Genomic DNA, 72,089 nt, shown 5'->3' on the forward strand with positions numbered 1-72,089 from the left:
GTGGTGCTGCGGTAGCATTGTCGCCTCACAGCAAGAAGTTGTCCCGTTCGATTCTCAGCTAGAGCGTCTTCTGTGTGGGGGCATGCATGAATGGGCATGCCTTTGTTGAAGGTTGTGCATCAGGGCTGGTAACTCGGCATGTAAAAATCCACTACCAAACATTAGCAGACCGGAGTTCCGCTGTGGCGACCCCTAACTGGGATAAGTCGAAAGACACAACATCATTGCCAAGGAATTGACTTTATAAGGGGTTTTTTTCTCTCTATTTCTTCCCTTTGTACTTGTTAATGTACTTTATGTAAGTTGCTTAGGTGCTTGCTCATGTTCTTGTAAATGTATAGTAATAGGTTGCTTAAGATTTACCTTATCTACCTCTTAATATATACTTTAGTTATTTACTTCTTGTAATTAGCAGTGGATGCTCTCTTCTGGTATCGAACTGACCTGCACATCTTTCATTACTGTGACATAATATGTGTAGTTTATAAGCCTTTTTGCCCCCTCTCTGTCAACGCCTGTGTGCAATACTTTCATATGTAAGTACAAGGGAAGGAAGAAAACATATATAAAAACAAGAAGAGGGTGGAGAAGAGGATGAGGGGAGAATAGAGGAAGTGGGAGGTCAGAAGAAAGCTGGGCAAAAAGAAAAAAAATCTCCACTTCTTGTGCTTACATTTTATTTCATTACACCTAAGCTGTTAGATATATGGAGCTAGTACCTGTGTTGTCTTACACTTTGAGACAGATGCCTACTTGTTATATGCACAAATGGTATCTGGGGAGGGGAGGAGGGGGGGGGAGGAAGGGAAGGAGAATAAGATAAGGTGATAATATATATATATATACATTACTCTAGTGCTGCAATGTATTTCTGTAGTGAGGTATCTACAATTCCAATCTATTTGATTTATCTTCCCCACAAATAAGGCGATTTTGCTTGCACTTAAGGTTGTATGTTAATTTACTTTTATACGGGGCAGAACAATAAAAAACTTTATTAGTCTGACTAACACTCTATCAAACAGACTGTATGAACCAAATACTTTTCCTTCATCATCTGGAGGTTGCGATAGTCTTTTCTCCTGCTGTAACTGCCCTAATTATTGTCTTCAGTAGGGTACTGTTAGGTCTGACGCAACTCCAATTTCAAATAAATGGTGTGTAATAAACTTGATGATTTTGTCCCTATACCAGCAGTGACACATCCATAATCCTCAGTCATCCTAGATTACCTACATACTTATGCTATTTTAATGTTGCGGTTGTATTTAGGTATGTATATGTGGTTTTACAACTAGCTGTTTACATACATATATATATATATATATATACATATACATACATGAATTCAGAGACTTAGCTACAGATTTGCACAAGTGCGCCCATTCGGATGTACTTGCTTTCAGACGGATTCACACATGTTCATCCTAGCCTAGTTACATTTATAAGGGAACAGTATATTTGTGTCAATCTCCACTCAAGCTTAAAAGAGAGCTACATGAAAGTATAAAAAAATGGGCTGTCCTTCTGCTTTAGGTGACACTGTACAACCTTTACATGGCTCACAAGAAAGGCCAAATTATAATGGGTAAAGATTACGAAATGTTGGGCAAAGAGTGCCATTGGAACCTCCACGGTCACTATAGACTCTCTATGGTGTTATTTCTGTCCCTAGAAGCCACACAATGGGACTTGTTACAGTAGCTGGTGTTAGAAGAAAGGTCATAATGTATGTTACAAATTTCAAAGCTATTCCAGATTTGTTCAACATAACATCAGTATATATTCAACTCATGGTCTCATCCTCACTTAGTACCTACTGGTATCTAAAACCATCAAGTTATAACAGTATCCAGCAACTAATACAAGTAAAATGATTAAAGGTATAATCTGGAATCAGAATGCTACATTTGTCTAATGAATGCCTTCATTTCAGACCTCATCTACTGGATATTGGAAATAATTAATATTATACTACTTGCTATGACTGCCTTTAAAATTCTCTTTAAAATACATTATCAGTATAATGAGGTTTTTGTTGTTTCCTCCTGTTGAGCTTATTCACATGATGGTTCATAATTTATGTTAATGAGTGAATTAGTTAATGTTAATTTAGAGCAGGAAGTTTTGTGTGTGTAGTCAGTTGGATTTTGGAACGATAGAAATTTTTTGTATAATAGTTAGATTTGTAAATAGTTTTCTTGTATCTCTTTCAGATAGTAGTAGGGAGTGGTTAAGCACGGGGGGAGGTCTGAAAGGGGGGGTTGTCACTATATCTTATTGTTACTACATATTTGATCTATCTAAAACAATTCTAGCTACTGCCACCTTTGTTATGTATCCCTATATAACTCAGTCACCCCTTCTCACTTCATGCTATCTAACTTCAGCATTGTCTGTCAAACCACCAAAATAACTTCCTTATGGTCTCGATAGATTCATGGAATATTAAAGGTTTACAAAATAATAAGAAAAAAAAACTGTTACTACATCTAATTCACAAATCTACTTTTGAAGTAACTCTTATTCAAGAAACTCACATGACAAAGAGTCATTGGGAAAAGGATACCAAAAAGAAATGGATCAAACTGATAATAGCTGCAGGGAACTGCACGGATTCCAAAGGGGTAGCCATAATTGTTAAAAATTCTTTTAAAGGCTCATTACTAGCTAGTGGTTGGGACCCTAACAGAAGGTGGTGTTACCTAACATGCTCTATTCCATTCTGCAATAAATGTCTATGGACCTAGCTTATACCAGTCCTCTTTCTTATATGAAATCTACTCGCTCCTTGAAAAATTCCATAACCATCTACTGATTCTAGGTGGGGACTGGAACATGACTAACAGACCTGAACTGGACAGGACATGTAAAGCTAACAAACAACCTATAGTTTTTACCAATGTCCTAGCTGATATAATAGATGATTTTAATCTGTTTGATCCATTTGAATCTTTCAGAAAAGACCCTTCAGTCAGTAAATATATATTTTTCTCAGCATATCATAAATCCTGGTCTAGGATAGATTTTTTTTAATCTCAACACTCTTTTCAGCTTATGAAATAGCATATAGTAGTGATCCTATAACTCTTTCTGACCATGCCAAAATTAATCTTAACATAAATAATTATAGACATAACCCTAATCAATACATACCTTCAAACTGATCCTTTAACTCTAATCTCCTACATAACAAGACTGTCTATCAAGAAATACAAGAATTCCTATCACACACAGCAAATTCTTTTGACAATTCAGATATTCCCCTTGACATCCAGTGGGCTGCAGCTAAAGCCACCCTCAGAGGTATCCTTATCCAAAAAGCATCTCTAATTAAAAAACAACTCAAACTGTATACTTCAGCAATAGAACTCAAACTTAAAAGACTAGAATCAGAACTGCAAACTAAGTTCTCTATAGATGTTGAAAAAAAGATGATCTCCCTGCAAAAACAACTACATGAAGTACTCCTAAAACAATGCTCTCTTAAGGAGATCAGACTTATTCATAGATACACTGAATGGGCTCAAACTCCCTCAACACTCCTAGCCAGGATATTAAATATCAACCCCCCACCTACTAGAATAAAACAAATTAACCATAATGGTAAGTCCTTTTTCACAGACAAGGAAATCATACAGATTTTTGAAGGGGTGTATGAAGAAATTTATGGATCCCACTCACTCGATGGGGAGATCTTTACTGATCTTTTCTGAGATGACTTACAATTCCCAACAATAAATGACGCTCATAAGCAATCACTAAAGGCACCTATATCCATTGATGAAATGCTCTTAGTCATAAACAAACTGAAACCAGGCAAAGCTCCAGGCCCAGATGGTTATGTTTCAGAATTTTATAAGTCCTTAAAGCAACTCTTGGTTCCCCTTCTTCTCAAAGTCTACAATTATATAATTCAATTTGGCATATCTGACATACATTAATATATTTATACAAAAATGCAATGACATTAACTTCAACCCAAATGACTACCGTCCAATTGCTTTAATTAATCTTGACATAAAAATTTTATCTTCATTTCTGGCACATAGATTAAAAAATATACTACCACACATCATATCACATGACCAATTAGGATTCATGAATAATAGACATGTATGGGACAATACTCTGACCATTGAAGCCATATCCAGTATGACAATGAATGACAAGTCACCAAAATATGCACTCTCTCTAGATGCTCAAAAAACATTTGACAGGGTAAGTTTACATTTTCTTTTCAAAATGATGAAACGTTTTGCAATCCCTGATGAATACAATAATATGGTTGCAATTCTTTATAATAAGGCATCCACCACACTAAACATAAACAAAAAGAATTCAAATCCAATTCAAATAACTAATGGTACAAGATAGGACTGTCCGCTTTCACCTTACTTATTTAATCTCTATCTCGAAGTCCTTCTTTTAAAACTAAGTCAAAAAACATTTCATCATTTGGTTTACATCTCCAAAGTTCTAGTGAAATATACTGCCTTTGCAGATGATTTAAATATTTACTTTGAATTTCCCTCAACCGACCTAGAAAAAATCCTAAGCGCCATCGATAAGTTCTCACAAATTTCAAATTATGCCATCAACCCAAATAAATCAATAATATATCCGCTAAATCCCCTCAGACATAAAGAATTTTTCATACCTGAAACAAAGATCAAAGTTAATTATTCACTCAAATATTTGGGCATAACATTTACTTATCCCCAAAAGGAACTAATTAAAAATAATTTGTATAAAACGTGGTCTAAAGTCGTGGAAGACCTCTCAAGATGGAAAAATCTGAATCTCTCTCTACTCTCAAAGACATCTATTATAAAAATGAATATTCTCCCCAAAATTCTATTCCATTTCTATGCCCTTAACCAGAACATTCCAAACAGTTTCTTCTCGAAATTGAATACTACACTAGGAAAATTTATATGGTTCCCCAAAAACACTAGAATTAGCTATACTAAACTAACCCTTCCCAAAGAAAAAGGAGCCCTTTCCCTCCCTGATTTTCTAACATACTACCATATAATAAATGCCAGTTGTATTATACACATAACCAACTACTATCCTTTAAACAAAGATTGGAATCCCCTATGGATAAAAATCTACCATTCGCACCTAATAGCTTTCAAACTCAATCCTAAAGCAACCATTTTCATTAATTTCAAAACTCTCAAAGACTTTAAGATTCACCCTTCATTAATAAAAAATATTATAGGGTTTCAAAAACTTATAACATCTCTTGATTTGAAAAATTCCTTAACGATGACTCAACCTATTCACTTAAATCCTAACTTTAAATTAAACAATAAAATGTTAAATCTAGATGAATTCCCTCTTATCAAGAATTGTATAGTCTGGGACTTCTATAAAATCAAAGATCTTCCTTTTGAATCTATTAGAGCATCATTGGCAGTCAACAAAAAAATACTATACAATTGTCAAACAGATATTATACCTAATAACCTTGATTGCAGATAAGATCACAATCACGCCTTTAGAGTTTCAGATCTATCAGCAATTAATAACTCAGCTTCTATTAAGTTCTAAAATGCTTTCAAATACCTATAGATTAATAACAAAAATAAAATATCAAGACAAAATTCTATACTCCAAGTACTGGGAAAGCCAAAACAAGGAAATAACACTTGACCAAAAACTTGAGGCGATTGACATAACAATAAAACTAACCCCTTCAAAAAATTAATATATACTCAGCTTATGATAAACAATAATGCCTATCATACGCCTCTATTCCTGAGTAAAATTAATCCGAATATTTCACCTCTCTGCCCAACTTGTCCTAATTCAATAGCTGACACCACTCATATATTTTGGTCCTGTAAAAACGTCTACAAATTGCAGTGCTCCTTGAGAACACAATTTGAGAAAATGGGATATATGAAGTCAACCCTCTCCTGGGAATTGGCAATCTTGAATATATTTCCTAGTTCCTATAACTTTGAGTCTAAACATATAATTGTAACACATTGTGCATTACTCAAAACCTATATTACACTCAACTGGCTTGATACATCCAAAACATCTTGGAAGGAGTTTAAATCTATGGCTACCAACTATGTTATGGCAAGCAAACTAAGTACAATAAGCAAAAAGAAAATAAAATACTTCCGAAAATACTGGAGTAACCTTATAGAAGTTCTAAACTAGATTCTTCCTTGCCTTTAATTCTTTTTTTTTTGCCTTTATCTCCCGCTCACTTAAACTGTTTCCCTCTTAGATTGTAACACCACTTGTTTTTAACTTACAAGTCGAGGTTGTCAATCTCCAACCATTCCACTTAAGGTTATGGTAACAATCTAATCATCACAAACCTACCTCTATTGGCAGTAGTAATACCCAACTTTCTTTATGTTGATAAATTCTCTTTAGTGACAATCAAGTGTATATATTGCATATAGTTAGTTAAAATTAGTTTTAATTATATGGGTACATATTCATATAAGTGTTAACTCATTATGTGCAATTGCAAATGCTTCCTCTTATGGTCCATTGTTAAACTATAAGCAATTGCTTAGCAAATGTTAATAATTTTTCTTGCAGTCTGTGTTGATTGTATCTGACAACAAGCAAACAATGCTAGTGAATGTAATTCCTTTTGTCTTTTTTTTATTAACTGTCTGATTTTCTTATATTTGTGTATGTATTTGTATATTGAAAATTGTAATAAAAATCATATTACAAAAAAAAGGTATTTGGATTTTGCCAATGTGCCTGTTAATGTGATCCAGATAATCCATTGCATGGGCTTGTGGATCGGGTTAATTAGGCTGATGAGTCTTTCATTTCCTGGATCACTGAACACCCCACCTTAGTGTAAAGGGATGGCAGTGACTGTCCGCCACTCAGCTGTGACATAGACAGTATTCAGGCTTTGGGTGTGTAGGGTGCGTAATGATGCTGCCAGTTCATACCTGGGTTCATGTAGGTTGCAGCCTGGGATGTATTCAGGTCCCACGGAGGCTGTCTTCTTGACTTTGAGAGGGCAGTAATGCCCTGTTCCCTAGTGATAAGGGTTGGGTGTTCAGGTACTGGAGATGTCCTGCTTTCCTGATAGGGGAGCAGAGGAGAGACATTTCCACTGAATCTGTCAGCCAGTGGATTGGCTATATCTACAGAATTTGTGTATATGGTGTCCTTGACCACCAATTCGCCACAGATCTGGGAGCTTCCTTTGGGAATGCAGACATATGTGAGGAAGGCCTTATGATTGTCTGTCTTAGATGTGGGCAATTTGGACTCAAAGTTGCCTTGAGTGGATTTCACTGGTGCTCTTATTTGTTTGTTCAGGCTAAAGTGTGATTACTTCCAGTTGTGCACCTGCTCCTTCCCGGTCCTGGACAGCAATGTTATCCTTTTGTTATATAGTTCCTTTATTGCAGATGTTTGTAAACAGGTTTACTCTCCCTTGCAGATGGTGATGTTGTCCTGTCAGGTATTCCTGATTCCGTGCATCTTTATCTATATGCTGGCATACTAGTTTGTGTACATTTGGAAGGTGGTACCTGTTCCTCTAGTGGGGTAGATGGCTGTTCAGCTGTTTATACCATCCCTGCGGTGGTTGTGATCAGCTTGTGGGACATTTTCCTTTTACCAAGGCTAGAAGGGGGTCAGGAGAGATGGTGATATGACATGTGACCGCTTTTCTGTTGGATCTTGCCAGGGAGGACGATACAATAGGGGTGCTGCAGTGGTTGATCATGTTGGTTACTGCCAAGTCCAACATAGACATCACATCTTGTGGGGATATCAAGTGGCTGTCCTAAGGCTGTAGTATTGATAAGATGGGGGAATCTCTGTGCATTTCTGTTCTGGCATGGTTGGATTTCCAATCAATGTTTGGGTAATATCAGTCAGCCAGGATCGGGGTGACGGGTGGAATCTTGATAGATTTGTAGAGGGCCAGATATGTGAGGTGGGTGTCCTGAGACAGATCTATTGGCCTGTAGCTACATATAATTTGCATAAGAGTCTTGTCAACAGTTGACGGCACTTGGAGTGTCTCGTGTGTGTTATACTGTTTGACCAGCCTGGAGGTGTGTGTCTGTCTAATATATATTTATACTCCACCTCCTTTGGCTTTGCTGCCCACATTTTGGGGTCTGGCTGTGAGATAGGATGAGTGATCAGGTAAGGATGGGGTTTTCTCCACGGCTATGGGCCAGGTTTCTGTGTGTGCTCAAATGTCACCATGTTCCAAGGTTACAACTGCTTGCAATGAGTGCATTTTCCTGTTTAGACTCCTAGCATTTAGTGGCATGGCCTTTAATTTGCGTTTTGTTGAGTGTTATATGTTGGTAGTATGGACCCCATGACGTTCTCTACAAAGCACTATGGGGGAGGCATGGGCCTTTGCCAGAGGCCTGAAGGCCAAGTGAGACAGATGCAGGTCATCTGTAGCAAGGCAGTGTGGTTTGTCGATCAGATGTTCCCAGGCTGCCAGGCAGTCGATCTCCCTGGGATGACACCAGTAAGTGAGCCAAGTGTTACTGACAATCATTTTCTGTTTGTATTGAGCCATCATTCTGGGCGATGGCAGAATGCTTCTTAATGCTAGGGACATACCTGCATGAGAGACATATTCAGCAAGCTGAATCATGTCTGTCTTTCTGTAGTCTAGGGAGGTACATCTGACATCATTCACACTGCCATGGACCAGGCTGGAGTGATACCTGTACCTCTTATGGGGTGACTTGAGTACATGTGTGATATGGCAGATTATGGCACCTGACAAACAAGTGACTATGACTTTCTCTTTATCCTGCCTGTTGAGAGGCACATCTGTGTGTCTCACAGTGAAGTCTTCTATGAGTAATATGTTGGGTGTATGTTAAGGCCCTAGTGTGTGCAAGACCCTGGTGTGTGAACTATGCATGGTTTGTGGTATGTAGGTTTGTGGAGTTCTCATGTGTTTTTGCCTCTGAGGTGTCCTTTGTTTGGGTTTTGTTTTGTTACGGACTTCCACTTACGTGGGTGTGTGTTGTGTATTTGCAGGTGATGTTTGCTGACTCCATACACTGCAGGGCACCTATGTTACTGCACAATGTGTTCTGGTGTGCATTCTCCATTTGTCTGGTCAGTGGTTCCCCTTCCCCTTATGTGTGTCTCTTTGTCCTTCTGTAGTCCAGTCACAGGCTTTGCCCTCAGTGGCTGCTATGTATTTATAATTCTGGTGTGAGTGGGGTAAATGCCATAACATCACACACAAGTTTATGGACTTCACACCTCTGAGTGTACTGTTCAGCAGGCTGTCCATCGTTGCACCACTACATCTGCTGTGGTCCTCAGAAGGTTTGTGTTACTATGTTATTATGAGGCTACATGTTGGCCTAGCTGTCAAACCGTCACAGACTGACATCTGGACAGGCCCATATATGACAGTCAGACAAAGGCCCACACATGGGGGACAGGGTGTTAATACTGTTCTGCCAAACATAAGCAGTTGGGAGACCAGTTTTGTCTTTGCTTGCCTTCTCTTATGGGTATGATGTCTGCTTATCCACTGTCTGCCATTGATGTTTTGACATGACCCTTTCTTGTTTTGCAAATAGCTGGCAGACGAATGCAGTGTTAGGGCAAGCAGAACAGATATACAAGGTATACTTCTGCTCTTTCTGTGACAACCTGTCATTCCAGGTGTATGAATGTTGGCCAGTGACATGTTGTCAGTACTGACACAGTAAAGTGGCAGCCTTTTATAACCTGGCAATACACTGACCTTCAGGTACCTGCTGTCCTACTAGGCACAATACCTCTCAACTTCTTAGAACCAGACATCTGGACAAACCCATAAGTAATTGGGGGACGAAGGACTAAATATAGGCACCATTGTTAGCTACTGGCCTTACAAACCTAGAAAGGTGGTACAATAACAGGTTTTGCATTAGCATGCATTTTTCTAAAGGGTATGAAATCTAAAACTACAGTCTGTCATTATTTTCCGACTTTAGTCTTTTGTGATTTGAAATGATTTGCCAGCAAACCACAATTTCATCATAGACCAAAAATATGATGCAAACCTCTGGACCCTCTGCAAAAACTCTGTACAGTTAATAGGTATGCCAGGCACTGTGTAGGTTACTCCGAGCTGTGTACTGTTCATATGTGTGGCCCCATGTCCCTGACTTGTCCAGCTTTCCTGCTGTAACAGATATTGACATCTGGACAGTGTGTACAACTCCTACGTAGGTGTCGTTGACATGCAAAATAGTTCTTGGAACATGGACCCTGTCAACTACAGCACTGCACCTAGGCCACTAAGACACGACAGCCAGGAGTAAGTGCTGGCCACATCCTGACAGTATTAACCACACATGTACATAGCCCATTGACCCCTACATATTGTGGACATGCAACAAGTCATCAAGTTGATTAGGACAGCCCTGAGAATGTGTGTTCTGCTACTAATACCCTACAAACATTAATGTTACTGCATTTCTATGGGAACACGGGTGTGTTGGGGGTCACCTGTCAACTGTACACATTTGCACAGACTGTGCTGATGTTGACTTTACATTTTGGTTCTATTTAGCATAGTATTGTGCCTGTCTTGGAGAATAGAGGTATATCACTAAAGATCACAGGTTAGATTGTAATAGCAGACATTTGGGTTTCAGACTTCTTACCCTTCAGAACCTTAATGCAACTGCAAGACCCGCTGTGATATCACTGTGTAAGTCTGAAGAGGAATATTTCATCATTGTCCCCATTTGTGGGCCTTTGCCAGACATTTATTTATGGTTTTGTATGGATAACTTGCTGGGTAAGGCTGAGGGATAATTATGGGACCCCCACATTGACATCCATGCATGTGACCTATGACCCCCCCAGTTAGTTAGCCCCCCATATATACTGTAGTGAGATTTGTCACCTAGGGGACTTCTGCATACTCTGGGGAAGCCAGTATTGGGCGGACATTTCCTGTTGTCCCACATAGCTATCGGTTGTCTGCTGCTATCCTGGTTGTAGGCCACCCCATTCCCTTGAATGCATGCAGTGATACCATAGCTATGCTACCACAATGTACTACTACATTCATTTATTGTTAAGAAGACTAACTTACCTTGTGCCTGTGGCAGTTGTGAGAATGGTGCTTGATGGCTAACTCTGTCTGATGCACACAGTACACAGCCTATACATGGTAAGGTACAGGTAGTGTGAGGTGTGTGGCATCCATTTTACTGTGTGTGTGAGTCAGAGAGAGAGAGGGGTCAGTCCCTGGGTCCCTACAGTGTCAGTGTGTGTGGTGTGTGTTGCCTCTTTGCCAAGGCCTGGGCATACTGGGCACGCCTCCGTCTGCCTACAGGAACAGGCTAAGGGGGTTCCTCCTCCAAGTCCCCCTGTGCCTGTGGGGAACTTGGCAATGGTGGGGGACTGTGTGGCCCTTCCCTGTGATGTTCCTGCCACAGCTGTTTCTGCAGGATCATATTGTGTAGCATGGCACATACTATGAACATGTGTGCAAGTGCGGCTGGAGAGTAGGGCAGGGATCCACCAGATATGTCAAGGTAGTGGAACTATGACAAGAGCATCCCAAACACACACTCTACAATGTTCCTGGTTTGTGCATGTGCATCATTATGGCATTCTTCAGTGTGTGTGTGTGTGTGTGTGTGTGTGTGTGTGTGTGTGTGTGTGTGTGTGTGTGTGTGTGTGTGTGTGTGTGTGTGTGTGTGCATTTCTGATGGGTGTCATCATCCATGGCTCCAGTGTATAGCCAGCATCTCCCACCAAATGGCCATAAGGGATGTCCCCCCCTGGCAAATGTCTGGTATAGCTGTAAGGAATTCCAGATGTAGGAGTCATGATAACTACCAGGGCTGCCAGCACACACATTCATGTTAATGCCCTGCACAGTGCACATGACCTGGCAGTTGATGGAGTGATAACCCTTGTTGTTGGCATAGACTCTACCCTATTCACTGGGTGGTGCCTTGATGTGGATGTGTGTGCAGTCTATGGCATCCAGTACCTCTGGGTAGTCTGCTACATGGTAGAAAAGGCACATATTGCTGGTCCTCTCCTCAGAGATGCTGGAGATATATATATGTGCTGCTCACCAGCATGTGTTCGTATGACATCCAGGAACTGGTGGAGTACCCTGGATGCAGATGCCTGTGAGACACCCATGATGTCCCCAGTAGGTCTTTGGAAGGTACCTGTAGCTAGTATTCTTAAGGCTACACATACCTTGGTTTCAACTGGGATGGGTTCCCCTCTGTTGGCTCTGGGTTTGAGGTGAGGCCAGCACAGCTCAATGAGTTGCTGAAGTATATTCCTGTCCACCCTGTAGTGCTCTAGTATCTCCAGATCATGTAGCCCCTGGTAGGTTACCCTGGGTCTGAACACTCTTTTCCTCCTCCTCTGTCTGGGATGGTTGTCAACATTATACTCCTCACCACCCTCAGTCTCTAGCACATACTGATGTATCAAAGTGACAGCAGTCCCTAACATTTTGTCAGTTAAAATTCCCAACTGTGTACACCAATGGTGCAGGGTTTGTGGGAAAAAACAGACTGGAAGGTGTTTGCATACCTTATACTGTTGTGCTGCAAATGCTGCCTGTGTGATTGGCTGACTATGATACATTCCACCTGCCAGCTGTATTATTGAGGGGTTTGAATGGGCCACTGTGACTGGGAGAGGCTGTTTTAGTGATTTGTAGATCATTTCCTTTATACTGATATTTCCTTTTTTTCCGCTCTAATCCCTGTGGTGCACCGTGCAAACTATTTTAGCTAATGTAAACATTGCTGAGCAGAAAAGGCCTTCCCCTGGACGTGAACATGCTCCTCAGTTCTTGAAAGAGCTAAGCACAGCTAAGCAGCATCAGATACACCCCTTGCTTAGCTGTGCTTAGCTGAGTGCAAATAGGAGCCGCAGATCTCCAATGTTCTTGCACTAAGCATGACACACTCTTTTCATATCAGCTGCTTCTCCTGCTTACACCATTGCATTATAGCTCCTACACAGTTAGGTGCATGCAGACACAGTCTCCCATTTTGATATTAAATAAATTTAGCTCATTTACATACCCACACATTGCCTTAGATCCTAGTTGCACCACTGCACCGGAGCCTATGTCCTCAGCTACCGCTGTTACCTGTTATTGTTATGAGTCTGCCTGCTGTCCCTTACGATGACAAATTTCATCTCTCACATAAAATTGTCTTTTTACATTTTTTTTTTCTGCATGATATCATTTGTGTGCCGCTGAGCTCTGCTTAAATGGCCAAAATCGGCCAAAAAAATAAAGTTTGATTTTTATAATTTTGAAACAGTTTTGCATGTCAATGGCCATATTTTTGGTCATTGGCATGCCTAATACTCATAATAAATGCTTTAATTTGAGCTGTCATGCCCCCGTTTTGATTTTTTGCAGAAATGTACACAGTTAGTAACCTAATACATTTCTGCAGTGGACATGGCTCCAACACGGATGCCTGTCTGTTTGCTGAATCACTAATTTACCTCATTTGCATGTTTTTTGTGCTAAGAGTTGAGAGTTATGGTGAGTGAGAAGTGAGAACTGAATTTCTATTCCCCCATTATTGGCTTTGTCCAGGTTTTTTGTCCTAAGAGGTTGAGAGCTATGGTGAGAAGTGAGAACTGAATTCACTAAATAATAGCCCTTAAGTTTCAGTCTTCCTAATGCTAATTTGGCATAGTGGTATGTTGCTCTGACTGTAGTGTATAGGGTCTTGGGTTCAAGACTTGCCAGTGAAATGCATGGTGGTAACACATTTTATTCTAGCAACTTTGCAAAATTATACAAGCAATGTTTAAAATGTGTCCCTGGTAAGCCCCAAGCCACCACCACTTGTGAGCTTTGTCCAGGTTTTTTGTTCTAAGAGTTGAGAGCTATGGTGAGAAGTGAGAACTGAATTTGTATTCCCCCATTATTGGCTTTGTTTGCCCAGGTTTTTTGTGCTAACAGGTTGAGAGCTATGGTGAAAAGTGAGAACTGAATTCACTAAATGATAGCCATTAAGTTTCAGTCTTCCTATGCTTTAGGAAACTGCTGATTTGGCATAGTGGTATGTTGCTCTGACTGTAGTGCATAGCATCCTGGGTTCAAGTCTTGCCAGTGAAATGAAAGGTGGTAACACAGCATTTTATTCTAGCAACTTTCCAAAATTATACAAGCAATGTTTAAAATGTGTCCCTGATTTTTGACCTTTTGCCACCCAAAAAAATGAAATTGAAAATAAGTGCGAGAAGCTGTGCAAGATGCCTGTGGCTTACACTACTGTCATTCTATTTATAGTGTGGGTGTGGAAGTAGACTTATATGATGGAAATGTTCTGAATTGGGCAGTTTTGTCATTATTGGTTCATGTATTTTGTTTCAATGCCTACAGTACAGCCTACTGGAAAAATGTTCAAACAATAAATTTAAAATGTGCTCTAACAAGTGTGCTGTATTATACAAGGAATCTAACTTAATAAAGTCAGGAAGGTGTATCAAAGAACAGAACACATCTATGTTTCTTGTTTTGTGTGCAAGGGGCCAATGATTTGAAAACAGCCCAAAGGTGATCTTTATCCACCACTGGCCAGATGCATTTTCTTTGGATGTGGTGTGGGTTTCAATGCTGTTTCAATGAATGTGAGTTTCAAGGGCAGAGAACTTTTAATGCCAAGTCTATTTTCATTGTAAGATAGTATTGCTTTGTTTAGCAGATGTCTGTTAGTGTTTGCTCATTGTTGTGCTGCAGAAATGTAAAAATAAAATCCAGATAATCATTGTAGAAGTAAAGCAGTATGCACACATTAGTGTTTATGGTAAATAGGGGCACAATCGCCAGGTAATGGGACATTGGAATGGCTGCAGGGGGACTCCGGTGCCATATTTTGGTTATCTGTTCTTCAGTTTGCATTTAAAAGTTGGTATCCGACAATTTCATTGGAGTGGGTGGGGTTACATAATTATGTATGCAAATTACATGTTAATCAGCGTACCTATTTTTCATGGGCCTTGTCCAGATTTTTGATGTTTCCAAGTTGAGAGGTATGACTGACGTCATTTAATGTTTCAGTACTACTGAATGCTGCAATAAGTTCTCATTACTGCCTACAATTTTCTTAGATGAATAGTAAGAACTGTAACTGCATAAACTGTCTCTAAGGATATTAAATTTATTTTCACTATACTGCCTTATGGCATGCAGTACTGTGTTTAATTCAGCTTGCTGAGCTGGCTATAATCTGATCCGGTATGCTTATTAAACTGCAATTTCTGTATGAAATATATAAACTGATCTGATTCTGGAAGTTTACTTGTATGTCCTTTATACAAGTACATGAAGTTTCTTTATATAACATACACATTTATTACTAGAGTTGAACTGATCTAATTCTGGAACTTTGCTTGCCCGTTCTTTTTACAAGTATAACATAGGAGTTGAACCTGTGGCTTTAATGACATATTTATCACTCACGCTTTTCATGCATGGAATCTGAACTTTTGACTGTACTGCCACTTTTACAATGTAGCATTGACTTTAAATTTTACATTATGTAAACTAGCAAAACATCATTTGAATATTTTTGTCTCTGTAGTAGGGTATTATTTATGCATTGCATCACTTTAATAGAATGTTCTTAACAATGACTGCTAAACAAAACAATAACACAAAATTCATTTGCCAGATCTGTAACTGTAAACCCTTTATTCTGCTAAGTAACTTGACTGTCATTTCTGGTATGCCCTACACCACATAGATCCATGTGGTTATCCTATTTTCTAACTGGCCACAACCAACATTTCTTTCTGAACACTTTAGCTGTGTCAGCTGAACTGGAATTTATTTTATCTTTAACCCATAAATCTGCATACTCCTGTTGCAACCAACTCCTCAGAATCTGCACACCTGCAAAAACCACCACACGCAAATTCCCACAAGTGTCATCTACATGCACCACTGTACACCCTGCAGTATCTTCACTTTTCCACAAAATCTCGTTATTGAAGTCTAAAACAACATACAACTCTGATGACATGTCCATACCTAGTACGGAGCTGTTACACTTCAAGCTGTTAGCTACTGTAATCATTGACTCTTTAAATCCTGACAAAACTGTACTCATGTCCTTTTATAAAGGTCTATTTGTAACTGAAGTTGATTTATCTGTATTAATCAGTACATTATTCCATAATTTTTCTGTAAACAATGAATTATTATCATTTCCTTTAACCTTAAACGATGACAGATAAATGCTCTGGTTTGGTGCTGGACTGCCACACCCTTTATAGATAGGCAGAAAATCCTTTGTTCTAGAACTAGCAACAACACTGACTGGCTATGGAATGCCTTATTTCTTTACTTTGCTCTGAAACAGTAGTTTGCAATGAAGTCTGTATATTATTTACTTTATCAGACTGATTAAAATCTTCACTCTTATTCCCCCTCAGTGCAATATTTGCACTGGCTTGTACACTGATTGTGTTTACAGCTGTATTTACCATATCGTTACTTAACTCTGCACTTTGAATTACATGTGCTATAGCATTTACACTGATGTTTGAAAACTGTAAATCAGAATTACTGACAGAAGCTGACTCATTCTGCAAATCTGTTGCCATCTGTTTCTATGATTTAACCTAACATTTCTGAATGAATAACCTTTAACTTTAAAAGAACATTTCTGGAACACAATTTTTTTTAGACTGCTTTACTCAATTTCTAACTTTAAACTAAACATTTAATGGTGTCTTAACTGCAGAAGTATTACTTGCCATGTTTATACAAAAGGTATACAAATGACTTTTACTGATGAATTTAAAGTTTTTGAGCTATTAACTAAAAAGTGCATATAAAGTCATACATAACTTTATGGTTCTGGAAGAATAGGTCCTGTCGTCTGCAGCTTTTTAACCTTTTTCTTGCTTCTTAGCTGTGTGATGTCACACTGGAAACTTGAAACTTTATGTAGATGTTGAAGTATGTAGCTATTAACTGGCTAATGTCTTTTATGTTCTTAAGGAACACTGCTGAAGTTTGTTGATTTAGTACTGGTCTGTTGAAGTTCTTTGAAGCTTTTTCTGAAGTAAACACTAGTGCTCTGCAATTTGTTTAACAGCTGCAATTACTGTATGTACAGGTCATCTGCTCTGGCTGTTTTCTGTACGAAGTTTACATCTGGAATATTAGTGCTGTCTTACCAAAAGGTCTGCTCTGTAAAGAGAAACTGTAGTGCTGTCATCTGTGGCCTTATTCTGTATGGAGTTCACAGTCTCCCGTCTGGAACAGCACTGGTGTGCTGCTGAAAAGTCTGTTATGAAACATTTGCTGTAGTTACTGATAGACTAGAAAAAAAGTGTTAAGCTGGCTGCTGCAAATGAAACTGCACTTGAAAGGGTTACTTATACACCTGCATCTGTTGAAGTTTGAAGAAATGTCGAATGAACACTGGTACCTGTAGTGCGACTGATGATAAGATTGCTTTGAAGGAAATGCTGCTTTTCTGTAGATTTCTCTGTAGAACACATGTAGTCTGACTGCTGATGCAAGGTTGCTATGGGGTTTTGGGACTTACTTAACTGTTTTACTCCATTCATAGTGGCTCACCATTGAAAGAATTGATAAGACTGTATTATACTGGAATTAACTGGAAACAACTGAAATGAGACTGGAATGAAAGTCTTGTATCTATTAATTACCCAAACTTCTGCTGAACAGGTGCCAGTCTATCCTTTATGGGCCAAGTATTTTGTAATTTACAGAATGAATTCTAAAAACACTGTAGTTCAGTTAATAAGGCTTTATTACATGTTCACAATATCTGAATACTGTCTTCATTAACAGTGCTAATAAAGAATAACAGCCTGTAGAAATGCTGGAATGCTGGTTAGTAATAACAGTGCTGCTAAATATAACTGAAGTTTATGCACATATATTCTGATTCTCTCCTAAATAATATAAACTGAAACAGTCTTTATTTAACCTGTCTTCTGCACTCAGGCTTGAGTGTCTGTATCGTAGAGACCCTTTTACATAAAAGTCCAAAAGCTAACTTCCTTTCTGGAATGCTGGATATTTAATCTTTTCTGTATGTCAGTCTGAACTAAGTGACTTTACTAACTGTATGTGAAGTATATTTTAATAATACCAAAACCCTGTAATGCTTTATATGCCTCTTTAGCCTTGGTTGCCATGGTTTCCAAGCCTGGTCTTGCATGTGCTTTTTTATCGAGCATTCCATTGCTATGTACATCTTTCCCTTGAGAAAGGAACATTCTGTAGCCAGCAAGATTATATCTTTCCTTTCTAATAAACTGTCTTTCTCTGAAACTGAATGCGTATATGTCTGACTATATTTTCAGGCATTATTCTACCTTAATGTATTATAGTAAAGTCAAGAATATCGTCACTATAACAATAGACACTGATAAAGTTTATATCACATGAGATTGCCTAATACCAATAGTTAAGAAAATAGATACAAGAAAAACAGATATAGTAGTCCAAGAAAAAAAGGAAAATGTAAAATTAATCACTGAAATAGCTACAGTCAGCAATTATAATGTCTTATATACTGACAGACACAAAGTAAAAAATACCAGGATTTGCGAGCGGAAACTAGAGCAGTGTCGAAGAAAGATACCCAGACAGTTCCAATAGTAACTGGAGCAACAAGACTAACAAAAAATAATTTCCAGGGTTAATTAATATGCTGCTAATACATGTAACCCCATATGAACTGTAAAAGAAAACAAGTCTGGGAACATTGTGGATGCTCAGAAAAACACTCATCAAAAGCATTAAAAACTTAAGCAATACTAATTTCATTAACTTTAATAGTACATTGACTCAGGAATGAGGTCCATTCCTCTCACTATATTACAAACCCAAAACATTTGAATAAATTAAAAAAGGAAGTACCTGGTGGGAGTACAGACTGCCTGGAGTACTCTTTTTCACATTCAGGAGTAGCTGTACTGCATGCTTCAGTAGCCGGAGGGGAAAGCTTGGAGCCATGCACATTTGTGGTTTGGTGTAGTGTGAGACATTCCCCATACTCTTGTGAAAATGTCTCACAGTGTTTTGTTCTCAAAAATAGATTTAATACCCTGGTGGCTAGTGATCTTGTAAGTCTGTTCATTGTCTTGGATGGGGACACTGCAGATATGATTTTTATGCCACTCGAGAGGTAAAACTCCTGTGCCTGGCATTTATTTATTTCTATTTGTTTACCAGCGTAGTGCACTAATCTCAATGGACTATTTGCAGGCACAGCCAGTGTGAATATGATCACGTAAGAAATGAACAAAACATATTTGCAGATAGAAAGATATGCTAAAAAACAAATCTATAAACATATTTACAGATGCAAGAATATGATACAACATTTAGTTCAAGAAGCAGTTTGCAATGTCAAAGCATGAATGGAAAAATGGAATTATGCTTAGTAGAGCTTTATGGATAAAATGTAGCCATAATGACTGAGATGGCTTATGCTACAGGGATAGCAGCATATCATTATGTAGAGAGGTATGAAGACATTAGAAGAGGCAGTTAAGAACATTTGCAGGAAAGGATACCATGAGGAGAAGATAGAGAAAAAGTGCAAGAGGCATGCAAAGGGATAAGTAGTAGAAAGAAGTGTGAGAAAGATGCAGACAGAAGTGGGAAGTAGGATGGATGAGAGGCAGCAAGTAAAAGGGATGACTTAATGAGATAAGGAAGAATTAAATCGGGAAAAAGGAGTGTGAGAGAGCTGCAGGGTTTATGTAATGTGACCTGAGTGAGTGCAGCTGCACTTTGGGTGAAGAGGTGCTCCTTGAGCTGTTGTCAGAAGTCCAGTCTTTTTGGATGTCTCAGACTGATAGAGGAATGGAATCCCATAGTTTAGGTGCTAGGATGGAGAGTGCATGGTCAGTGCAATAAAGTTTAGTTTTTGGAATTAGTAGGATGGGACTGAGATTGAGAGATACCCCTGAGATTATTTTTTTTTTGGGGGGGGTTGGTGAAAAGTATATGACTGAGAGGAATTGATGTCTCAGGAGACAGGGCTTTGTGAATTAGTGATCCTAGTAGGAAGCTGGCTTTCAAACATACTGGGAGCCATTTACCATTGGTGAGAGGTAGGCAGTGGTGTTCATTATTGGGGGATTTAGCAATGATCTGGCAGATTTTATTGGAGATGGTTTGCAAGGTGATGGCTTTTTTGGGGGGCTGCAGCTATAATGGGTAGTCCATATTCAAGTTGAGTAAAAACAAGCAGTGTGGCAACGAGGTAAACCACAACCATATAAAACACAAATACCCCATAAACAATTGCCCAGAGAACAACCTGTAGTAGGACAGGTTTAATGGTACAGGACAGATAAAAACTCAGTACAAAAAAATAAAAAACTCCAGTCAAGCGCTTTCATCCATAAAAATTCAGGACTTCATCAGAACAACATACACAGAGTTACAAATTGTTTAAATTGTGAAAAAACAACACCTCCCATCAATTAAAATGAGTGAGATCATCACTACTTAAAGGTCCAGTATGATTCAAAATCAGTAACTAAAACAGTCATATTAAAATAGTAGATTTGTATTTCAAAATAGGCATTAGGGAACAACAATCATTAATACCTGGACTAGTACTGGCATTTAACCTCAGTTGCCAGAAATGTTCCATTGTTTCCAGTTTATTTTGCCAATGCCCCCCCCCCCCCAATGTCTTCCTTCACTGTCTGTGAAATACCAAATTGGAAACCAGTGCAAATGTTGGAAGGGTGCCCTAATGGTTAAGGTGTTTGCCTTACAAACACAAGGTGCAGGATTTGAGTCTCACAAGGGATAATTGGCTAGGCTTAAAATGGCTCATAAGGGCAATTAGCTTAGTACTAATCTATGAACCTATGAGAGAATTTTCCAGGTGCCTAAATAAACCATTATTTGTTTTTTTCACTATTTTAACTATTTGTAACTCTGTGTACGTTGTTCTGATGAAGTCCTGAATTTTTATGGACAAAAGCACTTGACTAGAGTTTTTTTTTATTTTTTGCACTGAGTTGTTATCTGTGATGTACCATTAAACTTGTCATACTATAGGTTGTTCTCTGGGCAATTCTTTATGAGGTATTCGTATTTCATATTCAAGTTGAAATAAGAGTATTCCATTGCCTATGGTAGCTTTGGCTGGCTTAGACAGAAAAAGTTATAGCTTGTCCACCCAGAACAGTATTGTGTTGATCTTTTTCCATGTGTTTTGAATGTGTAGTTGAAAGTTAAGAAATCTGCCTAGCAAAAAGGCCAAGGTATTTCAATGATGTGGTAGTTTCTATGGTGCTATTAACATCTTTAATATTAAGGAAGCTTGGTGCTTTGGCTGTTTTTGGTTGGTTGGTCCCAAATAGCATTGCTTTTGTTTTGGGGGTACTGAGTACAAGTTTCTGGCCTATTAGCCACTGATTGAGAGGTTGAAGGTCATCTTGAAGCTGAGTTTGCATAATAGAGTGGGATTTGTTTGACCTTTACATGACCATGTCATCTGCATAAAAAATCAGAAGTATATGAGGATAATCAGATGGGAGTTTGTTGATAAATATTGAAAATATCAGAGGGGCCAAAGTAGAGCTCCAGGGGACTCCTTTTGAAAGAGATGCTGTTTCAGAGGTGGTGGTGTCTACTTCCACCTTGAAAGATCTACTGGTAAGGAAGTCTACAAACCAAGGTTTTGCATCATCTCTAATGCCTGTTTCAGTTAATTTGTTAAATAATAAGTTATGGTCAATTAGATCAAAGGCTTTTGTGAGGTCAATAAAGATGGCTCCTGTCAGGTTGCTGTATCCATATTGGATAGGCTGTCAACTGTAATGGTGTAGAGAGCTGTTATGGTGCTGCTTCCTGGCCAGAATCCTTATTGCTTCCTGGATAGAAGATAGTATTGATGTAAATAGGCAGCAATTTGGTTGTAAATAATTTTTCTAGTATTTTACCTGAAGTGAGAAGTATTGAGCTAGAACGTTATTGTGAAGCAGTAGTTGGCTTGGATAATTTTGGAATGGGAGTGATTATTGTTGTTTTCCATACCTGAGGCTTAATCTTATTAGTTAAGCAGAAGTTTATATATGAGTGAGAGTGTGGGAGAGGAAGTCCTTACAAAGATGAATGAACCAAGGGGTTAGGTTATCTGAACCTAGGGGAGTATCTATTTTTATTTGGTCCAATTGTGTTTCAGTCTCCTTGGTTTTAATCTTTTTGAAGTGAACATTCTCATGGCCATGCTGCTCCACCCTTTATGTCAAACCTGGCTCCCTGCTGGCAACACTAGGTCTGACATACAGGCAGAGTGGTTGTGCCAGAGAACACTGGCTGCCTCGCCATGTCCTTGGGCAAGTTTGGTCTATGCTCAGGAGAGATAATTAAATTCAATAAAGAATATGATAGAATAGCACTACCTTTTCCTGGCATAGCAAGACTCCCTTCACTTCAATACCTTGAAGTACTGAACTGCTTACAGTATCCCTCTGATGGCATCATTAGAAGGTGCCGACACATGACACAAAATCAGGAAGTAATTAGAGAGCTGCTCAGCATACAGTACATTCAAGACCATTTTTTAAACTTTGTCAGTACAGCTCCATTGATCTAACTAAATTAAAAAATGCATAGTTTAGAATCAGAAAGTCCACTTAACATGGTGATAGCATAATTGCAACAAAAGGAGTAGGTAAAACAAATTTGCACTTGATCGTTAAAATTTACAGTTCAAAGAACTAAGTGACTGTTTCCATTGCATTTAAAAGTATCTGTTTTCACTGTAGTACAAATAAAGCTAAAGACTTGAAAAGAAACTTGAAGTTTCCTAGTACTGTTTTTTTCTGTCCAGAGAAATTAAGTCTGAGCACTGGTGTTATATTCTAAGCTGTTAGTAAATCCTATGCAGAAACCCTAAAGTGAATAATATGAGTCAGTCTGACAACAACTGCAGCTGTCAAATACAGAAATGAGACAGTGTTTTACTAAAAATAAAGCATGGAGAAATTAACAGAAACTCTGCTACAAAGAGGGATGGCTATAGAGATGCGTATAGAGAGAGTGCATGAGCAATTGAAACCTCTTACCAATATGTTAGCGAATCCCAGAACTACCATCCAAAGAAGATGATATACAGTTATACATGGTTACTTGTGAATATTATTTTTACACAAAAGAATTCCAGCAAAACTGAATGGACAAAACTCCTTTCTTCACAATAGTCTGGAGATGATTTAAAGGTATGTCTGGCAATGAAGAGTACAGATTCGCTGGACAGTGATAAACTGAAATATATACAACAAAGTATTAGTTTAAGGGTGTGCACACTTATGCAACCAGCGTATTTTATATTTTTTATTTTTTTTATTTTTTCTCCTAACAGATTTGTTTGTTTTTCAATTGAATTGTACATGTAATAGGTCACATTAAAGGTGAGAAATGTTTTGAAATTATTTTTTTGTGGTCTCATTTTTATATATCACAAAAGCCTGGCATTTTAACAGGGGTGTGTACACTTTGTATATCCACTGTGTATATGTCGGGTCTATATCATATGAGCAAATTGCACAAATTGCGAATGCTCATAATATCGAATGTACTGGACCTCAAAGTGCTTTTTCTGCAATCACTGTACAGTGAAGAATGGTATATTTGCCCTTTCCTCACTGTAGTGCAATCTCGGAGTTGGAATATATATTTAGTGGGGGGTGCAAGGGGTGTGGGGGGTATGGGGGGTGCAGCTACCCACAATAGGAAGTTTGAGGTCTGGTACATTCGATACTATGAGCGTTCACAATTTGTTCGATTCGTTCAAATAATATGTATATATATATATATATATATATATATATATATATATATATATATAGTTACCTATCAAAACATCTACTCTTCATAACATCTAAACTCAAAACATCAAGACCATAACATCTAAACTTCAAAACATCTAAAATGCATAACATTGAATCTCAAAACATTGAAAACTACAAAGCAACAATAAATAACATCCCACACACTGTTTGCTACGTTTATGCAGGGGGGGGCAAGCTCCCCTGCACCCCCCACACCCCCCCAAAATTAAATATACCATCTCCAAGGTCACACTACAATGGGGTTAGGAAATTAACTTTTTCCCCCACTATATTGCGACCTTGGAGTTGGTATATTTAATTTACGGAGGGGTGTGGGGGGCAGAGCCCCCCACATGGGGGGGTGCAGGGGGGCTTGCCCCCCTACATAAACATAGTAAAAACTCTGTGGGATGTTATTTATACTTGCTTTGTAGTTTTCAATGTTTTGAGATTCGATGTTATGAGTTTTAGATGTTCTGAAGTTTAGATGTTATGGTCTTGATGTTTTGAGTTTAGATGTTATGAAGAGTAGATGTTTTGATTTGATATATATATATATATATATATATATATATATATATATATATATATACATATACACACACACACACACACACACACACACACACACACACACACACACACACACACACACACACATATATATATGCCTAAAGTGGGTTTTACTCTTGAAATGCAAGATACTAAATTTCAAAGTGGACTTATAATGCCTGTAAGATTGTAAGAGTGTGATCTTAATCATATTGTTAAACTGTATGAGTAGAGCTGGATTATTAACAGTAAAGCAGAAAGGATTAGATTGATTACTGTCAATAGACTTAAAAGAGTGCCATCTATTAATATCAGAAAGGAGATATTTCAACATGATCACAAAGTTTAGATTAACTTACTCCTGCAGTTTAATGTGTTCTAGCGAATGATACAATCTTTAAAATGTAAAGATGTATACCTGAAACTAAACAAGAAATTCATGACAGCATCACTTTTGAAACACAGTGTACCAAATACTGAGCTAACTAGCTACAGGTCAGGGCCTGAAACTAAACAAGAAATTCATGACAGCATCGCTTTTGAAACACAGTGTGCCAAATACTGAGCTAACTAGCTACAGGTCAGGGCCTGAAACTAAACAAGAAATTCATGACAGCATCGCTTTTGAAACACAGTGTGCCAAATACTGAGCTAACTAGCTACAGGTCAGGGCCTGAAACTAAACAAGAAATTCATGACAGCATCGCTTTTGAAACACAGTGTGCCAAATACTGAGCTAACTAGCTACAGGTCAGGGCCTGAAACTAAACAAGAAATTCATGACAGCATCGCTTTTGAAACACAGTGTGCCAAATACTGAGCTAACTAGCTACAGGTCAGGGAGAATGGTCATGTAGCCAGAACTGTACAAATGTCTAAGGGAGAACAAACCATGGAATATGGTAAGATAGATATTAAACCTATAGAATCTGCATTCTGTCAGTGCAATGACTAAGTCAGTTAAATGTTTGATACTTTTGGAAGACAAGGAACTACAAGGTTTACTGGATTCAAGCAGAATGGGCACTTTAATTAAAGGCACCCATGTGTCGAAACATAAACTTTATAGCAGTCAGAGGGCAGAAGTAATTTGCTTTCACAAAAACAAAAAATATCCCATTACATTTGTAGAGTTTCAGACCACTTTAGGAAAAATAATGCATCCTATAGCAGTGGTATCTGAATTAGCCCACGATGTTATTACTGTGAAGTATTTCTCCCAATAAAGCCTGTGGAGATTGTAGTAAGAAAGAAAAAGTGAAATGATTTGCAGAAGGCAGATAACCTTCACAAAAAACAACCCAACCAGCCAAATGTTATATTACCTCAGAATGAAAATGGGAAGCCAGGACTGAACTGTGCTTCTGATAGGCAATTAGAAACATCAGCTCAAAGTAAAGGAAAGGGAGTTAGCCTAGAGGATGCTAAGCGAACTAATGTATGGGTGTAGTTAAATGATAAAAATAACCCAGTTATCAGAATTCTGAATTAAGAGCTTATCAGTATTCCATGTGTTATGATAACCAGATATGTTAGCATTAATACTGAAGAGAACAGAACGGAAGGCACTGAGCTAAGAACAAAGTAGTTACCAGCAATTAAATGTAGTAGTAATGCAAGTACAGATCTGAAAAAAGAAAATAACTTACGTAACACTTTACATAATGAAAGAGAGATGTGCAGGAAACAGAATTACATGAATAAAATGTAAATATGTCCTACAGCAGATTATCTTGCAGGAATAGAGCAATTACAAGTGAGGAAGTTTCACAGTAAAACATTACAATACAAAAGTGTTAGAAAGCATTAGATAGAGATGACTAAAGGAACTAAAGAGAGTGAATCTCTCACCAAAGCAGTACAATGCAAATAAATGAAATTAGTAGGCTTGAAAACTGCACAGCCTGAACAAAATTATGAACTTTCCATAAAACTGAAACATGGAACCATAAGCAGTAGATGTGTGTTGAAAATGAGAATTTAGTCAATAATAAAGAATTTACTAGTTCCAGTTTAAAAAAGAAAATTAATATGTAAGGAAATTCTTGGTAATTGATATGTGTGAGTGAGGAAAGAAGTAAAACTGGAGACAAATTTTGTTTAAAACTATCTTTTGTAAAGGAAGACTACAATATGGAAGAACATACACCAGTCTATATAGGACAGAAATATGATTCTTCTACTTCAAAACAAGCAAGGGAGGAGATTGAACCAAATTTAGCATATCTAAATGTGAGCATTTATTTTAAAAAAGCTTGGTGTGAAGATGTTATCAAAGGAATAGCAAGGGAGACTATAAAAGTGATAGTGTGAGATGATAAAGAATAAGTTGCTTTAAACAAAACAATGATCTGTTATATAGAGCAAGTGAAAATAAAGAATCTGTGCACTAGTTACTAGTAACAAAACCTTACAGAACATTAGTCATGGAACTTGCAAGTAGTGTTCTACTTGGTGGTCCCCTGGGAAAAGATATGCCTGAGGCCTGAGTAATAGTCAGATCTTATTTGACTGGAATTATAAAAAATGTAAAAGTTATGTTCATCTTGTCCAGAATGTCAGAAAATAGCTCCATAACCTGGATTCACAAATGTTTTGATTCCAGTGCCTATTATATTGGTGACATTTGAATGCATTACTATGGACATTGCTGGGTTACTGGTGAGATCTATCAAGAAGGCATCAATGTATTTGGGTCATAGTAGACCATGCCTCAAAATTTCCAGAAACTGTACCATTACATAAGTCAAATGCTAACTTCCTTGCCAGATGACTGTATTATTATTATTCTCTAGAGTGAGCCTTCCATTATACAACTACTGTCCCAATGTTTTCAGGTTAAGCAGTTAAAAAACACAATGTGCTATTCATGGATTGATGGTTAGTAAAACATCAAAATTTATGTTATGAAAAGCCAATAAAGCAGATTTTAAGAACTGAAAATCTTCATGTTTGCTAAAAGAGTGATTTTGTAAGCATCAGCAGGGTTTACATCCTTTGAACTCCTGTACAGTAGTCATCTGAGAGCTCTACTTGACATTGCAAAAGACCTGGGAAGAAGAGAAAACGCCATTCAAAAGTGTTACAGAGCACTGCATTAACTTGCAAGAAGTACTTAGAGTTGTAATGCCCATAGTGAAACAGAGCATGTTAAAAGTCAGGAAATGCAGGAAAGAGTATAGAACAGAAATGTTAAAAATAAAGAATTCAAACCAGTGACAAAGTCTTGGAAGCTGTGCCATCACTGTTAAATATTTTTAGCTAAGCAACAAAGGCCTTTTGAAATCTTGGAAATGTGAACTGGGGTAGATTATAAGATCAAGCAAGCTGGTGAAAGAAAACTACATCAAATAAATCATGCTGAAGTGCTAAAAGAGTGGAAACAAGTTGAATCTTCAGCAGTGACTTGTATGAAAATGCAGTCAAGAAAGGAACCTGTTCGTGCTATATTCAGATAGGTATGTCTTTATTTAAGACATAAAAACAGCAGGTGTTAGTATTGTATTTTTACTAGCCATAAATAAGAAAGCCTTTCCAGATGTGCCAAGGAGAACAAAAACCTAATAGAGCTTAGTATAGAAATGCTTCCAAGAATTAAGGCATTTTTAAATTCCGCCAGAGTGCCTATAATGCAAAGCAAACAATACAGCAAGGTACTGAAGGTAGGCCTGTTAAGAAGGAAGTCTGTTGGAAATGTCAAACTAAGATGTCAAGGATAAATGCTCACAACAAAACACAAAATGAAATAGCTGAGCACTCTATTACTGAAAGAGAAAACACTAAAAGCAAAATAAGTGTAAATGCAACATAGTGTAAGGATTCTGATGATAAAGTTATTTATGCATTTAAAAATAATAGCGAATAACTACTACCTGAACAGAATGGCAAGTTGCAAGATATGGACTCTCAACAGAAATAACAATCTGGGAAAAGAAAAACAAAAGCCACAATCAGTTTTGGTGTTATATATAACAGTGAAAGGAATTAAAAATGACAGTGTTTCTACTATGGAGCATTTAGGAAGATTGAGGTCAAGCAAAATAGATACAGCGTTTTGGAAGAAATTGAATATTGTTTGTATTACTCCCATAAAATCTACCCTAATTCTTGACACCTTTGACTCACAGGAATGGGCTCCATTGCCAGAGCATGGGGGTGCAGATGTAGCCTTCAGTTCTAGAATAGCAAATGAAAAAGATGTGATTAATTTTCAGGACATTGTGACACTACACTACATTGTCATTGCATGGGTTACTTATGGCCTTAGTAAGATTGGTTTTGTAGTCTTTTAGCATACATTCTACCTTGACATTTTATTGTCTGCTAACCTGTCAGCAGCATGGAACCAGACATATTCCTCTTTCTCAGAGAATGTAGCCCACAACAAGAATAAACTGGATATTCTAGTAGTGTGAGGATTTTTCGTGAGGTCGGGTGACAAAAAGTTAACAGCTTGAAAATGTTCCTCCATATATATATATATATATATATATATATATATATATATATATGTAGCAGTAGAATAAAACAGAGAGAGAGAGACAGCACCTGGACAATAGTAAAATGGTTGCCAAGAATACCTTACTCCCTCTTAGAGGGCCCTTTACAGAAATCAGTCCAGTGGTAATTGGTAAAGTTACCCGAAAAAGTACTTTTGTTATGGCTCCCTGACACTCACCTCAGCATTTTTACCCTACAGTGATTGCTTAAGGAGGTGACTATATTTACTTTAATGTCAATAAGATGTAACGTGTGATCTTTTAGTTGAAAATGTGCAGCTCCTCGCAGGTGCTATATAGTTTTGGATTTGGAGGTCATTAAATAAGAGAAAGAAAATTATGGGCAAGCAAGAACATTGAACTGTCCAAACTGAAGAGACACAATGAAATCAAAGGAAGACACAAAATCAATGAGATTAACACACTAGTAAAATTAAAATAAAGCTGGACTTTATCTTCTGTGGTGTACACAACTCGAGGAAAAGAAGCTTATATGCTTGCGATGACAACAGAAAGTCCAAATATGCAAACAGTTTCAGGATTCTGGATAGACTGGAGCTCATCCTGTTCAGTCACCCATAAAACAGGGCTATTTACAGTATCCATTGCTTACTCCTTAACTTGGTTATGTGGCACAGTCACATAGAACTAAAAAGGTGCCCTAGCTCAAATGCTGCCAGATGTGTTCTGCAATATCTAAGTATCCTGGATAAAAAAAGACTTCTCTTGGAATTAGTTCAACACGAAAGAAGGCAGTCTTGAAATAAAGGGGGCTTGGAGAGCAGATATTAGTGCAAAACTGCGTTAAATAAAGTGAGCTAATTAAGCGGGAAGCTGAGGATGTTCTTTCACATAATATAGTGTGCTACTTTACATGGCCAAAGTGCTAGGTTCACATAATTAGTTTATATTGGCCAGTCATGAACCACTAGTTATAATCGTCTCTTCGTGGAAAACTTAGGAGATTTTGTTTCTCTTCTCTACCAAAAAGTCGATGATAAAAAACACCAGGTAAGTTAAGTGGAGATTGCCTGAATCAAACCACCTATGGAACACGAGTTTAGCTGTGCCTGAAATCATTTGAACTGAACGTAGGAAGTAGTCTTTACCCATGAATTGGGATCAGAAATCCCTCCTTTGATAACAAATCACGTAGTAATAACGCTGATCATAAGCTGTCTGAATAAATTTGATTGTACACCCCTCCAATGGTTAGAGAAAGGCTGTTTATAGAGACTGAATGCGTTATACACTATTGGTTGTCTTTGTTCGTAATGAAACTCTTACTTAAAATCATTATAGCGGGCCACAGTTTAATGTCCTGAAATCCCGCGGCTAGGCATTGTTAATAATGAGTGAAATGGCCTAGAATAAAGCCTGAAGTAGTCACTGCAGACTGAGTGGATGGTATAAGTTCAGAAAGATGGAAATCTAAGAACATTTCGGCAAAAATAAACTATAAGTATTACGGTTCTATTTTTGTGAGCTGCTTTACAATTAAGACGAATGTATGTATAGATATATATGTATATAGTTACGAGCTTTCCATTGTAAAACAAATTTGTCATAATTAGATTCATTTGCCTCGTCTTGATATGGAAATGCACCTCAGATTTCTGAACTAGAAACCGTTTCTTTCCTATCTAAAAGATTTCGTCCTAATTAAAAGCAAATTACATGCTCCATAGGGCTTACAGAGAAGCGGATAATCCTATTACCCCTAAGACTAGATTCTGCTTCATTTTCCTTTAACTGTGTGAGAGACTTTGTCAGACTAAGCCCCTTTGTGAGCTGTTTTGAAAACTCTTCCTAAGGCTCCCATCCATCTCGTGATCCTGGTGTCAATCTTCCTGTGTGCACGCGAGGTCCACAATGCCAGCATCGTCACAGAAACCAGCAAGTGGAAAATGCAGCTTTTCTTCTGACTGTGATACATTTGCATCACATCTTCAACTGACACACATGCAGGGGTACACCCACAGCACACACACAAACACCCACCCGCAGTCACACATACACCGAGTATGTTTGCTCGTAGAATTGCCAGCCACTTGTCACCTTCTCTATCCTGAATATGCGGTCCCTTTTGGAAAGATAATAAGGCAAGAGACAGGGGGTGGGTGTCTATTGTTTGGCCAGATAAGCGCTAAGCAAATTCCCTTTCGCTTAGGGGATTGGAAGTCTGACCTACTGTTTGAGAAATCTCATTTCCATAAGATGCACCACAAGTGCAGCTTTGAGAACCTTGCCCATCTCTCTCACCTCCCTCCTCTCGCGTGCCATCACACTATTCACTCTTAACACAACGTATCAGACTAATTACTGGGGATATTCGCGTCCATTATTTCAATCTAGCTTCTTATAGCAAGTAGCTGCCTCTGATCCCACTGCTGAGCAGGACAAAAAGTCCTCAAATGTTCATCCTTCCTTTCTCTTTCTTGTTTAATTGTTTAAAACATCACTGGTATCTAATCTAGAAATAGTGTTAGCCAGCTCTGTGTCCGTCCACCTTTGCAAATGTTAATTGGCATTTTATGTACTTAAACTGAACAACAGTTTGATTTGAAAATAATTAGTTAAAGACAAAAGGAGTTGTAACAGGCTAGTAATTTCCAAAGCAGTTCGCACTTGTTTATTTACTAAAAAAGAAGGGTTTTGGAAAAGTGCAGTGTTCATTCATTCGTTCTCCTAGTTTTGCAAATGCATACATGCAAATAAATTAAAGAATACGGAAGCCGAACAGAATTCAGGGGTTATAGGGAATGTGGGTGGACAGGACCCTAAATGGAATGGCGAATCTGTTTAGAGTAATATATATATATATATATATATATATATATATATATATATATATATATATATATATATTTCAACTGCAAATGTTTTTGTTTTACTTTTGAAGAGTGTAAAATTATTGTTATTAAAATGTGTAATAATTTAGAGCTTCTCTCCCCGGACCTCCGCTGAAATGGGCTTCTACCCAGTCGGACTTTCCCGGTAATCAAATGTTAATAAATATATATATATATATATATATATATATATATATATATATATACTTTTCAACCTTTTGAGCATTAAAAATTTCACTGCTGGCCTTTAAATGTCATAGCAGAGGGTCAACAAATGAACATTTTTTTCTTGTTGTTCATAAAATAAGGTTTTCATGCAATAAGCTCACATGATTAATGCTAGTGAATCCGTACATTGGCTTAATTCAATTATTTAATAATGTATTTTACCTTAAATATGTAAAACTTTATGAAGAGTGTCACTAAATTTTGGAAGAGGAAGACCAAATGACGGTAAAACATAGCAGCATGCATAACAAATCATAGCAAATGAAGGGTATGGTGACATAAATAATAAGTATGCATTAACAGCGCTTCCTATATTCAAATCCCTTCCCGTAGTTCAAGCTCACTCCATAGGTGCAAATCCCTGCACACACAAACAAGCAGACACACACACGCACACACACACACTACTAAGTGCAACCTCCTTACAAAGTTCACTCCCTTTGCTATTGGGCAGATGGTTTGCTTTACCTGCCTATGTAGGCCTCTAGCTCAGACACACTCTTTTTGATTTTTTTCAGTAAGTCTGGGGTGCTACTTCTCAGGGCAAGCCTACGAACTCAAAGGGGAGTCCCTTAATCTGGTGTAACGGGTATGAGCAGACGATATCACTACAAGAGCCATGGAGGACACACACCTTCAAAATTGTGAAGAAACCGCTAAAACTCCTTTGAGGCTATTGAGGCACTAAACGTATTTTAATATGAACTAGGCTTTGTAAGCGCTCCAGCGCCTGTCATCTTTAAGTCAAAGAGTTATCGGCAGTGTCTGGGAATGAATAGAAAGGCACAAAGGATCCATGTGGCGTTTGCTCATTATAATCATCTTAGCCTGGGTCCTCAGTGGAAACTGTCCACGGTCCCTTCCTTTTAGCACGCCATCCTGGAATAATACAGACACTGATGTCTCAAATGGGAGAACCCGCAATGCTATTATATTTCCTAGCCCTAACGAGAGTTTCATAAAACTGAGATAATCTGACAGCTAAACCATTTCCAAAATCTCCACATGCTGTTGCTAAATCCTATTTAGAACATGTTTCTTCACCTGCCACTAAATGAGGCTTCAGAGTGCCGCCTGAGTGTTGACATGCATGTTAAAAATATTGGAAGAATAAAACTATTCAGACTGCAAATTGAAGCTCTGATCACGAGACATCAGGCGAGCTAAATATACTGAGTAGTACGGATTTAAATAAAAGAGCGCATTTTCCTTGTAGCCCCTCTGCAGCACTAGTATAACTATTTGGGGTTATGACCATAATTAAACAAAAGATACTGCAGTTTAACGGAAATAAAATATAAAATAAATTGCAATGCAAATAGAAAGCTGTGGTTACATGTTTTTCTTAACTCTAAAGTTTAGGTTTAATTGTGATATACTGTACGTTTATGAGATAGTATGCTATATCTGAAGACAGCTTGCCTTCTGTTCATTCTGATCAAAAATTAACTTAACGTTCTTACGATGCATAAATAATCGAGTAGAATTGTATGTGGCTAAAGACTCTTTTGTGCGGCCATAGAAGTTTATAAATGCGTTCATTGCTCATTCAAAACGCTAGGCACGGTTTGGCAGCGCCCAAGACCGTGATTGGATGCCAGTTGCTTTATTTGCATAGCAAAGCTTATAAAAGCCCCTTGGAGCCGCGGCTTCAAAGTACAGCACCAAACAAACCTGCAGGGGGACTTCCGAAATTGTCTGATTAATTCCTTTACGCACCGCGAAGCTTGTTTGTAAAGCTGGCAACTGGAGAGACCTGCCGTTATTAATTACATTTGTTTAACCAGCTTTCCATTATAAATGAAAGGACTGAATGATTGAAACTAATTGTCATTATATAATCTGAACTTTTCGTCTTGCCTAAAATGGCTGTGGAAGGTATCCTGGCTGTTTCCTTTTCAGCTAGATGTTGCCTCCTGATTTTGATTGTTTGCACGTCTTGTATGGCAATGCCTAAGACTGTACGATACCAGACTTATGAAGAAGAAGCGAAGGGAACCGTTATTGGCACACTGGCTGAAGATCTGCATCTGAGCACCCCAGAAGGCACCAGTTTCCGCTTAATGAAGCAGTTCAACACCTCTCTGATCTCAGTGCGAGAAAAAGATGGGCAGTTAATAATTGGCGACCGCATAGACAGAGAGCAGCTCTGCAAAAAGTCATCTCATTGCAGCATTGCCTTCGATGTTGTGAGTCTTTCTAACGAACAATTTAAACTGATCCACGTGGAGGTGGAAGTCAGAGACATTAATGATAATTCTCCTACATTTCCAAACCCCGAGATTTCGATTCAGGTATCAGAAAGTACTGTTGTAGGTACCAGAATCCCAATAGATATCGCAGTGGATGATGATGTTGGGTCCAATTCAGTTCAGAGCTTCCAGATCTCGGTTAACGGTCATTTCAGTATTGAAGTGCAGACAAGAGCCGATGGGGTAAAATATGCAGACCTTGTGCTAATAAGAGGACTGGACCGAGAGGCTCAAACTTCACATATGTTGCAACTAGTTGCCAAGGATGGAGGTAATCCTCCTCTGTCCGGCACCACAAATATTTACATCCAAGTCAGTGACTCTAATGATAATAGCCCTGTCTTTGGTCAGAGTTCATACAAAGTGGAGGTGAACGAGGATGCACCTGCAGGATACCTCCTTATTGATCTGGACGCTATCGATTCAGACGAGGGTTTGAACGGGGAGATAGTCTATGGTTTCGGCAGTCAGGTACCGACAGAGATCCGAGAGGTGTTCCAGATAGACCAGCAATCTGGTCGTTTAACTCTGAGAGGACAGCTTGATTATGAAACTAAACAGAACTATGAGCTGGATATTCAGGCTCAAGATCTAGGGCTCAACCCGGTTCCAAGTACCTGTAAAGTCATGGTGCATGTCATTGACGTAAACGACAATGCCCCAGAGATTACAATCACTCCTATCACTTCTATCGGCGCTGGAGTTGCCTACATTACAGAAGCGGCAGCAAAAGAAAGCTTTGTAGCTCTAATCAGCACCTCGGACAGGGACTCAGGCGTCAATGGGCGCGTTCAGTGCAGACTGTATGGTCACGACCATCTCGGTTTGCAACAGGCCTATGAAGATAGCTATATGGTGCTGACCACTGCCCCTCTTGATCGAGAAAGGATCCCCGAATATAACTTAACGGTAGTGGCCGAAGACTTGGGTTCGCCACCCTTTAAAACTATTGCCCAATTTACCATCCGTGTAGGAGATGAGAATGATAATGCGCCTCTCTTCTCCAAATCCCTATACGAAGTTTCAATCTTGGAAAACAATGTACCGGGCGCTTACATAACAACAGTTGTGGCAAGAGACCCTGATCTGGGACATAATGGCAAGGTAATTTACAAACTGATTGAATCAGAAGTGTTGGGAAGCTCTGTGTCCACCTACGTATCGGTTGACCCTGCCACAGGTGCAGTATATGCCCTTCGCAGTTTCAACTATGAAGTCATGAAACAAATTGAAATGAGAATCCAAGCTTGCGATGGTGGCTCGCCACAGCTGTCCAGCATTACAGTTATTAGATTAAAGACTGTAGATCAAAACGACAATGCACCATTTATCATCCATCCGCTTCCCAAAAATGGGTCGGTAGATGTCCTGGTACCCAGTTATGCAACATCTGGTTACCAAGTGACCCACATTAAGGCTCGAGATGTAGACGAAGGCATTAACTCTGAGCTTTCCTACAGAATTGTTCAGGACGAAGAACACGGACTTTTTGCTATCAATGCACTGACTGGAGACATTTCCCTGACTCGAGACCTCAGCGGTGTGCTTGCAGATGGTTTAAAACTTACCGTAGTGGTCACCGATAGTGGCAGACCACCACTCTCAGTATCCTGCACAGTCAACTTTATTATTACTGCAACAGCGCCACCGAATGACGAAGCAGTTATACATACTCTAAAAGATGAAGAAGACCGTTTTCTTCAGTGGGACATCACACTGATACTAATAGTCGTGTTGGCTGGTAGCTGTACATTACTCTTGGTGGCTATTATAGCAATAGCTGCTACACGCAACAGACTCAGAAAAGAAAGCAAGACAAAAAAAGAAAGAGGAAGCCCACATCTCGATATTAGTCCTTCAGTGCTGGCAAGACAAGAGGAAGACACGGTGATGTCCAGTCACACGGGACTTGTGTTTGACGTGCCATTTCCCACCAAGGTGTCATTCTCCAGCGCAGAGTCCGCTACGGAAATTGAGGAGCCATCGTCCCAGGCCGAAGACGGCAATGAGAGCTGTTGTCTTTATGAATCTCAGAGAAGACCACGAGCAGCTTGTAGTGAGGTAAGGGTCTGTGACTGCTGTAATCAACGTAGGCTCCTCCACTATTTTAGCAATATTACTTTCCTTAAGAAAAAGTATTACCAGGTCTAATGTAACGCAGACTTCGCTACTTTGTCATGTCACTTCGTGCTCTAAAACGAATTTACATTTGTCTCGTTTGTGATACTTACCAGAACTGCTGTGTTTAAAATAATTTCCCCGTTACCATTCGTCATGGCTCTTGAATAAAGTGTTTTGTGTGAGGGCACTGTCTGAATGCTACACATCTTGTCAAGGGTTCTCTTCTCCTCTTGGACTCCATTGAAGGGGAACATGGAAGGGTAAAGGATAATTAACTGTCCTCTTTAACTCTCTCTGTCCTCTTTTTTTAGAGAGTTAACCTCTTAACTGTCCCTGATTTTCAGGGGCGTCTCTGATTTTGACTCATATTTTAACACTGTCTCTCTTAATCCCTCCTAATCCTTGGAGAAAAGATGGTGAATCGCCCTTAATAAATAGTGAAAATAATTACAGTAGTAAGACTTCTTTTTCTTCAGAAAATGTATGTTAATTCACATTCTTTATTTCTGTCAATGTTTCAAGTTAATAGTACTAATGTTGTAAAAGTGCTCCGAATTGTCCCTGATTATTTTTGGATTTGTCCCTGATTCTGTTGAGATTTGTCCCTGGTTGGCTGAGACATGCTTATATACATACATGCATGCACACATTCGCAAGAGTGCACACACTCACATACGCACATACAATGCAGATAAGGCTCCTGTATTTGCAGTACACATTTTATATTGTTTACTGTGCAACCTTGACTTAAATAAGCTTCCCTTGTTCTGTAATTTAGTTTTAGATTTAGGTAACAAGCCTTGTTATATTTTTAATTATTGAATTTTGGATTGAATCCACATTGCTATTGTTGCAAAACAATTGAATTAATTCAACCAAGAAAGACGGGTGTTAAGTTTCCGTCCTTTCTAATGTTTGTACTCTTGCTGTTTTTCTAGGGTTATTGTACCACCCCTGGGCTTGGCAAAGATCCCCCACGGCATGACACTCTATGGAAAGGACACTCCTTCGGCGCCATTCCCTCGCGTGACCTGGAAAAGTACAGCGGGAAAGATAGTGGGAAAGGAGACAGTGACTTCAATGACAGTGATTCTGAGCTTGGCGGAGATGCTATAAAGAAGGATGTCATTATCACCCGAGCACAAAACGGTAAGAACAAGAACTTCTTAGAAAGAACAATGGGAAGAATTCTTCCCACTAAAGGCATTTCTGTGGAAAGTAAGAATTTTGGGAATGTTACGATTTTGTTGTACAATGAGTAAAAATGTATACATGAAGAATATAACCGATTTCCCCCGCTTTATGTTTCACGTAAAGTACGGTTACTTCATCCAACTAGGCAGAACCCAAACTTCCCTTGTTGTTTAGAAAATAGGACATTTTAATTTATGACAAAACAACTAAGTGCCCTGGCATTTGCCAGTAGCATAATCGAAAGTGTATACTATTATTTAATGAACTGTAGAATTCAAATCCTATTGCATGTTGTCAATTACAGACGTTGCCATGTAACTCTGGTTTTGTTTAAACACTTTGTATACGTGTCTGTTTAGTTGTCTATCTAGCTATCTCTTTATTTATGATTTTGTTTATCTGCAGGGTTATGGGCTTGCACGAGTGAGTGCAAAGTTCTGGGACATTCTGACCGCTGCTGGAGCCCCTCCTTCAGTAAAGCCCCCAGTCAGTCTTCCGTGTCTCAGTCGTCACACCTTTCCACTTTTTCAAAGACTGCATCTCTGCCCCGTGACCATTTAAGAAGAGAACACTATTATCAGGCGCACATTCCTAAGACAACAGGTTTGCAAAGTGTGTACGAGAAGGTGTTGCATAGGGAATATGACCGCCAGATGGCACTGGTGTCCCCTCCGCGCCTCGTGAGGCTTCAGGAGCTCCATGAACTCGATGCGTCCCGGTATAAAACAAATACCGACAGGTACATGCAACCTCAAGTAGTGATCAGCAGTGAAGAGATGTGAACTCTCTGTGCCATTTCATCCAGATTAATATATTAAGTTATATATAATTTCCTGTAAGAAACACCAATGAATGGATTGTGCCTTACGAGTGTAGGTTGTATAAGGCTGGGACTTATTTGTAGTTCGTGGTTTGCAGCCAAAAATAATCATTGTACAGACATTTGTTTCTGCCATACAGTATATATTTTAGTCCTATATATGTGTGGAGTCATTCTCACCAACAGAAAGTCAACGTGTATGTTGTTTCTCAGTTATAGGTGCATGTGAATGAATACTGTATATACACTTGTATATAATCAAAAATAAATATGCATATATTTTTATAAATAAATATAAACTTAAGTATAATATTGCAACAATAAGTGTCTTGAAGACATACACGCCTTTGTTTTAAAATAAAACATGTATATAGCAGTATACTGCTCATACAAAATATTTGCTATATTGCATTATGACATATCAGTATGAACAGGTTATTTTATAGGGCCTCTGTATTTAAAATGTTTTGTAAACATGATATCTAAGCGGTTTATAAATGTGGCATTCTAATTACATTATGTAAATTGTTTTCACTGAAGTGATATGTGTATGGTTTGTGTGTGTGTGTGTGTGTGTGTGTGTGTGTGTGTGTGTGTGCGCGCATGCGCGGGGAGCATGAAAATGAGATACAAAGAAACAAACAGTGCCTATGAGTGTATATTTATATTATGTAAATAAATAAAACTCCAGATTTGATGTCAGATTGTTGTTTTCAAGTTCTGTAACAATAGTATTTTAATATTGCCACCCTAATGTCAGACCTTGATGGCAAAGTATATTTGCTTAACTGTAGATGTTGCAATATAATTAGCCAGAAAAAAATGAACTCAGAGATATTTATGTAATTTAGTCCATGGAACTTTTAACCTGTTCTTGGAAGCAGCTATTCTGGAGCATCAAAGGGTTTCTTTGTTATAGATTCATAGGTTCATAGGTAGGTACTAGGTTATCTGCCCGAAGGCATTCATAAGCCTAGCCAGAATGTGTTGGCTTTTGCCGCCCCCTTAGATTAGTTCCCTGTGCCTCTGTCCAGCAGAGCCATTGAAGTGACCCTGGGGTAAACTTTCTGTTTCCCATCCACTAGTCAAGGTTTCTCTTGAAGTGGGTTAGCGAGGAGCTCTGCCTAATGTAGACTGGAATCTTGATCCAGAGCATGGGGAGTCTCTGGGACAGGAATCTATCCCTCCAGCACGTCATATTTACTGTTGTGGTGAGGTTTTGATCCCTAGAGCGTGTGACTCGGGGGGGATATGTTTTTTTTTAGGTGGAGCATGTCCATCAATTTTGGGTTGGACATGGCCTTGTATGTCAGGCAGAGCTCACCTCTGAGTAGGCGGTATGCAACTGAGTACAGCTGGAGTTTCTTCAGTCAAGCTTCATAGGGCATCTGCTTGAGGCCAGTGAGGTACTTCTGTGGTCTTTCCAGTTGTTGCAGGTGTCTTATAAGGTACATCCCAAATGGGGCATTATACTCTATGATGGATCTGATGAGTGATGCATAGAGGGGCCCAATGACCTCTTTCGATTTGGATGCAAACCCTTTTGTGATTAGGTGAGCCACATAGAAGGATTTTCTAACCACTTTGGCAATGTGATTATCAAAGGAGAGGTTACTATCTACTTGGGTCCCTAGATCCCTTATTACATCTTCCGTATTTAGGGGGCTACCACCTATGTGGTAGTTTGTGGGTACTTTGTTTTTTCCCAAAGGGGATGACTATGCACTTCTTGGCATTTAGCTTGAGGCCATGGTTTTGACACCATGTATCTGCCTCAGTGAGACCCTTTTGAAGGATGTCTGTGTCAGCCGGAGAGTCAATTATAGCCCCTAGTTTGCAGTCGTCTGTGAACTTGGTCAGCCGTAGTCCTCCTGTGCTTGCCTGTACCTCTGAGAAGCATATGCCTAACAGGTGGGGTCCTATGATTGAGCCCTGGGGAACGCCACTTGTAACCGGTTTAGAGTCAGACCTAACTCCCACAACTCTTACCATATGAGTTCTGTCCATGATTCAGTTGGCAACCCATCTCGTGATGTAGGGGTTTATGTTCAGGCTGGTGAGCTTGTCTATAATACCTGAGTGGGGAATGGTGTCAAAAGCCTTTGCAAGGTCTAGGTAGGCTGTGTGGACCACTTTCCCTCATCTGTAGCCTTGGTAACTGTCTCAAAGAAGTCCACCAGGTTTAGGAGGCATGATCTGCCCTTAAACAAAGCCGAACTGGGTAGGGTCCAGTGTTTGGAGATTTCCAATGTCTCTGTTAATGAGATCCATGATGATGCGCTCCATAGCTTTGCAGACCAAGCTAGTCAGGCTTATAGGGCAATAGTTTCCAGGGTCCATTGTGGCTCCACCTTTGTGGAGTGGAATAACCATTGCTGTGCGCCACTCTGTGGGCACATAGCCTGTGGAAATGCTGAGTTTAAACAGTGTGTTTAAGTGAGGGGATAGTTCATCTTTGAGCTCATGTAGGACGCAGCCTGGGACACCGTCCGGTCCCATTGATGCTGTGTTTTTGGCTTTGGAGAGGGCTGTTTTAACCTGAGTGTCTATGATTTCAGGGGCACTACATTCTTCTGGTATAGTTATGGGTCCTTTTGGGGGTGAGAGGGAGGTGAAGTTTGCACTAAATCTGTCTGCCAGGATGTTGGCTATATCGGTCAGTTCAGTGTATTTTGTGCCATTCTGCACTTACTTTGAGCAGATCTGAGAATTGCCACTTAGATTCTTGACATAGCTAAAGAATGCCTTGTGGTTATCTTTGGAGTCCATGGCAATTTTTCTTTGGAAGCTAGCCTTGGATGATTTTATGAGGGAACGTAGTTTCTTGCTGATACTGATCAGGGATGTCTTCCCTTCTTGGGATTTTACTCTTTTCTGTACTAGTTTCCTCCTTCTGTTGTATAGCTTGTTTAAGGCATGGGTCCACCAGACTGGTTTCCTTTTCTTGGAGGAGTGAGTCTTGGTTTTGTTTGGGATAGCATAATCCATGCATTCTTGTAGGTGCCCGTAGAGTGCATTAGTAAAGGATTTTGCAGCTTGGACAGCATTATCCTTTAGCATGGGGGCTTTGAAACTTCCCATCTCGGTCTTAAGTAACGTGCTTTTGAAAAGTTTTTCACAGTAGTTTCTTTGACCGGGGGTGGTGGCGGAATGCGGATATCCAGAGTGATTAGTTTATGGTCAGATCTAACCAGCAAGGGGTTGACCTCCGGTGTGGAACACCGGTCGCCCATGTTGGTGATGACCAGGTCCAATATGTTGTCACCTCTGGTGGGGGTGTTGACCAGTTGATCCAGGGTGTTTGAGTTTATAAATTCTAGGAAATGTTGGGCAAGGGAGTTTGTACTTGAGTAGTTCTCCCAGTTAATGTTTGGGTAATTGAAATCACCCAGTATCAGGGTGTTTGGTAGGACCTTTATGTTTCCAAGTGTTTCCAGGAATGCGGAGTGGGGGTCCTGAGACATGGTGGGTGATATGTAGCAAGCTATAATTTGAATAGCAGTTTTGCCCATTGTTAGTTGCACGTGGATGATCTCTGAAGCATCGTGCTGTGCCACTAACCTGGAGGTGTGGGTATCCTTGATGAATATGGATATTCCCCCGCCTTTTGTATTTCGGTCCGGGTTTTGTGGCCAAAATGTATGGTATGAGTTGTAGCCTGGTAGTGCTGGGGTGCTCTCTGGAGCCTTAAACCAGGTTTCTGCTACTGCACATATATCAATTTTCTCCATACTGAGGAGTGCCTCGAGTGAGTGCATTTTGAAGTTTAGACTTCTGGCATTGAGTAGCATTACCCTCAGTTTTTTGTTACTTGTGCTATTTACGGTGGTGGGTTTGTCTATTTGAGCCTTGCCTAAAAAAGGCACTATGGGGGTGGCAAGAGCCTTGGCCAGTATTCAAAAGCCTAAGGATGACAGGTGCAAGCCATCTCTAGCAAAGCAGCGTAGCTTGTCAGGCATGTCATCCCAGGCTGACAGACACTGGATCCCCTTTGAATGACACCAGAAGCTTAGCCAATTGTTGAAATTGATAATTTTGTCTCTATACTGTGGTATCATTCTTGGTGAGGGGCAGGATGCTACTCAGGGTCAGGTTCATACCGGCCTGGGCTACGTGATCAGAGATCTCCTCCATGTCTCTTTTCATGTAGTCCAGGGAGGTACGGCTCAGGTCATTCACACCAACATGGACAATGACAGAGTCATATTTGTACTTGTTCTGGAGTGACCTGAGTGCTTGTGTTATGTGGCGGATCCTGGCACCAGACAGGCAGCTAACAGCAACCTTCTCCTTGTTCAGCCTAGTGAGTGGGACGTCAGTGTGCCTTTTGCCTTGAGGGCTGTGATTGTGTGGCACACTGGTTTTGTGAAGTATGTGTTTCATGGTTTGTGTTGGGGGAATGGAGGTTGCTTGGATGTCTGCTTTGGAGGTCTCTGTTGCTTCTGCAGATGTTCATTTAGAGCCTCCGAGTATGTTTTCGTGTATTTATGTGTTTTTTTGCCGGTGCTGGTTTCATAGGTCTATGTGAGACTGGTGGTGTGATGCAAGTAATTCCCTTCTCCTCTTGACTGCCTGGTCCAGTCTTGGGATGAGAGAGCTTAGCCTCCAGTTTAGCTGTATAATTGCATCTCTCGTATGTATTAGTGTTTGGTGGAAGGAGGAGAGGGATGTCTGTGTACATGAGGCAATTGTAGCATTGCTTCAAAATGCCCAGATTCACCAGTTGGACCAGAGAGTACACCTGAAACTGCCCTTTGGACATGCCTGGATAGGTACAGTGAACTGTTTTACTGATTGGCTGGTAAGGTCGAATAGAGAGCCTTGTCCTTCTCTACAATATGGAGGGGGGTCTAGTGCTAAGGTTTATTAGTGCTTGCTTTGAGTTTTGAGCAAGTGCCGGTATGAAAAGTGAATGGTTTGAGTGCTTAAGTTGAAAGTTTGTCTAGTTCCAAGGGGAAAAATTGAAGAGTAGACTTTGTGGAGCAGGGAATAGTTATACCCTAGCTAACTGGTGCTGCCCAGCACGCAAAACCTTGCAAATGCGGGTTTTATAGCAGGGAAACAAAAGAGATAGAAATTAGCCCAAAAATGGCCAATAAACTACTAATTTCTGGGCTGAAACCACTCCTCCAGGGAAAGATAGGCTGCTCAAAGCTCCCTCTCTCACAGTGAACAGAGAAACTTCCTTCTGTCCAAGTAAGATATGGGCAAACACAGAAACTTGTAACAATCCTGAATTCAGCACTAACCTGAAAACTGGACTATATTAGCTTAGAAAGGTGGGAAAACAAGTATTTTTTTTTGTTTTTTGTTTTTTTCAGAAAATAAAGCAGATTCAATAAAAAAGACACTTTAAATGCACAGAAATGGCTATCACACTTGAGTGTGTAGCCTACAACAGTTAAACAGGTAATTTAAACACAAAAATGACTTTGTTAAAGTGCAGGCAGTAAAATACGTACAACATGTAGCTGAAACAAGCATTTTAAATCACAGAAACTCTAGAAAATCAGCGTTTTAGGTGGAATTAACTAAAGGCAGCAAGAAAATGCAGAAAAATGATACTTAATCACTCCAAAGTCTCTCTGCTGCTGTAGAACTCTGCAGGGCACCAGGCAGGAGCTTGCTGAGCTGTATACTAACACAAAAACCTTGCAAATGTGGGTTTTACAGCAGGGAAATTAAAGAGATAGAAATTAGCCCAAAATGGCCAATAAACTGCTAATTTCTGGGCTGAAACCACTCCTCCAGAGACAGATAGGCTGCTCAAAGCTCCCTCTCTCACAGTGAACAGAGAAACTTCCTTCTATCCAAGTAAGGTATAGGCAAACACAGAAACTTGTAACACAGCCCTGAATTCAGCACTAACCTGAAAAATGAACTATACTAGCTTAGAAAGGTGGAAAACAAGTATATATATATATATATATATATATATATATATATATATTTTTTTTTTTTTTTTTTTTTTTTTCAGAAAATAAAGCAGATACAATATAAAAAAACACTTTAAATGCACAGAAATGGCTATTCAGTGTGTAGCCTACAAAAGTTAAACAGGTAATTTAAACACAAAAATGACTTTGTTAAAGTACACACAGTAAAATAAATACAATATGTAGCTGAAACAAGCTTTTTAAATCACAGAAACTCTAGAAAATATGCGTTTTAGGTGGAATTAGCTAAAGGCAGCAAGAAAATGCAGAAAAATTATACTTAATCACTCCAAAGTCCCTCTTTTGTCTCTCTGCTGCTGTAGAACTTTGCAGGGCACTAGGCAGGAGCTTGCTGAGCTGTATACTAGCACAAACACCTTGCAAATGCAGGTTTTATAGCAGGGAAATGAAAGAGATAGAAATTAGCCCAAAATGGCCAATAAACTACTAATTTCTGGGCTGAAACCACTTCTCCAGAGACAGATAGGCTGCTCAAAGCTCCCTCTCTCACAGTGAACAGATAAACTTCCTTCTATTTAAGTAAGGTATGGGCAAACACAGAAACTTGTAACACAGCCCTGAATTCAGCACTAACCTGAAAAATGGACTATACTAGCTTAGAGAGGCGGGAAAACAAGTATTTTTTTTTTCAGAAAATAAAGCAGATACAATAAAAAAAACACTTTAAATGCACAGAAATGTCTATCACATTTGAGTGTGTAGTCTACAACAGTTAAACAGGTAATTTAAACACAAAAATGACTTTGTTAAAGTGCAGACAGTAAAATAAGTACAATATGTAGCTGAAACAAGCTTTTTAAATCACAGACACTGTAGAAAATCAGCATTTTAGGCGGAATTAGCTAAAGGCAGCAAGAAAACGCAGACAAATGATACATAATCACTCCAAAGTCTCTCTTCTGTCTCTCTGCTGCTGTAGAACTCTGCAGGGCACCAGGCAGGAGCTTGCTGAGCTATATACTAGCAGAGGAGCTCTACGCTGCATAAAACAAATAGGTCAACTTTTAAAGGAATAACTGCGGCGGTGGTGCTGCGGTAGCATTGTCGCCTCATAGCAAGATGTTGTCCCGTTCGATTCTCAGCTAGAGCGTCTTTTGTGTGGAGGCATACGTGAATGGGGCGTGCCTTCATTGAAGGTTCTGCATCAGGGCTGGTAACCCGCTATGTAAAAATCCACTACCAATCATTAGCAGACCGGAGATCCGCTGTGGCAACCCCTAACCGGGAAAAACCGAAAGAAGCAACAAGCCTCACTTGGCACAAAACCACTAAGGTAATTTATTTTATTTATTTATTTTATTTTACATTTGTTTACCAGGGAGGACTGACTGGACAGAGTTGTCCATTATCAGCAGAGGCCCGGGTAGAAAAGCTCCAGAACAATTGCTAACATACTATACGTAAGACATTTACATGAGCATTGTAGTTTACACATTTACTTATAAAATACAGCAGACAACATATGATTGCATAAAATATTTACATAAGCATAATGGTTTAGACATACAATTAAAAGGATAGCAGGTAGTAACATATGATGGTTGTTCATACAGTATGTTTAGTAGAGATAATCTTGAAGAAGTACTGAAGATAAGACAAGAAAGGAAAAACTAAAAATGGAGGAAAATATAGACAAGTTCATATGAGGTGTACTGACATTTTAAGGGAAAGTTTTTCAACTTAGTCTATGGGAGAGTTAGTGTGTATAGATGGGACAGTGGGGAGTAGGCAGCAGTGAATTGGTAAGTAACGTGTGATAATATATAGTGCATCTGTGGGAGTTTTAAAGAGGTTGGATAGTGTGCAGGGGAAAGGTGTTAGAATATGACAGCCAGGTGCTAGGCAGTTAGTTGCATGTCCAGGAGTTGTTTAGGTGGAAAATAAGCTGATTTTTGAAGATGGTTTTGTTAGGTTGTAGCCTGATTTGTAGTGGTAGGGAGTTCCAAGTCTTGACAATGTTGCTAGAATACAGGGAGTCACCAGAGCTGTAATGGCTTTTGGAGATTCGATTAGTGCCTTGTTAGTGGATCTAATTTCACAGTTATTGGAGTAGAGGATGATTAGGTCTTGTAAGGGTGAAGTTTTATCAGGTTGGTACAGCATTTGATGAGCTAGAAGAAGTTGATTTAGAGCTGCGGTGTTGCCTGCACATGGGAATAACATGCTTATTAGTCTGGCAGAAGAATAATGATGGCTACAAGACTGCACCCATTAACACCCCATGTAGCTTCCCTTCCTCTCCTGGTCCCCCGCCCATTTTCCAGTTATCCCATGCCCTTCTAAAAAAAATAATTTCATGCGATTTATACTACCCAGTCAGGCTGCTGTTCTATTTTCCACCACACTTTCTGTAAAAGTAACATTTTCTCATGAACAAGCTGAAGCTTGAAATTCCACTGTAGATGTTGTGAACTCTTGTACCTCATCGTGTCCTTTCTGTTCATTTTAGTTCTTTTGCAATTCCCCTTTAATGGTTTTATCCCTGTAATAGGGACAAAAGCATCGGCCTTTGAAACTAGATTGAAAGAATTAAAAATGTAGTCTTTTTGTATGTCATGGCAATAAACTGATTTAGTGAATATATATATATATATATATATATATATATATATATATATATATATATATATATATGGACAACAGATAAAGATAAACTAACAGGATTAGGATTCATCTTACTACATCCCACATTTCTTCAACTATCGACAGAAAGAATTGCAAAACCACTTAAACATATCATTAATCTTTCCCTCAAAACAGTTGTAGTCTCTCCTTTATTCAGACACATAGTAATTATTCCATTGCCCAAAGTCCACTTCCCTTCAAATCTCAAAGATTACTGACCCATTTCTAATCTCTTCCCCTGACCAAAATCATTGAAAAATTAATATGTCCACCATTCAAAAGACTGCTTCAAACCAGGGAATCAAACTACTCCCATAGAAACAGACCAAAGACTCTGTCACCCTTCTCCAACCTAGACTCAAACTTACCACTGCAAAAAAGCCTTTTCTAGAATTGCACCTGCCATGTGGAACTCTTTTCCTACCGACATAAAACAATTCTGAAACACTAGCAATATTCAAAAAACATCTTAGGCAATTTCTGCAAAACAAATCTAAGTACACTTGTTTTTGTAACACTGGCTAATTGTTGCAACACTTTTCAAGCTTAGTCCACGTCTGCATAGTTGTACATAATGTAATAAGTAATTTCAAACTAATCCTGCTGTATATTGCCAAAAGTGTATTTCTCTCTCTACCTCTAAGTAAATAAACTTGCAACATATGCACGTATATAACACTGTTCTCTATGCAACGTACAGATGTTTATTAAATACTTACTAATTTTTCTGTACCTTTCTATACAGGACATGACTGAAAAGTGTCCATAGACCGTCTCATTTACCTGGTTATTACACAGTAAAATAAAATAAACTAAAGTAAAATCTGTTTATCACTATGATTATAACAGGGTGGTTCCTTAACAGATGACCTAGCAGATGAAAACCATTAAAGATTCACTTCCACATTTACTGACCCTGTCTTCACTAATTAAGGAAGATACCTTAACTATAAACTTTAAGTACATCATATACCCTTTTCTTCTTCTGTCATTTTCTTATCTGTTGCAAATTTCAGAATGCCTTCTTTCAAAACCCAAGAAATGTTTCTTTCAGAAAGTTCAACCAGTGTACAGTTGAATCAAAATGTGGCATCAGTGTATTCAAATATTTCACAGACGGTCTACTGCAAGTATTTGCATAATATTAGCTTCTGATATTCTTCCCTACTACCACTCACTTGTGTCAGCAAAGTGCTCTAACTCCAACCACCCCAAATCCCAAACCAAACACCTGTACTACCAGTACGCTAACTATCCCACCTAGAACCCTGACCCTAACCTTAAAAACAACTCCTGATTGCTCCTTAAACCTAAAATTCCCCTCCTTAAACCTAAAGTCTCCACTTTCCATTTCCTTTACCCATCTACCAGTTCCATGACAAGACCTTAATTGCCTCTTATAGTAAAGGCAGCTGCACCATGAACTCACATTTGAGTTCTAGCAGCTGCTTGGCTGGGTGGACAAAGGAGGAAACAGCTGCTTGAGCTTCTGGCTGTGCTTTTCTGGATTCTGAGCATCAGCTTTACCCTCTCCCTGTTTGTTTGTGTCTTTCGGCTTTTCCCGGTTAGGGGTTGCCACAGCGGAACTCTGGTCCGCTAATGATTGGCAGTAGAGGTTTTACGTGCTGGCTTGCTGGGCCTAACGCACAACCTTCAATGAAGGAACGCCCATTCACACATGTCGCCATACAGAAGACACTCTAACTGAGAATCGAACGGGCAACATCTAACTGTGATGTGACAACGCTACCGCAGCACCACCACCGCAGTAGCTTTACCCTCTCCCTGTAATACTTAGAAAAATGTAATACTTAGAAAAAACGGTATCTTTTCCAATAGACTCTTATAGTATTGTCCTTTTTTAAATATGAATTCATTTAATGTTCACTACTTATCTGAAGCAGTATTCAGGACATTTTCACATAGGCATCGATTTTCTTCCTCATTCTACCTTTTTATTTCCTCTTTTCATCTTCTTCACTGCTCTTCTTTTCAGTCTGTACTGTCCTTTACTTCTGTTTCACTTTGCTTAATTCATTTGTTTACCCACCTACACATCATTTTCCTGCACAGTTCACATCTCTACTACATACATTTTTTTGTATTTTATCACTCTTACTCTTCATATCAGGCATCTCTCATGTTCTTCAGTAATTTTGCTATACTATTTTTGGCTTTCCATATACTGGCTTATGGTAATTATTGTAACAGTGGTTTCTCTGTTAACAAACATTACATTAAATTGCATTTATTCAATTTCTATGATTCCTGTAACGTGCCATTTTCCCTATAAAACAAACATTTGACAGTAGTACAGTCAAAACTAAAGTGATTTTATGTCCATCTTTGTAACAGTCTTTAATGTGATCATTGAATAATACTTGAATTTTTTCATGACCAATATAAGATACCCCAAGAAGGTGCATCACTTAACATCTTTTTATCCAGAGCTTAATCGTCACATGAAATACACATCATGTGATCACAGATCCATTTATTATGGGTTTCCCTGTTGGGTGGGAGACAGGATATGCATAAAAATATGTCACTCTATAAAGTTCTTTGAATTCTTCCAATTTCCCCATGATGTTTGTAGAAACCCAGCTGTCTTCAAACTCAGTTCACAGGTACTTTAATATGGGGCTGAAATAGCTACATACAATCCCAATGGGGAATATGCACAAATGTTCCTAATTATTTCTGTGCTTATAAAATTTTTTGTCAGGTTTCATATCTAAACCTTTAATATACTTCATTTTCACTATGCTTCAGAGGGGTGCTGTATACAATGTTGCCATTTTCTCCATCTCACTCACTTAGCTGAACTAATATCATTATCTTAGGTTCTGACATAACAAGATTAAGTCACAGTTCATCCAAACTATATCTTCTTTCCAGTTTCAATCTGCATGTTACAATGGCTTCTCTGGCATTCTCTCCTCACTTTCCACTTTTACATCCATTTGATCATCCCAGTGCATTTATTGTCCATCACCATCTTCATTTGCATCTAACTCACAGTAGCTCTCTCACTGTCTGTGATCACTACATCTCCATAAAGCCTCCATCTGTTTCCATATTCACATGGATGTTTCCAACCTCTCGTTCTGCTGTCATCACTAGTTTCATCAACACTGTAGTACTTAGTCCAGATGGGGGTTGAACCCCAGTGCCAACTAGATATGTGACAGAAAGGTGGTCACTGCCACCAAGATGTAATGACCTGTGGCAAACACTACTACCAAAATATAAAACAAAAGTTTTAGATGGTACCAGAGAGAACATCTTCCAAATCACACCACTAGCACTTAACAAGTAAAAGCGCAAAAAGAAGACACACAAAACTCTAATTTCTCAAAAAATGCAACCTGGGCCCAAGAGAATAAAGGGAATATACTGTCCTGGGTATAAGCTTTCAACATCCACCTCAGATAAGACTGCTTGTGAGACACCTTCAGAATTGAGTCTTTGATTTAGCATCCTGGGCTATTTTTCACAACTGTTTCAGAGAACCATAGTATCTTCCAGTGCCCCTAACCCACAGTAACTGGCTACCACACAAGTTACTATTCTCTCTCTCATACATACAAGCACACATCTATCTATCTATCTATCTATCTATCTATCTATCTATCTATCTATCTATCTATCTACACAATTCCCAGAGATGGCTGGCAGAATTCTCTAATTCCCCACAGCTCTCTTCCTGGCACTGTCGTACTACCACCAATTTGAAACAACCAGAGATTTCCAGTTATCTGCTGGTCTCCATCAAGCTAAATATGAAATCATACACCTTAATATTTTTTTTACTAGAAATAGTCCCAAATAACCCAGGCTAGGTGGAGACAGGGAGTCACAGCTAGTTAACCATGGGTAAATTATATAACTCCTCTCAGATAAAAAAGAACAAGGATACATACATAATTAAGACTTTACTTATACAATACACTAATGGCACAGTTGCAGGTTAAATGTGTAAATAAATGAAAAAATGCACACTGAAAAATAAAATAACATTGTCTTACACTAGATAGGATATGCACAGAAAATGTGATCTACAGATACCTAGACCTCCTAGCAATCTATTACTAAAATACTGGCATTGATTAATGTGCATTACATAAATATTAAACATATTCAAAGGGGGTGCAAGCCTTTTTCATCAAGTTTTTCCAAACAAAGACAATACAGAAAAAAAAGACAAAAAAAAAGACAAAACTTGCATTTTATACAATTCACTTGTACTCTAAGGCTTCATTACATAACTTCTTTTAGAAGGAAGCATTATATCAGCTTTCCAATAGTTGTTTTGCTTTCCCACAGCAAAAGTAACTAAACCACTTTTGTCATCTGTAAAGGACATGGGCTTAATTACATCAGCCAGGAGACAATAGAAAGTTTAAATGCGTAGGATGCCAACATACACTTCTTACGGTCTACAATTTAATATATGATTTGTTTTTACATCTCAAGTCACCTGCTACATTGAAGTAGACTGTGATTACATTGTATGATATGCTAGCACATTAGATGCAAATATTTAAATATATTTAATTCTTTACTTGTCATTTTGTATTAAGAAAGAAAAGTGGTCTTGGAAACATACATTTTGCAAACCAAATATGTTGCTAATAGGAAATAAAAATAAAGAAGAAAAATGCATAACATTTTTAAATCAGTTTTCCCAAGTTTGGCATCAGCCACTAACACATCTGCAATCTGGTCCTTCTCTTCAACAGTCACTAATCAACAGTCACTAAACCTCTGTGTATACACAGAAAAGTTGAGAGACAAAATCAACAGTCACTTAATAACTCTTCTAGGCCAATAAACTATCTCAGTTTCTCTCACATTCAGCAAGGTCAGCTATAGGGAAAGGCATCCTCTTTGGTCAGCTTGAGTATGGTGTTCCCTTGTTTGCATATGCCTCTGTCTACATTACTGCCACCTTGAGACCATCAGCAATAAAATATGTCAATTCATATCTAAGTCACCATGGAATGAGCACCACTGCCTTAGTCTTTTAAAGGCTAAGTGGGTTTTAGTACAGGGCAGGGCAAATCTTCTTCTTGGTTCCTTGCTTTTTTAAAATATTCAAACTAGACACCTCTTCCCCCCTCCTCTCTCTCTCTCTCTCTTTTTCAAACTTTTTACTGCCACTAAAACTATTAACCTAAGAAGCTAAACCAGAGCTGGTCTTCCCTAACAAACCTCTTCTCTCAGACTGCATTCTACCAGCCATTGCTTCTCTGTACTTACACCAAAACTATGGCAGTTACTCCATCCTGATTTAACTGATCACACAAACTGCTCTCTGTTCAGGCACAGTTGAAGCAATACTTACTAAATCAGTTTGAATGCAGGTGTCAATCTAAGCAAGATGTCACATAAACTAATATATCCAACTAAGTGGTGCCCTCACACATACCAGATCCACCTGATTAACACCCTCATCATAAACTGTGATTAAGCTTAACACACCAGAGAGTGAGAAACTGTAAGGAAAGGACACCTAAGGTTCCACTTCCTTATTAGCCTAAGGTGTGTGAGTGGACTCTGCAGATAGGTTAAAGTATGAAGCCTACGATATCTTCAGAAATCAGAATCAAAGAGAGGACAACTGCTACAAGAGATAATGGAACTCCTTGGGTGAAAGTGGCAGTAGATCTACTTCATTTCATGATGCCTATTATTTGCCTTGTGTTGTCTGTTATTAAAAATGCCACAGCACAATTTTGCAAGACTGCCAGTCATATTGTAATCATGGAAATGAAATCCATATTTGCTAAACAAGGTATACCTTGTGCAATATCAGACAAGAAACCACATTTAATGAGCAAAGAATTCAAACTTTTGTGAAGCAGTGCACAAGTAATCCTACCACCTCAAGTCCTTGATATCCCCAAAGCATTAGCCATGTAGACAAAGAGGTCCATACTATCAAAAATCTGATATAAATAGCAAACTGATACAGGTTCAAACACAATAAAACTCGGCTCGGACAGTGGAATGACCGTTTAATACCAAAACACGAATATCTCCACAACTAACAGTAGAGAAAAACTCCACAACAAACAGGTTAAGCACTTTCATCTGGCTAGCAGACTTCTTCAGAACAAAATTGATTAATGCTGTGTTCATTAAATACCAAATTTGGCGCCAAAATAAAATCTCACAATAAATTTCCTTAAAGAAATACATACATATTGAACTGTTGACAATCACACACTGCTAAATATATAAATAAATACATCAATACATAGATTCCATATAAAGAAACCATATGTAGACACTCTATATGTTAAAAACCTGTAGAACTGTGTGAATACGTATTGAAAATCTAAAAACTATTAAATATGTGACTATATATGACTATAAAACATAAGTATGTATATATATCTCCCTAAAAAGAACCATACTATTGGGACAAAATTAAGTATGGTTTAATACTGATAAAATCATTAATACCTGGGTATCTGGTGGCATCAGTGAACATCTGCCACCTACTCTCCTTCAAAGCCAAAAGTGCTTTGATATTCCCACCATATGGAGAAATACCCACTGTGTCAATAATAGCAAATGTAAAATGATGAGTTTCACCATAATGATATATATGCCGATATAAGGCGTTCTTTTTATCCTTCGTTCTGATGCAATACAAATGGTCATATATACGCCATTTGAATTGTCTCTCGGTCTTACCTATGTAGAATGCATGTATTAATATGTCGGGAAGAGCCACGGAAGTGATCCCCAGGGTGAATTTCCTATCTCCCATCCAATCATCAAGATTTTTCTTGAAGATGCTAATGAGGAGCTTTGTTTGATACAGATAGGTAGTTTGTTCCAGAGTATGGAAAGTCTCGGGGACAGGAATCTATCCCTCCAGCATGTTCTGTTTATTGCTGTGACAAGATTTAGGTCCCTGGAGCATGTAGCTTGGAGGGATTGGGATTTCTTTAAGTGGAGCATGTCCAACAGCTCTGGGTTTGACATAGCTTTGTATGTTAGGCAGAGATCACCTCTAAGTAGGCGATATGCGATGGAGTAAAGCTGGAGTTTTTTGAGACAGTCTGCGTAGGGCATCTGTTTGAGGCCAGTAATCCTCTTTGTGAGGTATTTCTGTGGCCTTTCCAGTTGTTGTAGATGTCTTGTGAGGTACATACCAAAAGGGGGCATTGTACTCTATAATGGGTCTAATGAGCGATGAGTAGAGGGGAACAATGACCTCTTTTTTTCTGGATGAGAAAGCTTTTGTAATGAGGTGAGCCACGTAGAAGGATTTCCTGACCACTGTGGCGATGTGATTATCAAAGGAGAGACTACTGTCCACCTGTGCCCCAAGGTCTCTTATCACATTTTCGGTGTTAGGTAGACTACCAGCTATGTGGTAGTTCATGGGTACAGAGCTTTTACCAAAGGGGATGACAATACACTTTTTGGCATTGAGCTTCAGGCCATGGCTTCGACACCAGGCATCTGTCTCAGTGAGGCCCTTTTGTAGTATGTCCACATCGTTAGGAGTTTCGATTATGGCTCCTAGTTTGCAGTCATCTGCAAACTTTGTTAGCCAAAGACCTTCTGTGTTAGCCTGTACTTCAGAGAAGTAGATACCAAACAGGAGAGGACCCAGGACTGAACCCTGTGATACTCCACTTGTCACTGGTCTGAAGTCATATTTGGAGTCTTCTACTTTCACAGTGTGGGTTCTGTCCAGGAGCCAGTTGGCAACCCACCTTGTGACATAGGGATTTATATCTAGTTTAGTGAGCTTATCTATAATTCCAGAGTGGGGGATGGTGTTGAAACTTTGGCGAGATCTAGATAAGCTGTGTGAACCAGCTTACCCTCATCTATGGCTTTGGTGTCTGCTTCAAAGAAGTCAATCAGGTTTAGGAGACATGATCTGCCTTTTACAAATCCAAACTGAGTAGGGTCCAGAGTTTGGAGATTACCAATGTCTTTGTTTATGAGTTCCATGATGATACGTTCCATGGCCTTGCAGACCAGGCTCATCAGGCTAATGGGGTGGTAGTTCCCAGGGTCCGTTGTGGCTCCCCCTTTGTGGAGTGGGATAACCATCGCTGTGCACCATTCAGTGGGCACAAAGCCTGAGGTGAGTACATGTCAAGTAATATAGTCACCCCATGCATCAGACACATAGGTTCATGTCCCTGCATCGATGGGAAAGATGACAGAGATGTGGCACAGCTATCATCACATGGACAGTGTGTGGTGTAAGGTTGCAGGAGGCCTAGGCTGGCCCAAATGGTTGACAGCATGTGTGTGAGCCAGGAGGGGGAGCGAGTTAGATGGACCATGGAAAGGTGCCGTGTGTGTCCATAAGTGACTTGCATGTGACAGTGTCATGTGAGTGTGTGTGTGTGTGTGTGTGTGTGTGTGTGTGTGTGTGTGTGTGTGTGTGTGTGTGTGTGCATACATAGTCAAGCTCAGTGCTAGTCCTACATGTGTGTATGTTGGACAGCTTTGGACCATACATGGTAGAGTTGACATTTCATTGTCTCCAGCCCCGAATATGAGAACTGGCTTTGCCAAGAGTTGCACAGGCACCACCTTGCCCAAGGTCAGACGCGGTGCTTGTACCTGATGGTGACTGCTGTCTGCTGGGACTGTGTCCTTCACAGGACTGCCCAGGACCATAAGCCCATGGCCTGCCATGTCATGGTGTGGACATTACACTCCCCTCTTTAGCACTGGATGTAGTGCCACTACGGGAGAGTAACTGAATGGCTGTATGGACTCTCAGCAGATGGTGTTGCTGACCTACTTCCATGGGTCTGATGCCCTACTCCAACCACTTGTTCCAGCACAGACAATATACAGTCCAAGACAGTCACTGTCTCAACCCACCATCTGTCCACTGCATCAGTGAACTGATCCAGAGTGTCCCCAATACTGTGGAGGCAGTCACGGATGTCAGACTGTGCTGCATCCATAACTCTAAGCATATGTCTGGTGTTTCATTCAGAATATGCCTGTGCCTCCATGACAGCCTGAAACGTGCACCAAGTGACCCCTGATGTGACACCTGCAACAGGTGGTAGATGGACAGCAGTCCTTCTATGAGCATCCCTATCAATCTGTCTGTGTGGGACCTCACCAGCTCTCTGACTATGGCCAGTGTCTACCCTCACTGAAGCCATAATTGCCACACTACCCTGTTCAATGTTACCGCCCTCTGACTGTCCAATATCTGTGGCCTCTGAGGACTGGGTATGTGTGGGGATACTGATTGTGTGCAGTAACAATGGTGCAGAAGATGGATGTCAACCTCTGGGAGAGATTCAGCCCCTGACAACCCCACCTGTGCCTCACTGTTACCACCATCATCATCAGAGTATGAAGAGACACTGACATCAGGTCATGTGGGGGGAGTTCCCAAGCACTTCAGTCACATGTGGGAACCAAGACAAAGCAGCATATTACTACCTGCACTATTATGTATAGAAACTCCACAAAGATTCATAATAATTGGGATCCACAACTGCATTGCCAGTCTCACATCTTTTCATCTCCGCTGTCATGCACAACAGATTCCTCACAACAAAATATACATTCCACTCAAGCCATTTATAATAAGCACAGTTGGCAACCCACCTTGTGACATAGGGATTTATATCTAGTTTAGTGAGCTTATCTATAATTCCAGAGTGGGGGATGGTGTTGAAAGCTTTGTGTGAAACTTGGCCAGTATAATGTATCTGTTAGTTATGCAATAGGATGCTATACTTGATAAAACAACACTTAACACCCAGTACACCTATCTTACCAAATATATAGACATACATATTTCAATGCCTAAGATATGTGCCATCAACATTTCTGATTTTAGAAGGCATGTTGGATTAATTGCTTCATGTAAGCCAGTAGCCTTATTCGCTCTTAACTATAACTGCACAAGTGTTTCTGTTTAGGAACCATAGGTACATGTTTCAGACTGGTACACACCAACATTCTACTCTGGTTACACTCAACATTAATTGTACATAGGCCATTTTCTGGCACTTAACTTTAATAGCATAGATATGTCCTGTAACAATAAAGTATCAAGCTTACCAGGAGCAGGACCACGGCCTGGGACAACACCTGATGGACCTGTAAAAAGGTGAAGGTAAGGTAATCTCAGTACGACTGCATATTGGAGCACAACAAGGTAATGATCTCACATTTACAGTAGCTACTGTGTTACTTGATGTATTGGTGACATTCTGAGTATGAGTGTACAATGGATCTTAAACCCTACCCCCCTAAAGCACTTAGACCTGACATCCATGTAAAGCTATGTACAACTTGACAGAATGACTGCTACAGTATTACAGTGGTGATCACAGTAAGCTCCTCTGCTGTGGACATTATGGCACCCACCTCCACAATGTATGGTGTGATGGATGTCTGGGAGCTGTCGTGTGTCCCTAGATTTGCCAGGAATTCCTCAGTAGCTGTGAGCAGTTGTTCTCCTGCAGGCCCTCCACCGGTGATGGCATGATCCCTGACTGTATCAGCTGCCCTTCTTCATGCAGTGTTTACCATGTTGGTAGTGCATTGTCAAACCTGCTCATATATCCTGTCCTGGTGGCCACCAACCATTCACTTCCCAGACAAGGTCTGCCCACAATGCAGCCTGCTGTTTTCTGTTATGCCTCCTCCTGGATAGGAGTATGTGGTGATGCTGCATTGGTCCTTCAAGTATCAGTTCATTCTCAGCGTCTGAGAAAGGGGCATGTCTTCTATGATACATTAGTCGTGAAAGACAACAAAGGGAAACATGTTACAGGATCGTATACATGGACATCCACTATGTACAGATACAGCAAGTACAAAATGGCTGGCACTAACCACTGCTTGCCCACATAACCCACAGTGTGACAACATACTACATGTGTGGATACAACTCAGATAGCACTATTACCAAGATATTTTCCTGTGTGCCATGACAGCTTCTGCTGTATGATCATACACCCAACACTCCAGTCCACTGTGGTGCATCCTCTAAGCCCAACCACACAATAACAATTCATAGAAGCAGTGACAGACAAATAGCAATGTGCTATAACAACCACTGTATAGGGACAGCCCAACAACACCAGTGTGCCACGCTGACAAAAAACAATGCCACCCTGATGTACTGTGCACCCCCTGTAGGTGTAAGTCAGCAGGGTATCACTGACATGTCATTCCCACAGGTCTAAGACTGGCTTACTGCTGTAATCCCTATTCCCCATATCTCTGTCCTCCCATCTGAATCCTGTTATACACAAAAAACAGTTACATACCTGCTAGAGTGCAGTACTCTTCTGCTGAACTGTGTGTCTGGTAAAGTTTCACAAAGGTGTGCTCTGTGTGAGAAAGTCTCATACAGAATGGCTCCCGTAGCCAGCTGTTTGCAGTTTTAACATGCTGCTCATTAGCAGGTAATTGCATGTAAACCAATTTGTGGCTCTGATATGCTACTTGCAGCCTAAACAGCTGAATTGCACTATCATTAGCCAATAACATGCAACCACTGTGCAATATATATGGACTTCATGTAGACCAGGGCTCCTTTCTTAGCTGTTCAGATGGACAGTACTGGGGTGAGGAGACTACATCATCACAGAGGGTAGGTCTGTCTGTAGCAGAAAACTTTACATAGAGCTGTTTGAACTACAGGCTCCAGATGCTGATGCTGCAGGTAATAGACATAAACAGAGGCCATGAACACTTTGGAGGATGACAAGCTTAAGTGTACCTGTGTCAGCTGTGTCAGCCTTGTTCAAGAGGCAGAGCTGGGGTGGGGGTACCCTTTACACTCTAAGTATGGCATGTGTTTATGGAACGTATATTAGGCAACTGTGTCAGTAACAGAGTACTAGGCAACATATACTTATGCTATATGGATATGTGAAGTGTGTTTCTACCTGCAGGCCTGTGTCTTCCAGCACTGAAAAACAGTTATTACACTTGCAATGCTTTGTGTGGCTAAATAGTGCATGAATATTTCATTAATTGCTGTCTTCACAATAATGTACTTGAAATGCAACACAACACTGGCTTTGAACCCAGGACTGTGTGTGGCAAAATGTACTGTAGGTAATGCATTTAACAGACTGAGCTACAGAGTCATTGCTAGAGCAGCTCTATTTGCAAGATATATGTGCACACATACAGACTGTGACAAGCATTTTCCACATCCACCAATATGTGCATGGGTTTATATGGCTGTAATTCTGAACCAGGGTCCCAGTTGTACATGTACTTTGCCATTGATGCCTTGGCAGGGGTCTTTCTATATGTTGCTGATAAAAGGGCACATTTATTTGCTATTATAGGCCTCACTCACATCCATAGTCATGTCTTTGGCTGTCTAGTGGTGTATTATTGCACCAGAGTCCAAAGTACACTCCCATTTATTCCATTACCTCTCAACCATACCAACTTCCTCTGCATTTACCGTTTTTGAGGTCCAAATAATGGGTTGCCATGAATTCTCGAATGGCCCCCTTTATTCTCAAATTTCCTGGCTTTTTTTTTTCTTTTTTCCAGCAATTTGCTGCTGCCATCATCACGTGCAGAGGCGTGCACAATGACATCAGCTTCCTGAGCAGCCTGCCAGCCTGTTGGAATTCGGCTGAGGGCTCGAGGGGTGTGACTGACTGACACAATGTTTATGGGCAGCAGTGTAAGTAGCGTGCGTGTGTTGACTGTAGGTCTCAGCAGTTTCCCCAGCTCCTTAAGCTAAGGAAAACAAGTAAAAATAAAAATAAAATGGACCTAGCATTTTTAGCTGTTAAGAGTTCCATTTGCTCAGCACAGCAATTTTAGCTGTTAAGAGTTCTGTTCTTTCCAGTCCAGACATTATGATTACTTTTAGGGACATAGCACTTTTAGCTGTTAAGAGTTACGTTTGCAGTGCAGTTCATATTGATTACATAGTACTTCTAGCTGTTAAGAGAGCCGTAACTTCTGTTTCCGACGTTTTGTCTTTCCGAATTGCTGGTCCATTCATGTGCAAAGAACAGGGAATGGATCCATTCTGTCATTGGAACTGCTGCTGTATTTATTAATTACATTTAGCTGTGTGTAAGGAAGTTGCATTTATTGATATTTAGCTGTTAAGAGTTCCATTCTTTACAGTCCAGACATCCAGTGTAGTTGTGCAGGGCAGAGAGGTAAGGTTCCATGTGTGCATCCGCTCCAAGTCAGAAATCTTGGTTTATCTATTTAAGCAGAGTTAATCTATATGTGCAGGACAGATCCATAAAAAGAATTGTATGCTATCTGATACTACAGTCCCATCTGATAATAGAACCGTGTATGTGTATTTACTGCTAATGGCAAGCAATTATTATTCAGCGTAGTGTATCTATATTTGTGTAGGGCAGAGCAGAGAGGTAAGGTTATCTTTGTGTGTTAGCTCCAAGTCAGAAATCTTGGTTTATCTTTTTAAGCAGAGTTTATATGTGCAGGCCAGATCCGTGTGTGGGTATCTACTCCCGTTTATTGCTGCCAGTTGGCTAAATGGCAGAAATCTGACATCTATTGAGAGTGGTTTATTTAAGCAGAGTTATTTGTGTGTGGTTTATCAGACATCTTGGTTTATCTGTTTAAGCAGAGTTAATTTATATGTGCACGACAAATCTGTGTGTGTGTCTGCTCCCGTTTATTGCTGCCAGTGAGCTAAACAGCGGAAATCTGACATCTATTGAAAGTGAAGTGGTTTATTTAGGCAGAATCTGACATCTATTGAGAGTGGTTTATTTAAGCAGAATCTGACATCTACTGAGATTGGTTTATTTAAGCAGAGGTGGGTGTTATTGAGAGTAACAACTGTAGATAGTAAGAAGAGTCGAACACAGCATAAAATCCTTCCAAAACAGCAGTCTCAACAAAACTTTCACGAACGACAGTTACACAAATAAACGATTTATTAAAAAGAGAGAGTAAGCGCTTTCACCTACATAAGGCTTCTTCAGACTCAAACAATAAAATACAACTAGAGTCACATTTAAATACCATAAAGGGCGGGAATCTATACTTTCTTAAAACAATTTAAAGCACCATCTCATATTATAAAAATATACTTGAAAACATACATCCAACTTTATATTAAAATACATATAAAAAACATATAAAAATACATATAAGATATAAGACATAACATTCATTAAATGCCTAAAATAATAATCTCTACTGGCCACTATATAATTCAAAATCTCTTATGTGTCTATTATTAAGGTCCTCTAGTGTAAACATATATTTTATATGCACTATACGAATTCATTTCTGAGTTCTAAGTTTTCTCATTTTAAGATAAGGTTTTACTGAGCACATAGTGTTCAATCCTGGTTTTATGTCAGAACGTAGTTTAATTATCCAGTTATTTTCTCTACTTTCAGTATAACTTTTAACATCCCCACCTCTTATGTCCAAGTGTACATGTTCAATTATTTTAAACTTGAATGTATGTATATTGCTCAGTAAAACCTTATCTTAAAATGAGAAAACTTAGAACTCAGAAATGAATTCGTATAGTGCATATAAAATATATGCTTACACTAGAGGACCTTAATAATAGACACATAAGAGATTTTGAATTATATAGTGGCCAGTAGAGATTAATATTTTAGGCATTTAATGAAAGTTATGTCTTATATCTTATATGTATTTTTATATGTTTTTTATATGTATTTTAATATAAAGTTGGATGTATGCTTTCAAGTATATTTTTATAATATGAGATGGTGCTTTAAATTGTTTTAAGAAAGTATAGATTCCCGCCCTTTATGGTATTTAAATGTGACTCTAGTTGTATTTTATTGTTTGAGTCTGAAGAAGCCTTATGTAGGTGAAAGCGCTTACTCTCTCTTTTTAATAAATCGTTTATTTGTGTAACTGTCGTTCGTGAAAGTTTTGTTGAGACTGCTGTTTTGGAAGGATTTTATGCTGTGTTCGACTCTTCTTACTATCTACAGTTGTTATTGCCATTACGTTGTTTAGAGGAGTCGTTTATTCCGCGCTGTATCTGTTTTGTTATTGAGAGTAGTTTGCAGGTTTATTTACACAGAGGTGTGTGTGTGTGTGTGTGTGTGTGTGTGTGTGTGTGTGTGTGTGTGTGAGGAGCAAGAGCCTGAATTCCCTACCCATACCATCACTTGTCTGGCTCATATAACTTTTGTTCTGTTCCTCTTAAAATTTGTGGTTTTCTAGCAAATCAGCGAGAACTGAATTCATTAACTATCTTTCAGGAAAGGCATGGTAACAGAAAACATCTTATTCTAGCAACTTTCCAAGATTATACAAGCGATGTTTAAAATGTGTCCCTGGTTTTTGGGCCTTTGTCCCCCCCACCCAATAAATTTTGGCTTTTTCCAGATTTCTTGTGCTGCATAGTTCTTCAGGGGGAGAGAAGTCTAGTGCTGCTTATGCCACATCTGTTCATGTTGTTTGTAGCACAACAGATAGAATGCTTGCTTTTGATGCAGAAGGCTGTGGGTTCTACTCCCACCATATGTAGATGGATTGCTGACATTCTGCTGTGTTGTACTCACGTCCCAACCCATGGAACTGTTGGCACTACTCCTTCACTGCCCCAAGGGTGGCTGTGCTGGAGGCTGGGTGCCAGGGCAAGGCTGGCCCACCAGATCAGCCAGCATGCCCTCAGTCTGATGCAGGCAATGTTCATATCCACAGTGGACTACCCTGTGCACCTGGACTGGTAGCTCATCATGGATGAGTACTATCCCTGTGCCATCTCTACCAGAGGGGGATTTGGAATTGTAGCCTGGAGCAGTACTACCTGACACAGCAGGTAGTGCAGGGGTAGCAGAAGGAACACACCAGTCTAGGTCCCAGATGTGCTGGGACCTGGTGCCACAGCCAGTTGAGGCAAGGTAGGAGGATCAGCCAGAACCAACCTACCTTGACATGCTGTGGTAAATGAGGTAAAGCAATAAGTTATGGTTAGTAACAACCAAACCACTGTTAGTATTATTAGAATCGAACATCATATTTATTAATCCACATACATATTAATGTATATTATTTATAACAACATTATGTAACATAGTCTGTATGGTGACAGCATGCCAGTGTGAAGTAAACCATAAGGCCAACAAACCAGTTAGTTTAACAAAATATATTAATATTGAATTGTAATAAAACATAACAATAATCAACCCACATTTTCCAAAATATAGTTAGTTTAACAAATTATGTTAATATTAAATAACAATAATACATTACAATAATGAATAAATTAAGATAAGGTGTGGGGAGAGAGAGAAAAACATTCCACTAATGACTCTGCAGATGCTATCCCTGACAACACTGGTCATACATACTTCCCCAGGTGTGTACTGACAGTTGTGATTACAGTGACTACAATTCTCCTATAGCTGTTGTAGCATGTACATACCTCTCAAGCTGATAGCATGGGACAATAAGGGCCAAGCACTAACAAATGCTGGTACAGAACTACTCAGAACAGTTTCAGATAATGTGGACTTATATAACTACCAGGGTGTTCTGTAAATGGATTTGGTAATACATTGCATTCCAGGTAGTAATTTATCTGGTAAACATGTGAGAGACATATTAGTCAATTTTAATTACATTACAAGAAATCATGACACTTGAGAGGCATGTCTGTGTACAGTAATTAAACTAGACAGCCATCACAGCTTAGTTGGCAGGGACATGAGTAGAACCCACTAGCTTTGACTTCAGGGGACATCTGCAAATAATTTAATAACTGACTGCAGCAGCATAGTACAGACATGCAAGAGATACAGCCATACTGGGATTACACAGTCTTATTTCTGAATCAACAATGCTGATGAAGATATTCTTGTTATTAAGTGTAACATTCTGTGAGATCTGAACATAGTATCTCCACATAATATGGATTAAATCACCCATAATATTTTTGTGTTCTTGGGGAGAGAGAAACTGTGAGCTTTACATGACTGATACTGAAAATGTAGTGCTACATAGCACTGGATTTGAACTGAGGACTGTGTGTGGCAAAATAAACTGTGTACAAAGAATTTAGCAGACTAAGCTACTGAGTAACTGCCAATGACAGGGTGACTGCTACTTGCCTGGAGATCACCTGGAAACATAATATGACTTGTGCAATACAAGTTACAGGACTTTCCTCTAGCATTCTAGTAATGTTACAGTGTTATACTAGACTGCAGTGACAACAGAACACACAAGCATGCTATACAATCACACTGCATATATTGCTACAGCTTTATTTCACTTTCAACAATACTGGTGAACACATATTATTGTTACTGGTTTGAAATATCTCTGAAATCTACACACAATATCTGGCCATGGAGTGGGCTATATCACCCATATACCTTTATTACCCAAAGTCTGTGGAAGACAGAGCATTATGTGACCAGTATTGGCCTAGAGACAGCCTTAAATAGTACTATGAGTTAAGCAATACAGTTTCAGGCATTAGATTTGCATTCTACAGCTATTACAGTGTTATACTTGACTGCAGCAACTGTACCTTACAGACTCAATGCATACAGCTCTACTGCAATTGTTATGAGAAGATAATTCTGAGGTACACCATTTTCCTTACGGTTATTGGTATTGTTTCTTGTATTTATTGAACTAGGGGTTGTTATTATTCATTTATTGCACTACAGCTCTAATTCCACATTTATTGCACTACAGACTTTAATGTATATAGTTTATTGCAGTTAATGCCTTACTCTTTTTTGCTTATTGCACTATAGTTGGCATAATACATCCATACTCACCAAGCTCATGGCATAACCTGGCTAGGCGACTGGCATGGAACTCAACATTATGAGCCCTCTCAGCTACAGCTGTTGGGTGAGAAGCACACCATTTTGCATACCAGTTTTGCAGACATTCAGCTTGCATTTTGTTAAGACAGAAGAAAATATACTTACATACTTGTGGGGTATTCCCTGCCCTTGCTTCTTGGACCCAGGTGTGTAAGATTCCCCTCTTTTGCCTTTTCAGGTCATCATGGTGGTAATGACATGACACTGCTCACCTGTACAGGCCATACCAGTAACACTGGTGAGTTCTCTGGCCAACCGGTCCCAGGCCTCCACCTTACACTCCCAGCCCTGGAAATCAGCTTGCAGCAGCCTATAATCGTGTTTTTTAAAAGGAGCCCAACCATGACCCTGGACTCCTGAATGCCCCACCACTGTGCCCAAAAGCACATGCCTTCACCAATACCACCAGCCATACCGACAGCTGATTGAAGTCCAATGGATTCTGCAGAATTCCTGCCTATTGCATTTAATACAGGCTGCTTTCCTGCCCTTACATGTAATTGAGCAACATTAAAAAAAAGCACCCCATTGCTTCGCAGTGCGCAAACCAGCTAAGGGGAGCTGAGCAGTGTGAGAACTCACACAACTGTGGTTTAAGGGAAGCGTATCCCTGCGCAAACATTTGCAGCCATTAGCAAGTTTATACGGTGCTTGGCATGATTGAGCAGAGCTCAGCAGAGTGCAGCAGAACACAGCAGTGCCATATTTTACAATTGTATTATTAAATTCTAGAAAAATAGTTCAGCACATTACAGACATGTTCTGCATGCTGTGGATTTGAACCCAGGACCTACTACACATATAGCTATAACTCTACTCATTTAGCTACTTGGATATTATGAAAACTGCTCTACTTTCACATATGCTACTGAGCTATGTGTAAGCTTTGCTGGGCAGTGTGCAGTGCCAAGCAAACACGCATAATCATGTGTAAACAAAACTTTACATAAATAACTAATTACATCCAGTTTCTATTTTTAGATGTCTGGCAGGTGTCACCTATGTATGTATGAGCTCCGTTTGGCTTTGCTGCCCTCTGAGCCACGGCATGCAAATAGCAATTAAAAAATATTTTAAAAATACAAATATATGTAATTATGATTATTGATTATATCCATTTCCTATTTTTAGATGTCTGGCAGGTGTCAGCTGTCTATATCTGAGCACAATTTGGCATTCCTGCACTCCGCGCCACACTGCACAAACATGCAGTAAACAAAATATTAAAAAAAAAAAAACAGTGGACACGTAACACATCATTGAAATGAATGGCACTTTACACATTTGACACACTTCACAACATTGCTACAGTGGCAGGGACCATTGCACGGAGCCTCAGACTCATCTGCAGCCACGGTTAGCTGCTACACCTCTCCCTACACTGATTCAATATCCATGTTCCTTGGCTCTCCCTCAGCAGCGTGCCATCACTAATATGCATGACACGCTGTCAAGGGGGAACTGTGGCTGTGTACATGGATACATTCCATGTAGGTTCTACACTGTGCCTCCTCAGATTTTATTAAATCCTGGGGTCTGTGTACACTCCCTTCAGGAACCTCAACTCAGAAAAATATATAGACATACCATTGTGAGGTTTGCCAGACATGCACTTAAGGAGGGGATGGTGTCTTTTCTGAGGAAGCCTGGGACTAATTTATTGCAAAACAACAAAAATAAATTTTTTATTTACTTTTTATTTTTTATGTGTGTGTGTGTGTGTGTGTGTGTGTGTGTGTGTGTGTGTGTGTGTGTGTGTGTGTGTGTTTGTGTTTGTGTGTGTGTGTGTGCGCAAACTGGATTTTCTTAGTAAACAAATAAGAAGCTAAATTTGTTCTAGTAATGAGACTTTGTTGATTGAATGAGTTACAATTCTGTTTCTCTGTTCTGCATACTTTAAAGTGGTTTACTCAACCAACGCAAAAATTGTTGCTCCTGTTGAGATGTTGGTGGTGATGAGCATTGGGCAGGATCCTCCAGTAGATTAGTGAACAGAAGGAAGTAATGATTTAGAAGCTATGAATTCAGCTGGTGGGCAATTTCAGGGCAGAAATCTAGGATCAGAGTCTTACTCGTTCTAGCAAAGGATGATGCAGCAAGAAAATGATCCATTTTCTGTTAAAATACAGTAAGAGCATCAATTTCAGAGTTTTGACAAAGGGTAAGGAATGTGGATAAAGTATTGAACAATATGTCTAGAGGTCACTAGGGTATTGAACTTTATGCTAATTTGGTTGTCAGGAGACTGAGTTTAATCATAACTCTCAACAGTCCCTGATTTTATTTACGTCATATTTTTGCCCTGCCCCTCATAAAATGTTCCTTTTTCTCATGAATTACCAAGGATTAGCCAGTTAGTCAGTACTAATGCCAGATATGAGTGATCCATACTGTTTATTGTTTAAAAATGCATGTCTATACAAAACCTACTGCTCCATGAACTTTTTAAGTGAATTACAGTAATATTTAAAAAATGCCACTAATTTTCGGACTTTGTCCCCATTATTTGTGGCTTTGTCCACATTTCCTGAACAAAGAAATGGAGAGATATGAGTTTAAATAGCCTTGGATCTTTATATGTATTATCAAGTGTTTACTTGTTTAGCTGGCGAAAAGGTAGCTCAAACTTTGTACATTTTTCATTGCATTTACAAGTTATATGGCCACCTGCTGTTCAGTGTGCTGGACTGCTTAAGACCTGACATCTTTGGCATCTTTATTTCATGCCTTGGTACTTTGCAATTTCAGTTTTATGAATACAGTTGTTAATAGTGTTTACAAATTGTATTAAGAAAATGTCAAAATGTTTATGGTTGAGAATTTTGCCAGAATTTATATATTTTTTCTTTTGTTAACCTACTGTTATATTTTTCTTTTACAGCAGACTAAAACTCACTACCATGTTAGAAAATATTTCTTAAAGAAAATAAAGTGATTCGGAAATATTACATGAAAGCTGGTTACAAAGTCCTAATTTCTATTCACAGATAATTTTCAAACAGATAAATACCATTCACTAACACCCTCACTAAATTTCAAACAAAAACACATAACCAGTCATATACTGCCAGTCAGACATTAACAAAAGCAGAAGTACACTATTGTACATCAACAGTGATAACAGTAAATGCAACCACAAAAGGAAAGTAATGCAGTCATAAGTTAAAAAAAAAAAAAAATATATATATATATATATATATATATATATATATATTTATATATATATATATATATATATATATATACACATACATACATACATACATACATGCTTTTTCATACTGAGGCTTGTATTTTCTCTTTGTGGGTGTTCTTTCTATGCTTTTAAAGTGAGGTTTCTGTGTTCTGCTCAGGTGGCATAATCTTGACAGAGGCCTGTTGTCTAGGCTGGTAGTTTTGTTTGAGTTTCCTGTGTTTCTGTCAGCCATTTTCTGCTGATTGTCTTCATTATTATTGAGAGTAACAAGGCCTCCTGACCTTCTGTAGTACGAGTGATTGGGTAATAGCAGGGGTTGAGTAGTAATCTGATCTTCCAACTCTTCCATTCTTACTGCTATATAAACCCTGTGTCTTATAAAGGTTCTGCTTGTTTTGTCAGGCTCTGGAGTGCATTGCATAAGTGGAAATTCCTTAAGATTCCAAGAGCAGGATAAGTTATTTCTTACACTTATTTCACTGAACTGCACTTCTGAAATGCTTATAATTGTGCTATACAGTTGATCTACTACATTTTGCACTGTTATAAAGCTTTTTTATTGTTTCACTGCATTTATGTACTGTTTTATACTGTTTTAACATTACTTAACTGTAAACTGCTTTTTCAGACTGAGAGTTGTATTTTCTGTTTGTGAGTGCTCTATCCGAGCTTTTCTGTTCATTTTTGTCTGTTTACAGTTAAAAGCATTCTCAAGTCTGTTCCTTGATCTGTTTAAAACTTTCATTTAGTGGCTATAGCTAGGAACTGTAATAGTGTGCATTACTATAATTGCATTTTTTATTTAAATTACTAAATTGTAAACTGCTTTTTCATACTGAGGCTTGTATTTTCTCTTTGTGGGTGTTCTTTCTATGCTTTTAAAGTGAGGTTTCTGTGTTCTGCTCAGGTGGCATAATCTTGATAGTGGCCTGTTGTCTAGGCTGGTAGTTTTGTTTGAGTTTTCTGTGTTTCTGGTAGCCATTTTCTGCTGATTGTCTTCAGTATTATTGAGAGTAACAAGGCCTCCTGACCTTCTGTAGTACTAGTGATTGGGTAATAGCAGGGGCTGAGTAGTAATCTGATCTTCCAACTCTTCCATTCTTACTGTTATATAAACCCTGTGTCTTATAGAGGTTCTGCTTGTGTTGTCAGGCTCTGGATTGTATTGCATAAGTGGAAATTCCTTAAGATTCCAAGAGCAGGATAAGTTATTTCTTATACTTATTTCACTGAACTGCACTTCTGAAACACTTATAATTGTGCTATACAGTTGATCTACTACATTTTGCACTGTTATAAAGCTTTTTTTTATTGTTTCACTGCATTTATGTACTGTTTTATACTATTTTAAGATTACTTAACTGTAAACTGCTTTTTCATACTGAGAGTTGTATTTTCTGTTTGTGAGTGCTCTATCCGAGCTTTTCTGTGCATTTTTGTCTGTTTACAGTTAAAAGCATTCTCAAGTCTGCTCCTTGATCTGCTTAAAACTTTCATTTAGTGGCCACAGCTAGGAACTGTAATAGTGTGCATTACTATAATTGCATTTTTTATTTAAATTACTAAATTGTAAACTGCTTGTTCATACTGAGGCTTGTATTTTCTCTTTGTGGGTGTTCTTTCTATGCTTTTAAAGTGAGGTTTCTGTGTTCTGCTCAGGTGGCATAATCTTGATAGAGGCCTGTTGTCTAGGCTGCTAGTTTTGTTTGAGTTTCCTGTTTTTCTGACAGGCATTTTCTGCTGATTGTCTTCATTATTATTGAGAGTAACGAGGCCTCCTGACCTTCTGTAGTACGAATGATTGGGTAATAGCAGGGGCTGAGTAGTAATATGATCTTCCAACTCTTCCATTCTTACTGCTGTATAAACCCTGTGTCTTATAAAGGTTCTGCTTGTATTGTCAGGCTCTAGATTGTATTGCATAAGTGGAAATTCCTTAAGATTCCAAGAGCAGGATAAGTTATTTCTTACACTTATTTCACTGAACTGCACTTCTGAAATGCTTATAATTGTGCTATACAGTTGATCTGCTACATTTTGCACTGTTATAAAGCTTTTTTATTGTTTCACTGCATTTATGTACTGTTTTATACTGTTTTAACATTACTTCACTGTAAACTACTTTTTCATACTGAGAGTTGTATTTTCTGTTTGTGAGTTGTCTATCCGAGCTTTTCTGTGCATTTTTGTCTGTTTACAGTTAAAAGCATTCCAGAGTCTGCTCCTTGATCTGTTTAAAACTTTCATTTAGTGGCTGCAGCTAGGAACTGTCATTTTTCCCACCCACCTTCCCTAGTGTTGTGTGTTCTTATACTTGGTGGCTTTGCAATTGCCCGCCCATACTGTATATTTGATCTGTGGCACTCCTCCCAGTCTAGTGTCATTAGTTCACTCAATCTAATAGAGAACATTTGTGAAGGCCAACCCATTAAGATTCTTAACGTTGAATTAACTTCTGTTCCAGCTTTCTCCATTTCCACTTTACTGAAAAGAAAATTCTAAGCTTGCTTTCCCCCTTTCCTGTGGCAGGTCAGATATGGATTTGCTGTGTCCAGGACTGTTTGTGAGCTGCTAAGCCCCCCTCCCCCCCACGTAATTGGGGTTAAACTATTCCTGGCGCCATAAAGTCTGTTCTTCAAAATTTCCCTTGCAACTAGCCAGCTTTTTAGTTTTAGCACTCATCTGTTTCTTTGATCTCAGCACTTGTTCAGAACTCATTGTAAGCACTTAATAAGTTACAAATTACTACAGCACTCAACTTTCCTCACTTGTCTAGAGGAAAACAGTTTTTAGTACTTAATATATAAGCACCTATTCAGGCATGTCTAAAGGTCAGCTCCCGGTGTTTTCTCCTGTCTACCTGATGAATCTGGGCATCTTGGGACAATGCAGCAATTGCCTCATGTACACAGATAACCCTCTCCTCCTACCAACCAACACTACGACCTGTGAGAGATGCACTTATATAGCCAAACTGGAAGCAAAGCTCTCTTCACCAAAGACTGGCCTAGACAGTCAAGAGGAGAAGGTAAACACTTGCACCTCACCATACTCATCACATAGTCCCTCAAAACCTACACCACCAAAGCACACACACAGAAGCACAAAACACACACCTACATTCGCGGAGGCTCTCAGTACAAATCTGCCCAAACAACAGAGACCTCCAAAGCAGAAATGCAAGCAACCTCCACCCCCCAACACAACCCAAATGACACATAGCCCACATACTCAGTGTGCCACTCAACTACAGCCCATAAGGCATAACGTACCCAAGTCACCTCTAGTCATAGGTGACTCTATATTCAGGCACACTGATGTTCCACTCATCAGGCTAAACAAGGAAAAAGTTACTGTCAGCTGCCTGTCAGATGCCAGGATCCACCATATAACACATGCACTCAGGTCACTCCACAAAGAGTACAAATATGACTCTGTCATTGTCCATGTTGGTGTGAATGACCTGAGATGTACCTCCCTGGACTACATGAAAAGAGACATCAAGGAGCTCTCCGATCTTGTAGCCCAGGCCAGTTTGACCCTAGCCCTGAGTAGCATCCTGCCATTACCCAGAATGACACCACAGTACAAGGACAAAATAATTGACTTTAACAATTGGCTAAGCTTCTGGTGTCATTCTAAGGGAATCCAGTATCTGTCTGCCTGGGATGACATGATCGACAGACCACGCTGCTTTGCTAGAGATGGCTTGCACCTGTCGCCCTTGGCATTCCGGATACTGGCAAAGGCTCTTGCCACCCCTATAGTGCCTTTTTTAGACAAGGTTCAAATGACAAATTCACCACCGTAACAGGTACAAGCAAGCAAAATCTGAGGTTAATGCTACTCAATGCTGGAAGTCTAAACCTCAAAATGCGCTCACTCGAGGCACTCCTTAAAATGGAGAACATTGACATCTGTGCAGTGACTGAGACCTAGTTCAAAGCTCCAGAGAGCACCCCTGCATTACCAGGCTATAATTCATACCACACTTTTCGGCCACCAAACCCGGATCAAAACACTAAAGGTGGAGGCGTGTCCATATTCATTAAGGATATCCACACCTCCAAGCTAGTTGCTCAGCATAATGAATCCAAGAT

General features: G+C 39.2%; 1 protein-coding gene across 1 annotated transcript; it reads left to right on the plus strand.

Moving 5' to 3' along the window:
- Positions 1-33,661: 33,661 nt before the first annotated feature.
- Positions 33,662-39,079, plus strand: PCDH8 (protocadherin 8). The gene is made up of 3 exons (XM_044071686.1): positions 33,662-36,303; positions 37,302-37,512; positions 37,963-39,079. The coding sequence occupies exons 1-3, from the start codon at positions 33,856-33,858 to the stop codon at positions 38,337-38,339; spliced, it is 3,036 nt and encodes a 1,011-aa protein (XP_043927621.1). The 5' UTR covers positions 33,662-33,855; the 3' UTR covers positions 38,340-39,079.
- Positions 39,080-72,089: the final 33,010 nt, after the last annotated feature.

Source organism: Protopterus annectens, chromosome 5.part0 (assembly GCF_019279795.1).
Source record: "Protopterus annectens isolate FY-2018-M chromosome 5.part0, PAN1.0, whole genome shotgun sequence".
In the NCBI taxonomy this organism is placed as follows: domain Eukaryota; kingdom Metazoa; phylum Chordata; order Ceratodontiformes; family Protopteridae; genus Protopterus; species Protopterus annectens.

Coding starts and splice junctions, on each gene's coding strand:
- PCDH8 (XM_044071686.1), top strand. CDS start 33,856: ATGGCTGTGGAAGGTATCCTGGCTGTTTCCTTTTCAGCTAGATGTTGC. Junction 36,304..37,301: donor CACGAGCAGCTTGTAGTGAG/GTAAGGGTCTGT, acceptor CTGTTTTTCTAG/GGTTATTGTACCACCCCTGG. Junction 37,513..37,962: donor TATCACCCGAGCACAAAACG/GTAAGAACAAGA, acceptor GTTTATCTGCAG/GGTTATGGGCTTGCACGAGT.